The sequence below is a fragment of the Cariama cristata genome, unplaced genomic scaffold (genome assembly GCF_000690535.1).
Source record: "Cariama cristata isolate BGI_N322 unplaced genomic scaffold, ASM69053v1 scaffold31924, whole genome shotgun sequence".
Classification (NCBI taxonomy): domain Eukaryota; kingdom Metazoa; phylum Chordata; class Aves; order Cariamiformes; family Cariamidae; genus Cariama; species Cariama cristata.
The window spans coordinates 1-65,904 of NW_009614100.1; the positions used below are offsets into that span (position 1 = coordinate 1).

The 65,904-nt window shown below is 36.2% G+C and overlaps 1 protein-coding gene across 1 annotated transcript; it reads right to left on the reverse strand.

Annotated features, from left to right (window-relative positions):
* Window positions 1–3,344: 3,344 nt before the first annotated feature.
* LOC104161005 (usherin-like) lies at window positions 3,345–39,912 on the reverse strand (the record flags this gene model as incomplete). The annotated part of the gene is made up of 10 exons (XM_009699282.1): window positions 3,345–3,986; window positions 7,232–7,427; window positions 19,246–19,376; window positions 20,166–20,361; window positions 29,656–29,749; window positions 31,083–31,304; window positions 34,414–34,598; window positions 35,878–36,172; window positions 38,537–38,600; window positions 39,783–39,912. Coding segments are annotated over 10 exons (2,155 nt in total), but the record flags the coding sequence as incomplete, so codon positions are not given.
* Between the last annotated feature and the right edge of the window lie 25,992 nt (window positions 39,913–65,904).

The window sequence follows — 65,904 nt, forward strand, 5'->3', positions numbered from 1 at the left end:
AGAGCAGTGAAGGATTTGGTATGATTTTTTTTATATATTAATCTTTTAGAAATGCTATAAAGTTTAACTAAGTTTCTGGGTACTACCACAAATATTTTTTTTCACATGTAGTAAGTAAAAGTTTTTTTAAAAGTAAGAGTGAGGGATAGGAAAATAGGAAAAAGTCCTTCCCCCAACTAAGTCCTAAGTAAATTAACACAAATGTAGATAAAAAGAGAAGAGACACTGGATTATAAATTCATACTGTTTGTCATAACCATTATTATTTACTTCCACCACCTAGAACTTGGCAGGGAAGAGTAAGAAACAACTTAATGCAAGCTTAATTTACAGCAAGGTTAGAAGGGCTCATAAAAGTTGCTTTATGAAGGATCCACTGTTGTATAATAGAGCCAATTTCCAATTTTAAGACAGCCACTGCAAATCTCTACAAGATCTAGGTATATAACTAGTATTATGCTTATTCTTTTTCAGATTTTTTTTCCTGTTCAACCATAATGGTTCACATTTGCCAGTCAAACGTACTTTTCAAAAGGAAGAATGAAAGTCATAGCAAAGTATTCAGCTTCCTTTTTTAATCGTATTCTTACTATTTTTCCCTATTGTATAGCTCATGGAAAAGGAACACCCAAACAATTACTTAGCACTTGTACATGCCTACCAACTATGGTGGTAAAGTTCATTTCTTAACCACAGTCTGTGCTTCAAAATGCACAGTTAACAACACTGACAATGTTGTCACAACATACTTCATGTTTTTCTGGCCAAGAAGAGAGGTAGTACACACACAAAAACTCAATATTTGTGCCCAGTCACATATCCTACATGTTGGTTTACGTCTTTCCATACTACGTACCATTCCTTGAACCACAAAAAGCTGTGGTCACCAAGTAAAGAACTTACAAAATACCACCCCCCCTACCCAGCTTTGCTGCTCTCATAACAGATCCAAGACCTGTGTTGAGCAGGATTTGTATGGCCCCAAATCTCAGCTGTTGTGGCAACACAGTCCTGGAATGAGACACAGACAAACTCTTCACAACTATTTGAGGGTTGGAAAGATCTGTTTCCTACCACTGCAACCTAGGACATCTCAAAAGCAAGTTTATACACAAGGTAAAACTGCTCTTTCATTTGGTTTCATGTTAGAATCAAGTGTTCCTCTCTTTGCATACACCATTAGTTCAAAAAAAAATTTAAATGTACAGAAATCTACCAAAAATGTAACTTGTATGAGAACAAAATGGAACACAGCAGGGGACAAATATAGCCTAACAATTGAAACATAAGTCTGAATGCTCCAGAAATAGTTTGGTCTTGGTTTTGGTTTTTTTTTGTTTTCTTTTTTTTTTATCATAATCTCATTATAAAATAATTTCCCAAAGTTACATCAAGTTTGATTTTTTCTCCATTGGCAACTCTTCCTGCATTAGAATTTTGGTAACTTTCGGAAACCTCTCAAATTTTATCAAAGCACACAGAAGATATGCTACAATGGGATGTTATTTTAAATACCACTAACTATAACAGACTTATAGTTACACAGAATTAAAAAAAAAAAAATTTAAAAAAGATATGACCTGTATTCCACTAGGGAAACTCAGATCAGAGTTGAAATGTCCCAACAGCCTAAGAAGTCTTCAGTATGTTTTTCAGACTGCCAATTTTAACTAATTAATTGTGTGCTTTTAATTAGGTTGTGTTGGCTACATATATACTTGGAGGACGTTTTCTTATCTTTGTCCCAAGGCAAAGCCAACAGGACATGTTTAGAGTACTTGAAACCAATTAAATTTCCATACTTCTACAACTTAACACCAGTATTACTAGCAGGTTATACTCATCCCTGTTTCATAGAAAACTCTCCTTTGGAACATACTAACAGAGAATATTTTATATAAAAAGATAGACATACTAAATGTCTAAATGAGCTCACACTAAGATCAACATTAAAATGTCAGTGAAAATACAGTAGTACACTGTGCTACACTAAGAGAAATACAATGCTTTTACAATAAGGATTTACACTTTCACCTACAGAAGAGAACCTAGTGTTCAGCACATACGTGCTTATACTTTACTTAGAAAATTTTAAAATAATTCTTACAGCAAGATTATTTTTTTTTTAACAGGAACTATTGTGGAAGTATTCCTTTGAGTGCCATGTAAGCTTTTCTACAAACCAGTCTGTTCATACTATCAATTAAACCTTTTTAAACCATTTAGTTCTGCATAAACCCTGGCCTTTCTTTTTCAAGGACAAGTGCGGTCACTGACTCAGGAAGCCTTGACATCACTCCTCTGCCGATCTCTGATTAAGTGGCTGCTGTAGAGGGTTAGCAGGTCAAATAGCACTGGAGGAGGAACTAAGAAAAACAGAATGCTGCCTTATTTATTAGTATATGTACCTAAAATAATTTAAATGAAAGTATTTTTAAAAATACTTAATGGAGGTTAAGCAGCTTTTTTAACCTCTGTTCTAATTATTGAATGGCATATTAAAACCAATGGAGCTATAATGTACCTTTTAATGTGACCTGCTACTTTAATAAATTGCATATGTATTTAACTTGAACTAAATCTATCTGTTCAATATTATTACTAAGGGTAGGTTAATATTACCTACAGTTTCACTTTACCCACCTACTTTTTAAAACAAAAACATTAAAATACAACCACAGAGCTTCCTGCTTATAACGAACATTTAAAGTCTGTTTACAGTAATATGGTATAAGATCTTGAACTGATACGAAGCAACTGCAGTATCACCTACTTGTAGGGCCAAACCATAAGCAGTCCTTGTAAAAACCAGCACATCCTCAACACAGCAAGGCAGGCGAATGCTTTTTAGGTGGCACGTTTGCAGGTCTCAGTTTAAGCAACCATCTCTGTGCCTCCTGCCATGCTCAGCTCTATGCATGAAGTGCCCTTCCCAAAGACCTTGCACTCTGCCTTCCAAATCCACATTTTTCATTATGAGAATAGCTGCTGTTCACCACACTATGCTCGTTTACCTCTTATTTAGTGAACAGGCCATGATGATTTGCATATTTTCTCAATATCTAGAAGAACTAGTCTAACCTTATTTTGGACATGTTGAAACTGCAGTATTAACACAAGCTATACAACCTCTGACAATAGAATAAATATTTGATGGTGAACAAGATGTTAATACTTCCTTCTCACTCACACAGTTAGGAAGACATGGAAAAATAATTAATAACAAAGTCAGAAACATGCCAGATACAAAGCTGTCTAAACACATATTAAAAACAGTAGGAACTATGATGATATTCAACACAGCAAAACTTACTACATCAAATATTGTCTTCCAATTTCCTTACCTGGTTTACACTCATCACATCTTCTCCCCTGACGCTGAGGTAAACAGACACACTGTCCAGAAACGTGGTCACAGACCGTTCCTGCCAATGTGCCCAGAGCGTCACACTCGCAACGCTGGCAGCCAAGGAGGTTGCTCACGCTGAGGTTGTACGTGTGAAGCATGCACTGACTGCACTGAAGGCCAGTTACACCGGCTTTGCAAGGACACTGTCCTGTTGATTTGTCACAAAGCAAAGAGCCATTTACTGTACCTGCCTTATCACAGTTACATGGCAGACACACAAAGGAATTATTTTCCTGTACTTTGTGGTAGCCATCCAGGCATTCGTCACATTGTCTTCCTCCAATATTTGGTTTACATGCACATTGTCCTGTCTTCGCATCGCACACAGTTCCAGAAAACGACCCTGCAACATTACATTCACAAGCCTTACAACCAGTTACATCCAGACCATAAAAGTTGTCCGTGCAGGTGTCACAGTGAAGCCCTTTCACTCGTTCTTTACAATTGCACTGCCCAGAAAGAGGGTTGCAGAATTGGTTCACTGAGCCGTGGCTGTTGCACCAACAAGGTTCACATCCATCTTCATTAGAATATCTGAGAGCTTTAAATCCAAAATTGCAACTATCACACCTAAGACCTGGAAAGAGAAAAGATATTAATAACAAAAAAGCTGAACAGCTATTAATTTCCGTTCTAAAAAATGATACTAGACTTGAAAAAAAAAAAAAGAGAAGGGAAAGGACTAATATTCTTCACCAGCATAATTAACAGGAATGACAGGGCTGCACAAATCAACTGAATAACAATGGTGTCCTAAAAATCTGTTTACTTTTTCAATTTGTTTCAGAAGCAATGCGTTTCTGCTGGCTTCTCAATACAATTTAAGATACTTCTGCAAGAGATTATTTGTAACATTTCTAAGACAAACCAGAATTAATCTCTTTGTCCCGCAGAACAGGACCTGTTACACAATCAATGCTTATGTGAACTCTTCACCCTGTATCATAGAAACGCAATATACAGGGAATTGCACTGGATTCTCAATCTGTTCTGGTAACAGATTTATATACTATATTAAAAATATCAAATATCTAGGACAACACAAGTTAGACTAATTACGATGAATGATTTACTTAACAGTGTACTTCGGTTTTAACATTGATTACATTTATGTTAGCATTTATTGTTAGCCTTTACTGAAAGCAGAAAATGTTTTCCTTAATCCAAAATGAAATACTTTTATCTAAATGTATGATTTAGTTAACTCCTGCAGTACATTAAAATATAAACTGTTTTCTTCATGCTTCATCCTGTAGTTTTATTAGCTTTGTTTTCAAAGTCATTGCTTGCTTTATCCCTGCCCCAAGGGATGGCATTTGTATTTTAGTTCATAAAATGCACATTATAAGAAAGTAAACTAGATTATTATATGAAAAATGCAAATTCACAGTTATGTATTTTCCTTCGCAATGGGAAAATCCTTCACTATGAAGCTATCACTTAATTGTTGCATACAGAAAAATATAAATACATTGTTCTAGCAAAATATTATCATTTTAAAAAGTACAAAACCATACAGAAATACATCTAGCAACTTACATGTAGAAAAATAAAACTAAAAATGGTAGGAAATGCATTATACATACGGATAAAAACTCAAAAACTTCAACAGAAGGCAAGTTCCTTTAACAGTGATGAATGACTCACCTAAGGCATATCATTTAATTTCAATAAGGAAAATAAAAAAGGACCACTATTGCTGCAAATTTTAAAAATAACTGTATTGTTAACAAGAATTATGACTCATTTTGAACTATTAAAATTGGTCTACATGGATTCATATCATATCAGTTTTAAAAATATGCGCAGTGCTTATTTGAATATGCCATACATATTCCTGACAGGTAATCTATTCCTAACGATACTGAGGAAGGCCTACAGGGCATCACATTCAATGTTAACAAGTACAGGGGAGTTAGCACGCTTGGCATTTAATTCACATTCTTCTACCTTTTTATTCTAGATGAATGACCTACTTTAATAAAATTATTGGTGCTAATGTATTTTACTGGTGATAGAATCATTAGTAAGATTTAACAGTTGTGTTAACTCTAACAGTTCATGTTTCATAACACTGCAGTCCATAGTTGCATTTTTCTGTTATCATGTTTGTTTAAATAGGTAAAACGGCAATAGACAGATTGTTCTCAAAATCAATTTAGAAAGCCAAAGAGGAAAGCTCTTTGTTAAAGTTTGCTGCACATGTTCCAATATACAGAAGCTTATTTACAATTGGTTTGGAAAACAAAAAAGAGAATCCAGTTTGGAAAGAATTTGGTCTTTATCCTACGAACAAACACTTGCAAACTACAGCTCCCCACCATAGTTACAGACAAATTTGCAGAAAGCAGAGATTTACACACTTTTTGTATTACTATTTCAGTGGAAATAAAAATAATTCTTATTGTTCTCAAAGGGAGAAAATTTTTTAAATAATACGTAGACAATCAAATATGTGAGAACCAGACTGTGTGTTTCTTGTATACCAAACTCCCATAGAGTTAAGAAGGTTTCACAGATGCGAACATGAAATGTATGCAAAGCATATATAATTAAGAATGCTCCAAAGTCCTTTTTATTGAATGTAGAGAGTGAGTTTAAGATGCACAGAGGTTATTTTTTTTCACTCTTAGCACCCTTTTTATCATATCAAAAACATAGGTACTTGATGTTCCACAGGAAAGAGGACAGAAAATGTTCAGCATTTTGTCTGTTTAGAGTTATTTTCATTACTTCTTGTTATTTTGTATTTGTTTCTGGAAATTAGATGAAAGAAGAAAAAGAGACTCACAATATTACAAATAAGTCAATATTCACAAGCAAATGAGTTATAAATTAACATACACTTGAACATTGTTAATACCACCCACAATCATGGTTAGCTAAAGAAAAAACAGATTACTAATTGTATTAATAACAAAGCAGAAAAGGATCTTTTTTTTTTGAAACATATGTATAGTCAGACACGTACAGTTACCATGCAAGGCTCACTTTATCAGGAAATTCTCCTTGCATAATATTCCCATACATCAACATTTCAAAGTGTATTATATATACTGTGTATTTTGGGCGTTTGATAAATTTTGCCCTTATGTGGCTGTGGCTCCCCTCAAATATGCTGGAAGTAATAAATTGCTATAATCAAATCTAATTTCTGAAAAATACCTGTGGGAGTAACAAACAAAAAAGCATGTCTTGTAAAAAAAATGATAAATAACACAGAAGGTAGCAGTTTATTATAATCAGCTTGGCATTGAATTACAAAATTAAAATTATGTGGCCCTTGATAACTAACCCTAGCTATGTACATGATCTGTGGAATTATGTTGACTTATTTTGCATTTCACAGGAACAGTTCAAAGAAATATAATAGAAAAAAATTGATAGATTTATCACAAAGGACCCTGTAGCACAGAATATTTTGAGAAAAAAATCTATTTATTTTGCTCTGTTAAGAAAACTAGCATGGAAACGATTCGCTTAGAACTCATTACATGTAAAACATTTTGAAAAAGTGTTAATTTCCTAAAAGAAACATCTATGCAGTAAGCAAATGACATTATTTCTGTGACTTATTAGTATGGAGCTATGTAAGCTAATGTAGATATGCCATAAAAAACTTCTAAAGGGTTGATTAAACTAAGCTTCAAGCTGTAGTTTGATAGAATTATTAGACTAATAGTTTTTCAACAGTTGATTTCATTCATTTTTATAATCTGCCTTCAGCAAAGAAATTTACTATACTTTTCATTTAGAAATCAAGTGTGTTTTATTTCCAGAGAAAACAAGAAAAATGGCTCCAAACTCTTGCATTACACATACCAATAACATTTGCTTTGCACTTGCACTGGCCTGAATTTTGGTGACAGGTAATATCTCCATTGACTGTCCCAGAGGTATTACAGTTACAGGGACTGCAGCCATCAGGGTTTGACTGTTGTAGATTGTAGAATCCTTCCTGGCACTGATTGCATTGTCTGCCAGACACATGTCTCTTACAATTACACTGGCCTCCAATCTAGAAAGATACAAAATATTATAGAATGATGAACATATCTATTTTAAGATGATCTATTCATTAGCAACAAGAATGGGAGTATGAGTTGGGGAGAAGAAAACTTTAAATGGAACAGAAAAAAAGTAAGCCTGTGTAACATACTTTAATTTGTTGAGAGGGGAGAAAAAAGAGAAATATTCAACAGAGTGTAACTATTTAATTTTTAAATAGAGTTTAAAAGTCCTGTCCTTTCAAAACAGAAGGAAGAAAGAACTGAGTAAACAATGTGGCAATATTTACCATCTGGACAGAGAAAACTGCAAAGAATAATTACAAAATTGCATTGTATAAATGGTGACTTCTACTAAAACAAACAGTACTTTTTTGAATCACAGTTACTGCAAAATTCTGTATTATTTTCAAAGGTCAAGTTTGGCTTTTTTTTTTTGGTTCAGACCATATGCTTATTTATTTTATTGAAAATGTTAGTTAAATAAGAATGAAGCAAAGTTGAAAGGTGTCCTTTCTGATTACTCATCCAAGATAAATTTTCTCTTCCTCTACAGAAGGATGTGACCCAACAGCTCAGTATCTGAAACCCTCTCCCTCTTTTCTTGGTTCAGCTGAGATTCAAGCATTGCACTTCAGTGGTGGGCTATAAAGGTCCTCTCCTACTCCCTAAATGGATAACATTGTTACTTGGAATGAGCCGAGACATCCTTTGTTATGCCTGGGCCATGATCCAGGAGTATTTGTCTTGCATCTTGTGCAAGACTAAAGAGGTCCTGAGAAGCTATCTCAATTTCAGACCTCCGAAAGCCAGAAAAAAAGAAATCTCTATATTCATCACTTTCCAATATGGTGGGAAAACTGACCACAGGGAAAGGGCAACAGCATATGGATATGGAAACAAATGGAAGACATCAGTCAATACACGATATAGACAAGAACAGGGAGTCAAAGCAACACAGAGATGCAGGAGATGTGAATTCGCAAAAGGTTTAGGATTCATAAGCAAGGAACAAAACCTAACTTTTCTAACTGAAGTGTTCTGGGTAATGCAGAGATGGCAGCAAACAATTAAATTCTGTGTTATAAGTCATTTTCTTTGGGTCAGTGTATATTTTTCAGTGCAAATATTTACAAATATGAAAAAGTACAGTGATTCAAAACTAGTTGTTCATCTACAACATCAACAACTGTAGTTCAGTGTATTTTGCTTTTAATTAGCTACTAGAACAAAAATTTCTATTAAGAGTTGTCTTTTTCATCTTAAACCTGAGTCAAGCAAAGCTGAAACAACAGGAAAGTCCTGTAGCACTAGAGACAAAGCTACTTGGAAGTTCCACTTAAAATAAATGTTATTACTGCACCCTCCAATCTATAATGAATCTCTAAGCTTTATTAATACAAGATGGAGTATTTCAACATCTAATAGTAAATTGTCAGTGCAGAAAACACTGAATGAGAGTTAGAGAAACCTGTAATCCTACCCCTTCCTCATAAAAGGATTCTGCAGTCCAATAAAACCTCTTCAACATGCTTTTGTAATATAGATCTATTACTGATGTATCAGCCATGTTTTTCAGGAAGATGAAGATATTAAAAAGGCTAAGAAAACAATATTTTATAAATAAAATGCAAGACAACAGTAAGCACAAAAAGGTAAGACTTAAGAGACCTCAACAACAGAAAACACAGTAACAAAGATTTTCAAGTTATTCCCTTTTAGACTGGATTTGATCTAGATAGTTAGTTTATTATGAGACCCAGTCATGCATCAGTCATTCATAAGAGAACTCACAGGTGAAAAGCAACTGAGTTTAATCTTAAATGAAGAAAAATACCTAGTTTAAAAGGTAAGAGTTAAGAGACCTTAACAACAGAAAACACAGTAACAAGGATTTTCAAGTTATTCCCTTTCAGACTGGATTTGATCTAGATATTTAGTTTATTATAAGAGACCCAGTCATGCATCAGTCATTCATAAGAGAACTCACAGGTGAAAAGCAACTGAGTTTAATCTTAAATGAAGAAAAATACCTAGTTTAATACATAACTGTAAAAGAAACATTGTGTTAGTGATCATAGCTTACTCAGATTACACAATAGCAAGTATTATATAAAGACATCTCGTTAGCACTCAAACATATAACTCATACCCAAACAGACTTTATAGCTACTCCAAAAACTACCACATGAAGGAAAGCATTACATGCAAAAAGTCATCTTCAAAAAGTGGAAATCAGATCAAAATAAGGAAGTTAAATAAGAGGATAACCACCATCAAAAAGCAGAATAAGGCAATACAAAAATCAGCTTCTAATGAGCAACATGTTTAAGGCATGAAGGAAAAAATATTTTTCAAATGTCAGAAACACAAGAAGACTAGCAGAGAATCAGTGAGGGCAATAAATAATTAAGTGGTATGATTAGCAGATTCAGATTGGACATCAGAACTTTTTACTAAGAGGAAGTGCGGTATCAGTAGCAGGCTGCCCAGAGGGGACATGGAATCTCTGACTCCAGAGGTATCCAGACTTATCCAGACAAAATGACGACTGACTGGATCTAGCGTTGACAACAATGCTGCTTTGAGCTGGAGCAGATGACCAACTAATGCTTCTATAATTCTGTGTAGCATTCAGGAAAGATACAACCACAACAGAGATTGCAAAGAAAGTATTTCACAGCTGTTCACTATGAAAGAGGTGTTGCCATTCTATATCAGGAATGATTTTCAATATAGGTTTCAAATAAAAATTTCAGAAGATTTTAGGAAAATCTCATGTGTTGAAAAGTGACTACACATGAGCCAAGAGTTCTAGATGAACTGAAATATAAAATTACTGAGTTATTAATTGCTTAAATTAACCTCAGTAAAAGGGGAATAAAATTATAGAAGTTACATCAATCTCCTTAAAAGGCTGTAAGGAAGCTTCTGAGATCTACAGACTAGTAGCCTTTTTCCGTACAGAGTGAATTAATAGAAATGAAAACATGAGTTTGATATATTGGAAAAGATTGGTAATTATTTTTTCCAAGGAAAAAATCATGCTTCATGATTCTACTGCATTTCTTTAAGTCAGTAATATCTGGAAATATCACATATACTGAACCAAATGGATGATCAAAACAGTCAAATTAATTTCTACATCAAGAAGTATGGACCTAATGCCTGGGGAAAACCAATGCTGACTATAGGTAGACAGTGATGAGTACAAAATTAGCTATTATCACTCAAGAAAAGAGCTGTTAAAGCTGCTCCATTCCCCCTAAAAATAATTTGAAAGCTCTGAGGCAGTTAAAAACGCAATAGGAATACTGAAATTATTAGGGAAAAAAACTGAAAATTATACAAAAAATGTAATTCTGTCATAAAAATCCATTGTGTATCAACATTTTGCACAACTTGTATATCTGGTTACCCTCTCTAAAATAAGAGGTCGCAGAGTGAGTAGAATAAGCAAAGATACAAATGAAAAGAGACTTAGAAAAAGACTTTTCTTTTTGGAAAGATATGACTAAAATGAAGGGAATACATGTCTATAAAATCATGAATGGCTTACAGAATGAACATTCATTATTTCTCACAATATAAGGAGAGAACACCTAGGAAATTACCAGAAAGCAAACTTAAAGGAATGAAAAGGCACTTTTTCTATATATCTCAAATGTATAGAAAAATACACCTTTTTTTAAGTACATTAAAAAAATTAGTTAGATTAATTCCATATGTGGGCACCAAACATGACAACTCAGATGAAACCCCTGAGTTCAGCTGAGGTAGTCCCAAAACCATAAATAACTGGAACCTAGAAAAGTATATTACAGAAGGATCATGCTTCTTAACACCAGCTTTGGTAACTATCAGAGAGGATACTGTGCCAGATGAAAGTCTCATTTCACCCAGTATGGCTGTTCTTATCACAAATACATGGAAACCCAAGTCTAATTGTGAGCAGCTGATAGCCATTTCCAGATGGAACAAGTGAAATGTGTAGATTACTGAGTGCTAAGAGAAGCAAAGAGCACCAGTATCTTCAGTATAATTTTAAGTGTCAAGCTATTACAAGAAGCAGTAATTACCATCCCATTCAGTTGCAGAAAATGTATGTCCCTAAACTTTCTCTTAATAAGGTAAAAAATTATGCCAGAAGAATAAAAACTCTTCAGAATGAGGGAGAAATATCTGGTCAACTGAAGAACACAATTCACATTTTCTCCAGGAATCAGCCAATGAAACCATTTGGAGACCTCCCTATATAAATTTCCTCCTACCTTGCGGTCACATAGAAAAGAGTTTTCCATCTGTAATCAATACAAGCAGCAACTGGTTTCCTGGTTCTGAAAAGAGCTAAAGTCTTTCATGGCAGTTAGAGGAAAGTATAGGAAATTAAAGTTTTTCTTAGAGAGGGAGGTTTATCAGATTGTTTTTTAATAGATCTGAAAATAGGTTTCTATGTACCAGATTAGAGGATCTGTAAACATTCCACTGCCATTCTTCCATAACACTGATTTCAAAGTCTTGTGAAAAAAAATAGTCAAGCAGGAAAAAGATATTCTATAGACAAGACAAAAAAGAACCTCTGACTGTATTCAAAAATGACTATTTTGTTTTTGTCTTAGCTATAAGTGACAAGAAATCTTCCCATTCTGCTCCTTCAGCCATCTCTGCCGACACAGGATATCAAGATATCTATTGAAATTTAGCCTCCAAAATACAGAATAACAAATTCAATTATATAACTCCACTTTAACTCTGCCTTCTATAGTAAGCACGGCATTGTAAATATCCGCTAAGGGAAATATGTCACTGTAATGCACCCCAAATTACACAGTTTTTATCCTTCATATACTGCATACACTTCAAGTAGCTGTGCAGAATTTTAGAGGAAAAAGTTGATAAATATGCTGCAGATAAAAATAGTAGATGGAGCAGGGGAAAGGTAGTTAAAATTACTTGTAAAACTGGGAAGGTTTGTAGGGTTCTGTAACTGCCTGCCTTGGATGCTAAGTTCTTCAATATTTTCAGTAGCAGACTCTGAAGACTGAACAAAGAATATGCTTACAAGCCTCACAGATCACCCCAGCTCAGGATGCATTGCCAGCACCATCGTGAACCTGAGGGCACCAACCAGCCTTAATGACCCTCAGCAGCCTCACTAGGGGCTGCCACTCACACCCACTGCCCACAGCCCAGGAGCTCCAGATAAGCTCCAGTCTGGGCATCCGCACTTCGCCTGGGCTATGCTGCAGTTGTGCCCGTCCCCTGGCTCCTGGAGAGATCCCTTGGACTTAGCCTACAGCCATGTCTTCAGCCTCATCTCCTGCTGGCTCCAGACTGAAGCCCATGGATGAACCCTGGACCTGATTTATCATTTTGCCTTCTCTGGGGTTGTCAACAGACTGTTTTGAGCACTTGGCCATGTTTTGACGCTGCAGGACTGTGCCCTGGTCGAGGTGGGCACTACTGTGCTGGGATCACCCTCAGCAGGTTGATTTTCAACATCACTTCTACTCTCTGCGCAAATACTCTAAAATCAGTAAAGGTGAAGTAAAGGCAGAAGTTCAAAACACAAGACATAGCAAGGAGACAAATGTGAAATAAAGAAAAATTGTGAAGAAACAATAATGCAGAAAATAACCTGGAAGTGATACTGGGGCTCCACAAACTAAATATGAACAACATGATACCACTCCAGAAAAGGCAAATGTCATTCTGTGATGTACTAAAAAAAAGGTCTCATATTTAAGATGAGAAGGAAAAGTAAGGCTTCAGCTCAAATAGTTGAAGAGTACAGCACAAAAATTAGAAAAAGTACAGAAAAAAAGCAATAAAAATAGTTTTAAAGAACTGGAATTTTAGTTAAAAGAGAGAAGCACAATTAAGGCACTCAAGTTCTTAAGAAAATTGGTTACTGCATGAATTTAGGAAAGAAACTAATAACTGGGATTAATTTGCGGAAAATTTGACTTAAAAAGTGGTAAATAAAGAAAAATAATATCTTCAATTTCTCTGTGCAGACAGAGAAGCACCAAAATAACACAGAAGCACTATGATATGCTTGGCAACGGATACCATTACAAAGAATTGTACAAGCTGACAAATGTCTATAATGCTGCAGAAATAGGTGTACCACAGATTATAATACGGAAATCTACATCAAAATGGGCAGAACAAACCATTTCTATAACTACATAAAAATCTAAGTAAATTATGAAGCAAAGTGGTGGTTGTTGTTATTACTATTATTATTCCTGTAAATCTAGCTTACTTTGGAAACAATGGTATCATTGAAAATACTGGTAGCAACTAATATTTAACAATGTTGTTACCCAGGATTTCACCAGTTATGCACTGGAGGTATTATTGAACCTTCCCCTCCTCCCCTCGATCCAAATGCTATCTGTCATTTAAAAAAATAGACTTTAATTAAAGCAATCTGTTCTCCTGTTGCTTATGCTTGAGAGGCCTGGTTCTGACCCAAACGGTAAGCAGACAGAAACAGCCTGTCTATTAACATGACCATCTTGGTAGCAAATTACTTATAGAAAATATCTGCCTAAATTGTTCACTACAAAAATGAGTCTAGCCAAGCATTACTACCAAGTGGTGGTGTATCTTGGGACCACACAATTACAATTGTTATTTGATACAGAAAAATCACTGATGCTGAGTTGGCATATATCCCTTGTGTCATTTATCATTTATGTATGAAATACACATTAGTCCCATATCCTTGAATGTAAACAGTTACAAAAAGTATGCAAGCAATTTCCTCCTGCACAAATCATACCTACAGCATCATTGTCCTTAATCAGAAAGCAGACTACTTGAGATTTCTGAGTTTTAGATATATACCGAGTAGTGCACGCTGCTTTAGACTGTACTGATATCATTCTCTAAATTGGGGGACATTAACTCATCATATCTAGAATCACAAATTCAAAGTAAAACCTGTTTGGGAACCTTCCCAATGTCCAGTTACTAATCTGATACAAGGACTTAAGAAAACATTTAAGTACCCAGGACACAGGGTGATATAATTGAAAGAATTATCTTAATTATTATTTAGGGTACAGCAAACTATTCAGTCATAGTGCTCATCCAGCAGATATTCAACACATACATATCATGGTCTCAGAAATATATCTTCTGAGTACTCAAAATCTTGTTGACCATCTGTATTCATAAAGTATGAAATGGAATTTTCTGGAAAAAAAAAAACAGCTGGCCTAAGCCTTTCTGAAAATCATCTTCTTCTCCTCGGATATCCCTGTAATTTCAAATAGCTATTCTTTGGTGTGTGTAATAAAAGAAACATACTGCCAGAAACATAATCAGAAAGCCTCTCCAATTCTGGAGAATAAATGAGATGTGACTTAATGTTACTAAATAAAAAAAAAAAAACTAAAACTGACACTTTCTATGTTTCTTTTACCAAAGTTAAATTCTGGTTTTGAAGCCCAAAACACCTAACTAAAGACCTTTTGTGATTGGCTGAGGCATTACTAAATTCAATTATTTACTCTCTACCAGGACAGAAGCACCTTCCCTTGACCAGCTGGCAATGCCCTAAAACTTGCATTTTAAGATCCACGGGTATATTTAGGTCCTGTATGAAATTCTTTCTGTTCATCCTGCCATTGCTGGCTTCACAATTGACTGGTACCAATCTCGGTGTTCTGCCTTTTTGATATAAATGCTAATCATATACTTCTCACTACCTTCTTACTTGATGGAAATCTGGCAAGCACCCTAGCATCCAGTAGACTGTAATCTCAGGAAGTGCAAGGGGGCAGGCAAGGGGGTTGAGGACTTCTATTTTATTTTCCTTTTCTTCAGTTTAGAAAATGAGAACTGTAAGGTGTGCTGGCTAACACACATAGGTTAATGGTCTGACCACCAAATACCTGGGAGTATTCTCAGTATGTCAGCCTTGGGAACTAAAAATTGAATAAGTAGAAATAATGAAGCTCCTTTTCATTCCCCTGCTATCTCTTCTTGTCATCGCATATGATGACTTTCAGAAGTCAGTAGCTTTCTACTACTTCTGCTCAAAACGTAAAATGAGTTGTTTACCCTCTGCCCATGACACTCCAAATCCCCAACATAACTTGACAAACTATCACAGAAAACCAACACTTCCATGGTACAAAACCCACCAGAAATGAAGCCATGGAATTATTTAACATAAAAAGCTCATTTTCCTTCATTTTAACAATAAGATTAAAGGCCTTCCATGAAGGGAAATCCAGGATTGAGAATATACACAAAGTTTTAGAACTTGATATTTTTATGGACTTCCCTATGCACATGAGCTTTTCATTGACACACTTGCATCCCTTATATTACTTATTCTATTTGATCTATCTGTTGACTGAAATGCCCTTAAATTAACTGCTTTACCTATGTTCTCTCCCTTGTAACACACATTCCAGTTATTTATTTATTGTCAACCACAATAAATGTTTGAAAACTGTGTAGGCAGGAAAATGAGAACAAGGGAATGCTCATTCTAATTTTAGATCAAAGAATTTATCAACTCAGAAGTAAAATTATCAGAAATAAAGATTCTACTTTGGTTTAAAAAACATATACATACACAGCTATTAGCTAGCTTTTCCATTATGTATAAAAAAATTAAATCAAACATTCAAAATTCTGAGGGGAAAAAAAGAGTGAAGAAGTGAAGAGTGAAAAATAGCAAGATGTAGGGAGTGTACAGAAAGTTGAAATCTGAAGCCCGTTCAAAAGTTTACTTGGTAGCACTGGAATCTGTTTTCGTTTGACTCCTCAGAGAGAACAATAACTAACATTTTGTTCATCTTTATGCCTTAGAAGAGTTTTCTTGCAGTACAAGATGACACAGCTGCCACCTTGACAGAAGGCAATTAAGTCTTTGCAACTCTGAACAATATCCTCTGCAGTAAAGTACAGCTTCTTTGCACTAATAAGTATACAATATATATTCATTTGCATGTTAAGAGTAAATTTTTAAAAATCAGCAAAAGCTGAGTAAAGAAAGATGCTTAAATTCACTGAGATCAGAGTGGTACTTCCAAAGACTAGGTAAAAGCAAGAGCAGCACTTTCAAGCTTTGCATCAAAACAAATGCCCTGGAAAAGACTGCTTTTTTTCACACCATTATATATGGCATATTATAATAGAATCATGAAAGGACTACAAACTGCTCTGCCTGATTGAATACGTAAGCATTTGTAAAGCAGTCTGGGTAAAAAGCAGCAGAGGAAAATGAGTCAAGGATTGTGGTATAAGGGCCAGAAATTAATCTCCAGCTCTCCACACAGAGCAAGAATGATCACATCAGCAGTATTCTGGCAGAATTTTCTCATGTGTGACTGGTTAAGGAGAACAGGAGGAGGCAGCCATTTCTTCTTTCACTCTCATAAAACTCAGGCACCTCAAATGACTCATCTGGACTTTCTGATTGTTTGAAATGTTTTGTGACAAATGTTCACAAAGAGGATGTAACCAACATGTATCTTTTCTACACTGATTACATGCCAATAACCAGCACGGAAGTAGACAAATTTTATTAGGCTGTAGCAATGCTCTCTTGTACCCACCAGTCTGAAGGGAAGACTTCTCTCTGCAAAAAAAGGTCTAATGAACTGCTTGTGAATGCACTGCTACACCACTTCTAAAATCCCACTCATTACCATAGCCCATAAAGTTATAATTTTGAAGGTTTTCATATGTTAGTTTGTGCTTTAGAATACAAATGAAGTTACACACTGATCTGTAAGTGGGCAGCATTTGCAGATGTATGAGGACTGAGAACCTATGCGAGGGAGAAACACTACACACCCACATGCATTTCTCACCAAGTGTAGAGTGAAATAGGTGAACAAGAACAGGCATAAAGTTTTCATGATCAGTCCAAATAACTGAGATAGTAACTGTGTTACAGTAAGCTCTTCTACCTATCCTGTAAACTATCTACATTAGTAATACTTCATTTGATGAGTAAATATTCTTTGTGTGATTCAATTTGTGATTCAATGGATAAATTTTGGAACTCTGTACCTCTTGGAACTTAGTGACACATCTGGCACTTTGAGAAAAGAAAAAATGTTGATGAACAGCAGACAGCGGTAAGTTATGCAGTAAAAGTGTATTCTGCCCCATTTTTGGCCTATTTCCTTGAAAATTATCATTGTGACGTGGCAATTAATTTTCACGAGTAGAGTCCTTATTCCTTACAATTCCATCTTCCACAGGTCAAATTTGGAAACACTTCCTTCAATGATGCCTTCCTATTTCGTGTAATTCATTTCAGCCTTTAGTCCCCAGCCTTATTAATCTGTTCTTTAATGCCTCTTAATCATTTCTCCGTTCTCTGCTTCTACTGCAGCAGTCAGTTGATGCTTTATTGAGCAATACAGTCTCCCCCATTTTCCCCATTTTACCTCCCCGTTCGTACTTTCATAGTCAAGCTTCATCAACGTTCTTGTATATTTTGCTATAAAGCAGTGATTTCTGTAAACTACTTCTCGTCTGATTATTAATCACAGCTAAATTGTTTTAGTCTAACATTTCACCACAAGCCATGGACATGCAAATCAGAATTTGCTTTCATTTTTCCTACACCTTAAAAAATAGTCCTAACATGATACCTGTGTTTTTCAAGTTTTGGGTTTGTTTTTTTTTTTTTTTTTTCTCATTTGCAATGCTGGAAAAAAGTATCATCTTCAGAAGACAAAAAATTATAAAATAATTTTTACTTGTACTATGGGGGGATTATTTTAAAAAAATACATTTGCTAAATTTCAATATCACTCAGCACATACACCGACGCACAAGTCCTGTGAAGGTGCACTGAGTCAAACTGGGCATGTATTTGTACCAATACAGAACTAAGGATGAAATAAAACAGGATCCACAAGATCTTACTGTTAAATAAAATGCAATAACAAGAGCATCACATGAAAAATGCTACAGATTGTTTTATGAAAAAACCTTGGAAAAAAGAAGACACAGGAAACATGGCAACAAGCTGAAGGAGTTCTATCTTCAATTCCCTGTAGAATAATTTCTACCTTTAAAATATTTTCAAAAATACATTTCAAAGAAACTATTTTCTCTGTATTCCTAACAAAATTGGGATTTTGGTGATGGACAGGACATGTGAATAAAACATGAACCACAACGTTATCTCTAATATATGTTCAAGACTCCAGTCACTTTTCCTGCTTTTTTTTTTTGACATGCATGTTCTGAACATTAGATTTATTATCAGACTACACATCTTGCATGTCAATGAAGTCCATAGGCTTAAAAAGCATAGCTGATGGTGCTCTCTTTTCACTATCACTTTGTTGGTTTCTTTTTTTTTTTTTGATAGACTTTATGAATTAAAAGGGAGATCAATCCTTGTCACATTACAGAGAAAACTACCTTAATTTGAGTTCAATTTCAGGCTCAGCTTATTGCCTGAATTTTTAAAATCTGTTAGTAATTTTAAGATGGTACCAAGATCTCCAAAACCAATCAAAACCTGGATGTTTTAACACTACTGAGTGCACAGGTATCTGTTGGTATCTCAAAACTACTATTCACTTCTGAAAATTCATATAGCATCTTTTACGTCCATTGCTGATCTAGATGAAGAACTCTTCAACAGTACATCTCAAATTGCTTTCTGTGTTTTCTCAGCTTTCAGTCTCTGATGTAAGACAATTATGATTTTGAAAAGGCTGAACTTCAGCATTTTTTTAATAAAGTAGTTACCATCTAAATACACTTTGTACAATCTTACTGCTGTCTGCCCAGCTGAATAAAATGTCATTTTTCTGTATTGAGGCTACTTACATTATCACACAGGAGGCTCTTATTTTTGGTGCCTGTTGCACAACAGTCACAGGGTTTGCAAACATCAGTGGCTGAAAGATCTGCATCTGCTTGTCTGTAATGGAAATCCTTGCACAGCTCACAGTTCCTTCCTGCATGAAAGAGAGGTTATGCATTATGGCTTCCAATTCATTAAAATTAGCTGTATAATTCAAAATTAAAGGCTCTATTCCTTTGAGAGAATTCTATAATTTTCAGGACGTCCATTTTAATGCACCTTTCATCTCTACCTGCCAATTTAGTGATCCAGAGCATATGAAACAATGAACCTGTTACAAACTATGTTTTACTCCATTAAACTTCCATCTGTTATATAATACCACACTTATATAAAAGCTGTGCCATGCAAATGCCTATACATTTTTTGGAAAAATTATCATTGAACCTGAAACTTTTCTTTTTCCCCCCTTTACTAGACAAAGCCAAGAAAACTGAAAGACAACTGTTACAAAAGTATTCAAATATACTACTTAGAATAGAAACCTTTACTCAGTAAGCAAGAAACTGACATTACAGCCAATTTTGACAACATTTTTAATATGTTATCCATTAAATTGGTTCAATTACAAAGATGATATTCTGGATTTAAATGCTCTAGCATATGTAACGGAAACAGCTTTGAAACGACACGTTCTAATTATTTATTAGAATGTCTTTTGCACAGAAGATTTTATACAAGATTGGACCAAATTCTACCCATATTTTCCTGTAGCTTAAGTATTGACACAATTGTAATTATTGCATTATGTGGATCGTTAAAAATACATATACATGAAAATTTATTGGGGTGTCAGCCATTCAGCATTACTAATCTCTGCTGATACAAGACTTAGCCAAAAAGCGACTGTAAAACAAATGGTCCATTCTCTCGTGTGACTTACCGGTTGTGTTGTGTTGACAGTTATCACACACTCCACCACTACCTCTGTAGTATTCCTGAGGAAAAGGGTCCATTGCTAAGTCATAGTGGCAGCTTACTGCATGGTTATAACACTGACAAGGTTTGCAATTATAGGCATGAACTTGGTCACCTCGATGAAAAGGCTTGTCATTGTACAATGGCAAACAGCGATCGCACTGAAATTAAAAAAAAGCACTATTATAGTCTCTATATTCATGTTTCGTTCTATGTGTTTTCCCCCGTTTAAATATTAAAAATATTGGGTTTAGATAAGCAAGAAAGCATATAGAGAAATAACAAAAGCATCTTTTTTCTTTCTAAAATATTTTTAAGTTACTTTAACAACTGATTAAAATCAAGGAAGGTGGGGAGAAGAATAAAATTTTAAGTATTTAGATATTCAAGACAAGCTAATGTCCTCAGATTCAGCAGATTTAGGTAAACCTCTAGAGATGCAAAATGGTACCTACTGTGTTTGAGGCACAGAAGACATATTCAGCTAATATATCCATTTGGAAACAATGTCTGTTGTCGTAGTTCATAGTACTGCAGTAACTAGTTTGTACAGTTACCATTTGACCTTGTGAGTGAAACAAAGGACCTCCCATGGCCAAATAAGCGATGTTCCACAGAGTATCTGAAATATCAGCACTTCTAACTGTGCATTTATCTCATGAAATTTTCAAGACATTTGAACAAAACCCACAAATCTCTACACATATTCAGCTCTGTCAAGTTATATTTTAAATGACACCAATGGAATACGAGGATACCAGGTACACTGTTTAAATAAACACCTAAACAAACTATCTTCTTTTCTTCAATCCTTTTCAAATTTATTAGATACAAAGACTAATTATATTCAAGTCCTTAACTGGCTTAAATCCAAACCAGTAAAAGCATTTTTAAGTAGTTCAGGAGCACCTCAGAAGCTTATTTTTTATTTGAACTCACAATATTACCTTCTAAGCAGAGCTTTGTGAAAAACATGAAGTTGGAATAATGTTCAGTTCATAATAGACTCTACAAAACTTCAAGGAGAAAATTTACTGTGCCTACTACTTCATCAAGAACTAAAACCAAATTTGATTGCTTAACGTTAATGAATGGATAGCATTTTGGACAATTTTGGACAATTATTTTTATAGTGAACAATCCAACTAGTCTTTATGAAATTGGCTCAAAAAATGGTACATGTTGGTACTGGAGAGATGTTTCTTTAGAATAATTTTTTTAATTTAACTAGCATTACTAAAAGTCCGTTCCCAAAATACTAGTGCCTTGCTAGATATAAGAAACAAAATACATTGCAATTATGATTTCCATCTTTCAGAAGGAATTTAAATGCTTCAAAATAGGTTGCTTCTGTAAAGTATTTGGGCAGCTTCTTTCTTAAGTTCCAGAATTGTGCTCATCTTTCTTCAGGGCTACTGTTCCAAACACTATAATTATTTAGGCCCAGTGTGCCCACGTCACCTATACACTGACAATTAGGAAACTACACTGAAGTTTCTAAACTGTTTCACTCACAGTTGATGCTGGGAAAGCATCAACTGAGTAAAATAAGAAACTAAATTAGAAAACAAGCTTAAAATGGTCCAAGAATTGGGGAGCAGTCATAGCTCATAACAAATGTACTTTTGGAGAGAAAATGAAAGCACAAAAATTTATCTGCTGAAATTTAGTTTTAACGAACAAAATTAACAGTAAAAGGTAAGATAACAATAGCCACTGCACCTTTTTGCAATCTGTTAAAAACAAAACAAACCACATCACCATAGTGAGAGAAAAAGGAGGTTTCAGGATTTGTATTAGCAGGGCTTTGCTCAGACCTTGAACTCTGACCTTTATTTATCAGAAGAATCACTGCCTAATCATGATTAGCCCAGTTTGAGTACACCAAGGGGTGACCATAACTGTTACACAGCTTAAATTTATTCAAGTCCTTTCCTCATTCATACCCATTTTTCCTCTTTCTAGTCACTCCCTTTATCTCTATGTTGAGGAAAATCAGCATTACATAGCACCAGCAATATGAGACAAGAGGGTTCATTTATGCATCACAAAACTTGGGAAGCACAAGAAAGAAGCCTGAGCTCCCAGCCAAACCAGCCCACTCATGCAGGTTCCTCCTTGCAGCATGTCTACAGAAATATGTCCTCCTTGGAAGGAAAACAGTCCAGGAACAGCTACCAACCTGCCAGCCCTGAACTTCTATTTGTGCACGGCCAGCCACATAGTGGCTGAAAGCATTCTCCGTTTCATTTCAGATTTAATCTCAGATCAGTCAGTTATGCACAGCTGTGCTTGCATCTCTTGTTAAATGACACATAAGCATTAAGGAGTAAGAGTGGAAAAAGATGGCATTTGATTACATAGCACAGAGCCTCTCTGAACTACCATGTCTCTTGGTCTGTGACTTTTAAAACTTTGACAAAACTTTTTATGAACCTTGGTAAAAAAGTAGTCATTCAAAAGTTGGCAGTGACTGAAACAACTGCTGTTCTAGCAGTTGCCACACCTGTATGCATGAAAAATGCACACTGGACCCCCACCTCATCCTGCTGAGTTTGTTACACCTTTATTAGGTTAAGAATTGTATTTAACTTCCAGACCTGCTGTGTTTAACTTTCACTTTTGGTAGCATGATGTTGACAAACATGTGGCAATCTTCAGGTCTTCATTCACCAAACGAACTCCACATTTGTCCAAAGCATAGTTGTTGAGATTTTCAAAGGTATTGAGAGATCCAGGTTTTGATTCTTGGCTATCACGTGTAAAATAGACAGGTAAGTTCCCAAAAAGCCTTTGACAAATCTGAACAAGGTCTACCGGTAGATTTACAAAGAATGTTAATTCTTGACAAAACAAGCCTTCTCCATAACTGTAAAATCCACAAACATGCAGACGTCCTTATTCTCAGTTACATCTAGGCTCTTCAGAAAACATATTAAATATATAAGCTTTCCCTATGGCCAACAACAAACATGTCTTCTTGATATACAGTATCTGAATCACTCACCTTCTGTGAAAACATTACATGGACCCAAATGATCAAAATACATAGCTCATCTTGGTCCAATTCATTAGTCTAAAATTATGATTAAAAACTTATTTCCAATAATTAATTTGGGATTTATTTTTTTTACTAAAATTGTTATTAAAAAATTACCTTCTCAAAATTCCTGAATCCAGCACTCTTATGGAAAGATCACCTGTGACTTCAGCCTAAGCCTTTATGTGCCAAGTTCCTTATTAGTCACTAAGAATGCTGAGGACAGTGCCTCTGAAGAAACAGTCAACAGATATTCAAAGAAATACTTCAGAAGGCAACAGTAACACTACTTTAAGACTTCCATTAAGCCATGATCAACTAGAACCTTCTACTCCAACACTTCTAAAATATCCCACTGCTTGCCTATGGGTGGCATCTTTTATTTTTAATGTTATGTAGAATTTATTCCTTTTTTTCTTTTCATAACCTGTGTAGGAGTTTCCACATCACATCCATCAGTCAAAGTTCAATTGCAATAACCAGTATACCAACATACCTATAATACTCAGGTATATTATGGAAGCATATGTATGTTATTAACAGCACCAAGATTCAAAAATCTGCTGAAGGGATATCAAGATTAGAACGCCATCCTCCCAAGCATTTTGAAATGCTGCCTTGTCTTTGAAAAACTCCATTATGTGTATCACTCAGCCATGTTTGTTTATGCTGCCTTCTAAGTGTTGGCAGAATAGTTAATCACATACTGTGTTTTCCTCCTTGCAAGATCCCAGTCTAAACCCAAATGGACAATATGCTTTCCCTCCATTTAGCTTCATTAATCAAATAAATGTGGCTTATAGGCAATATCTATTCCAGTATAGCTTAGCCCTGAAGACAGTTAACTTTCCCATGGCTTTTCCTCAGCACCCTCCTCAGCACTACAGCATTTGACTATCTATCAAGATCACATGTTAGCAGAGCTTTGAACCATATCCATCTCTTGTGAACTCCCCAAAGACCAAAGAGCTTTTAAACTCAAAAGCCAGGTTTTATTAGGGAAAAAAAAAAGCTAGAACACTCTAAGTGACTTCAAGTGACTAAGGAAGACAGAATAGAAATGAAGAGTGTCTTATGGGGTTCCATTGTAACACTCCATGTACCTTAAAAGGAGGCAACATAATTTTAGAAACTAAGCACAGACGTAATAGATGGTTTGCAAATACTGTATGCCAAATTGCATTCTAAGAAAAGATACTGCTGCTGCTTTGCAAAGGCAAAGTGACTGACAAAGAACCTGAATGCTAAAGAACATAAGATCTACCATTTTGAATGCCAGATTCCAGTAACAGGATACAACTGAGATCTCAAACACCGGCACAGATGTTGTCAGGCAACATAAGATATATTTCTACTCAACTCCTCTTTCATTTATGCTTTTCTGGGTAAGCTTACTTGAAGCCACACTAACTCCTATAAAATCAAAGTGTATGCAACCACACTAATTCTGACAGGCTGTTCAGTAAATTAATTCACACAAATTCTCCAGGATTAAAATTCAAAGCTATTTTCAAATCAGGTATCCACTCCATCTAACTCTCATTTAGATTCCAACCCTGTAGGATTTCTGTAACATAAAAGAGAGGGAGAAAGTATGTTTTGCAGCTGATGAGTTCGGTATGTGTTCTGTTTTACCAAAGCTCTGACTTGCTCAGGATATTAAATTGTAAGAGATTTTGTGTTTAATTTTCCCTCTTTCTACCTTGTCTATTTGGAACAAGCCTTTGAATTTCTTTCTCCTGTAACATTAGAGAGTGCTGTAGCTACAGTTATTAGGTATTCTAGGGTTAATTTTATTCTTCTGAGGAAGCTATTGCATGGGATTTTTTTATTATTTCTTTAAATAATAGTTTTAGTGGGGTAAAAAAGAAAACACACAGACTGGCTAATCACTTGGGAACTTACATGGAATATGTGAAAAATCATAGAAATTCAACAAATATATGTGGCATTATGATCTACAACAGCTACTTCCAACCACAGTGAAGCACTAGCCCAGTTGTGACTGCTTTCTTTCACATTAAATGAAATAAATAGCCTGGACAGTAGAGAAGCCCCTAAAAATCATTTTTTGACTGGAACAGCCTTCTTAATTTCTAAGAGGTAACAATAACAACCATAATGCTAGTTGCCATCTGCCTACCTCTTAAGTAAAACTTAAGAACTTCAGACCAAAATATATGGGGGATAAAGACCATGTCACAATTCCTTCAGCATGTCATCATCACCTGTGCAACAAATCACAAGGTATCGAGACAGCAACAAGTTCTTGCAGTGTTTCAGCAATGCTTGTACACAAACTGTTTTAGAAGCCTGGATCTTTGAACTGTGAAATTACACCAGTTTTCCAGGGATGGATTCATGGACAAACCCATAACTTTCACAGACATGTCAAAAGTTACCTAAATTTTCAGGCAGGTAAAACAAATGGACTAGGTGCTTGATTTACTTTCTCTTTGTGCTGATATAACCAGCTTCCTCCCAGGCCTGTCCTCTGGATACACAAATTACGGCACAGAGCTTACCAAAAAGTGCACGTTTTGTTACTTTGCTTGCTTCTGCAAGCTAGAAATCTTTGTTATTAAATGAGTGACCACTTACTGTAGTTAATATTTACAGCTCCTCAGGTACTATGTATCATTAATTCCAGCATCTAACATGATGATACAGATTGACCTTTAACTAAGGTTTAGATAGATTCTTCCGTAACAACATAAAAAGCCTTATTTATCCAATTCTTGGTAAATCAACAATGCCATATCCAGTTTTCAGACATTAGATGTCTAAGACCATTACTTGTTTGCACAGAAAACTCTAAAGACCTGGAGCCTTTACTATATCCAATCACACTCTCACTTCCATTTATACCCTCTAAAGCATTTATCAGAGTTGCTTTATTTTAAATTGTTTTATATTATAATTTCTACAATTATTCCTGTATATACTGCCATTACCTTTCTCTAAATTCTGTATAATGGATTTAAAGGAGGCTCTGAGGTTATAAGGTAACCTTGTTTGATTGTCTTTGTTTTTTCATGGGCTGTTTCCAGTTTTTCATGTGACATCATAGAAAGTTTTTGAACATATTATTACTCATGTCTATAAATTAGTTTTTGCGTATAAATGCTACCAAAAATCTGGACTCCACTCTTGGTGCCTCAGTTTTCATTTCTAAAAGGCAGAGCTATTTCCCAAGGCAGAACACAAGGCATTTACAGAACAATTTGTAAATGAAGAAGCTGAACATTTTTTTCATGAGATGAGAGACAAGCTCTTCGAGGGTTTATTTCCTTTTCTTTCTTCATACGGCCTCTCAACACCTGCAAGTCATTCTTAAGCATTCCCTTCTTCCCATCATCTCAAGTTTCATAGCAACATATTTCTTCATCAAAACAGAACTCAGGAAAAAAAGAAAAAAGAAATTCCATTTGGTATGTCAAATTTCATAACATCGTGATGTAAATGACTAAACTAAGATTTCTATTTGTAATGAATTATGCAAATTTTTAGTTTCTGGTATTGCTTTGCTGCACAACAGCTATCCAGATGTATATGCCAGATAAATTCAAGATGGAAATTTTAGTTGTATTAAGTGTAAATGTGACAAGGACATTCTCTGCCATATGTTAAGAGCTTGTCAAGTAAGTTGGACTTCTGGTCCAAGATACTAAAAAAAAAGAAAACACTCAAAACAAAAAAATCTTCTTATACCCCCTCAGTTGTGGTGACTTACTCAGTGCTAGCACATGAGAGAAGTTAAAAAAAAAAGACCGTTTGCTGATAGTGCAATTTCTTCTCAAAAATATTGGCCCCCTCCCTGCCAGAAAAGTTTGTATTCGGAAGCTTCCTTCATTGAATGCTTAATTGAATCCAAAATAATAATAAAAAAATAATAAATGCCTAATTCACTAAGGCAGGAGCCTGAGAAACACAGGTGTAAGTCTATAAGACAGACTTATCATTGCCAATGACAGTAAAAAAATCAGGATGGATTTCGGTTTTGCTTTTAAGGGTTTGCCCTACAAAAAAATCAAAACCTTTAAGCTATTTGGACTTCATGTAAATCCTTGATAAAATTCAAAGTAGTTAGTGATATTTGCAAATATAAATTCTATTTTATTACTACTAGTTTATTTCATACTTAGTAGATATTGACATGGTCATTAAAGAATGAGGAAAATAATTAAACAACATCCTTATTGTACTCTGAATGAATACTGTTAATTCAAGCATTTCAATTATAGTTGCAAAGGCATATATGCCAAATCAAAAACGTGATAGTCAGTGGAACAAACCATTAACATTGACAGAAAATATCTGATAAGGCAGATACATCATTAAAATGCATTTGGTTTGTTTTCACAAGGTAGCATAAGTCTTGCAAGAGTGCTTGGTGAACTTCCAGATCTTATTAAATATTTATAATTAATCTCTACAAAGTAACATTTCACAATGTGTGTTCTAATTAAAGGGACATTGTCAGTTTGATTTTTTTTTTTCTAATTTGACCCATCTAAAAACTTCAAATTTCTGTTCAAATCCCATGTAGATGGTAGATCCTACACTTCTGCTTAAACTAGAACATTTAGATTCCCTGTGAAATATTACAAAGATCTTCCACATGATCGCAAGCACAATATCAAATGCTCTCAGGTTAACACTTCTTGCTCTGTTCTAGCAAGAACAGACTGCTTGGGGGTTCTTCTGATGTGAGATTAATCTCCCTTTTGCTACTGCTGTTGCTATTCCATAACCCCTTCTTAATTTTTTAGAAAGCCTATTTCCAACAGGCATAAATGTAGCAAGGAATACAACATGTACCCATGACAGAAATGTAACATTCAGTGGGATTGTGGTATTTATTCCTCTGATGTAGCTCATTCTTTCTTAACCTTAACTTTTTTTTTTGAGATAATTAATCCAGGGACAGAATCTTCTCTTTGAGCAAGTTTTCTTAACTCATACATCATGGTTCTGCTTTTGCTAAATTGTATATGAGCAGCTTTCCAGAAAACCAAAGGCTGCATGAAATAAGTGCAAACTGGCACCATTATTCTAAGCTCTCCTCTACATATTTCTCTAGAAGACCATGACTTACAGTAAACCACCCCATTTTGGTTCTCCTATGGCCAAGAATTATAAAACTTGTAGGAAAATTATAATTTTGCAAATTGGTAACTTTCAACTACATATTACACTTCACAAAATCCCTCTTTATTAAGAAATGCTGTTATTAAGAGCAAAGCAATGATTAGATTGTATGTTCTAGATTGTATCTAGATTTTTTTAATATGGCCTTTTAATTAATTTCAAGAAATTTAACCTTAATATTGACTATCTGAAAATAGAGCAGTAAAAAGTAATATTAAGTTTGTTCTTTTATTAGAACAATCATGTTGCTACTACAGATTATTTTAAAGATAACCAAATGTCATATATGACTGTAGAAGTATGGGAAACTGACATTTACAGGCTGTCCTTAAATAAATAAGTTCAAAGCTCAATTTTCAATGTTTTAAAATTCACTACCCAAATGACTGGTTTAGATCAAAATAATAAGTAAGACCCTCAAGAAAATAACTTGCAAATACGTACGTACAGGTATGCCTCAGTATTTTCCTAACTGTACTCAACTATGCAAGAGACATTCAAAATCAAGTCCAAAATGTTTTAACTCTTCCTATCCTAGACATTTTGTAAAACAACTACATTAAAAGATGTCATTCTTAGCTGAAGTCAGAAACTGCAATCTACCGATGTTCCAAGTATCAGAAGGTAAATCTAAGTTAGTGTTTTACCTTGGATTAGGCATGCAGTTTGGAAGCAAATCTCCCAAGTTCCCTGCATTTACCATCCTTTGGTTTGTATCATGGAGCTGTCTTGGACCACTTGAACTATTCCCTTTCAAATGAAACTAAATTGCAAGCTGAACTTCAGGACTGTGCCTACTGCACTCCATCTACTGAATGGGTCTGGAGTCCATAGGACCAGACTAAAACTACTGTAGAGCAAAAAAAAAAAAAGCCCTGAAGTACATCTGCTGTGAACATTGGGTCTTCATTATCTTTTTAATCTACAGATCATTTGCTAGTTGCTACAGCAGGTTGAGCCATAACCTTTATTATACGCTGACAGTCTAAATTCCAGTTTGCATCTAACATTTGAAAGTGGCATGATCCTCTAACAAGAAATCAAATCCCTGAACACAGCACTCCTAACGGTCTGTGGTGGAATGGGTTTTGGCAGGGGGGAGGGTCACGGAGTTTTTTTGTTTTCTTATTTAATACAAACCCTGCTATGGAAAGTTTAAAAAAAAACCTACAAAAGCAAGGACAATACACACACCCTCCCAGGACTAAAATCCCAATTTTAAGGCTGTTCATAGGTGACATAGATAGACAAAGGAGAGACTAACATTATTTCCTTCCGTATAGCTTTCCTTGACACACAGGCATCTATATGGTTCCATAGCTGCATTGCAATTATCAGCATGGCCATGGCAATTACACCTGAAAGAACAACAGATAGTGAAGAAAAAAATTAAAATATGGAAACACACCCATCCAACAATATATAACACAGTCACAAAGACAATTTTGTTTATTACATAGTCTGGTTCTTTATTAAGAGCAAATAAACATCAAAAAAAATGTTCTTAAGTGCAATAACCTGCAAAAGACTACTTCACTCAACACATTTTTCAGTATCAACAATTGCTTTCCGAGAAAATGAAAACCAGCATGTAGTAGAACTACTGTTACCTTATATAATATGTAATGAAAACTATATTTCAGTATATAACATTAATATGTAAAACTTTATTAAATAAATAGCAATTATTCATCAATATTAAGCCTTATAGTGTGGCTCTAGTTTTTCAAGAAATCTTAACCGTATCAAGCAAAATTTTCTAGTTTAACCCATTTTGATCTCAGTTACAATATCTATTTCTTACTACAATGAAATCTTTATAAAGTATAGACAATCTTTATAAAGTATAGGCAATAACCATCCCACTCTACCTGAAGGGCTGCTCTTCTGGAGACATGGCATAGCTTTGCAAACTACAGCTGTAATTATTTTACTGTTACATAGTCACCAAGATTGTAGCTATTTTATTAAAAGCATTATCATAATACATCTAAATCAATAATCAAAACATTAGTATTGTAGAAAATTTTAAGGTAAACATGACCTTTAATGGGGTGCTTTCTCTCAAAATGAGAACTACCAAAATAATTTCAGGAATGATACTTATTAACAAAAATCTGCTCCATATGCTTCTTGGAAATTATTTCATTGACAAATGTTCATATTATTTACAGGGCATAATTAGTCCTTTCACAAGACAGCACACTTATGTACAATAAAGTTGTCAGTCACAGATAATGTAACACTTTCACTGACAGCTGCCCAGTTTTAAAAGGAAAACTAGAGCTAAAACAAAGAATGAGCTCCGCACTAAGACTGTTAAAATTGCCTTGTCTGGGAATCTATAATGAATCTTGGAAGAGCTACTGAAGTAAATCACAAGCCATGGTTTCAATCATAAGCCTTTGCTTAGAGGCACTGGTAATTCCAATGAAAGGACTGCTTTTGACAGATTTGTGTAATAAGTATAATTAATTTTAAAATAACATGTGAGCAAATGTTTCAAAAAACAATACACCAATTATTTCAAACTTGATGCACTGCTTCAGTCCAAATTCCCTTCTCATTCATAAATGTAAAAGCAGAACAACTTCATTAAATTTTAGGCAGGTCATTATATACTGTGCATAGCTGTAATAGTCAGAGGCAGTGATGGGGTGACGGGTGGGGGAAGAGTTCCATAACACCTACCTTCCACTGACCGTAACTTCATTAACTCCATAGTATCTATGCCTAAAATTTACCCAAGGCTCATTAGTATGATACTGGCCACTGAGATGAATCCTCACTTGTGTAGCTTTTACAAATTCTTGGAGAGATGGAGTATTGTAAAAGTCATTGTAACCAGGTCGGTGATTTGGTTCCGGGGTAAGAACACTAAAAGTTAGATTACCATGGGAATACGGTGTAAAGCTGTTTAAATAGAGAGGAAGACAAATGAAAATCAAAAAACCACATATTTTATAGATTCTATCTCCTAGTATCCTGTTTCTCAGAGAGGGTCTCCACTTAACTGTACATAGGGGTTTTGTGGTTTCTGGGGAAAAATTCTTATGTCTGTGGATTCCCAGTCACCAGAACTCAAGCATGGGAAAAGAAATGTCCTCTATATGTCAGCTTTTCCCCAAATTGCCATGCTCTTCTCCAGACTCTAAGTCTCCAACTGAAAGGAAAGCCTCTAAAGGGCAACTTCAAAACATGAATAGTATGACTGATACAGTATCATCTGCACTAAGTTCTCAAAAATTTTAACACAACGTCTTTGAGAAACATGAACTATGTTTGAACCATATACGGAAATCATTCAGATGACTAACACAATAATTAACATGCCCATATTGTTAATTATATACCTGCTAAACACATATAAAAGCCATACAGAAACAATTATATTTTGAATTCCAGAGTCACTGGACTGTATCATCTCATTCGATGAGTGAGCAGAATTAGAAACACATGTCACTTTGCAGTGAGTGAAGTGCAAGAGAATTTAATGGAATGTAGTAGAATTGGGAGCAAAACTGTATATTTAAGCCCAAGAAGGGGAAGGACAGTCCTGAGAATTCAAGCAAAGTCTGAGTAAACAAGTACATACAAACTACACATTTGCACAATTTGGTATGAATTATATCTCATGTTGGTATATTTACTAGGTGGAGTTTAGCTATGAGTAGAACTTGCCTCTGCAAGAGGCAAGAATGCCTGCTTATTTGCACACCTACATGGGCTCATTAAAAATAGGTATGCCACAGTATCACCTGACATGCAACATTCAAAAAAAAATGTAATTCTCATCACTTCAAAATATCTCTGAGCTTTTGAAAGATGAGGTTTGTAGTTAGACTAAGTCTGCTGAGTCACACTCCTCTGTCTTCATGAAGGACCTTTGATTTTACTGTGCCCCTATCCAGGTCAGTGCTTCACAAAAATCTCAGTGGAATATATCTGTATGTTTCTCTGGGCAATACTGTCCTCTCTTCCCCTCTGCAGAAAGTTAAATAAAGTATTTTTCTTCCATGACACAGAGCTGTAATGTAAATGTTAAGATGGGTATGAATGGCAGATGAATGACACCATCTTGGTATGGAAGTACCAGAAGGAACAGCAAGAAGGACTGTAAGGCTGATGGCACCTAGACAAGCAGGTCATGAAGATCTTAGGGCATGTACACACAGCTTCTCAGGAAACCAGGAAAACAAAGGAGATCATAAGCAAGAGTCAGTCAATATTCAGGCTTAGCAAAGATTCAAGCCTCTGACAGGGGGACAAAGGACAGTGAGCCACTCCTAACTTACAGAGGTGGTACAGGATGGAGAAGCAAAAACCTTAATCACTTGCACTGCCTAAAGGACACAAAAGAGTCCATTCGGTACTAGCATGTGCTCACCAAACCAAGAAACCTCTAGCCATGGTAAGGATTTCAAAGCCAAGGTCCCTTGCCTTCCATGTCAACCCAAGAACTCCAGGATAAAAGCACACTGGTGTCTAAATCCTGGACAGTCAATTTGGACATGTCTTGGCACTCACAAGTAAGTGGGTATGACAGAGAGAGAATAGCTTTGGTTTACAATAAAATCACCCTCCCCTTCTATAAAGGTCTCAGCAGGGAGCTCTGCTATGCTACTGACACAAATTTGGAGCACTGTTCCAACAGTAACTTCTCTTTGAGTATACAGAATACTCACCATTACTGGGTACATTTCTTATCTTTTAGACAAAACTTTCTGTACATCAGTTATACCCAAAATCACTCATTTGTGTCACTTCCTATCACCATTCACATCATAATCAAAGGGGAGAAACAGTGCTACTTACAAAACATTTATGGAAACAGTTAATACTTAACTCCTCAGTTCTTTTTAGAAAATACACAAATTCATATTTCTGGGCTGAAAAAGGCATTACACCCCTTCTGGGTTATTTATCCAAAAAAGTTTGGTTTGCTTGAGAGATTTCCCTTCTCCTCTACCCTCTGCTCCAAAGATCAGCAATAAAGCTCAAAGTCCTTTGCTGAAAACTGGTGTAACTCAGGTGACCTTACGCTTCTCTCCTCAGAATACTGAACTCCTGGAGAATAGACAAAGATGCTGACACCTGCAAAGTCTTAGAAAGGTAGCAAAAGTGAAACAACAAAAAAAGCAAAATGCCTACAGCACCTAGTAGTGTACTTTCTCACCAATTTCCTGCCAAGTACTAAACAAGCTTAATACTGACTGGCATCTGAATTCAGGCAAGAGATAATGCATTTGAATATATGCAGTGGTATAAATTCAAACATGTATATATGTACATACACGTGTGTGTATACAATGATAGTGTATATTAACTACATCTGTTATACACTATATTTATGAAATGTATAATGTATATATTATGTATTTTTAAATTTGCACATGGTAACTGTCTACTAAAAAGGCTTGCAACATGTTTCTAAGAGGTAATGACCTTTCTTCTTTGCCCACCCGCAGTTTTATATTGGTTCTTGCTTAGAAAGATTAGAAAGCTTCAATATAAAGTTTTCAACCCACTTCTTACATGTTTTTCATAATTAGTAGTAAGGCTGAATGATTGGTTTTGTACTTAAGTTTGGTCTCTCTTCTAAGCTTCAGAACAAGCTGCACTCTTGGAGATCAGAAGGTATACTTTCACATTCACTAGACAGTTTAAAACAATCTGTTATATCAGTACCTTCCTCCACTCTTCATCTCCATGATTAGTAATTCTACTGACAATAGCTCCCCAAAACACAAGCATGTAAAATTTCAAAAGTTTAGCTCAAAAATAACAGAAGAATCAATTGTGTCACATTCCTCAATGTCTGAAATCTGATAAAAATGACAGATGACCTTTTGGCAACCTTCAATCAAAAGGTCAGACTTGGGATCTTTTATATACTCAGCAGCCCATAATAAATTAGTATACCAAATCAAAAGATTCTATCTCCTTGGGACATAGAAATGAATTGTGTCAGGATGTTACCTGTTCAAAGCATCTGTATTACGCAGATAATACCCACTCATACCTAGGAAGCTGGAGACAGTTGACAGAGTCTGGTTTTTCCAGAGATCCATTGTTACCCATTCCAAAAATACTGCAATTTTTAGCAAAATATTGCCAGTCTTCCCAGTTTAGATCATCTCTTTTTTTCCTTTCAATTCTTATTGCTTCAGGGTGTGGGCTGAAGAACTGCAGTATAATATAGAATACCTACAAGAAGATAATAAATTTATAAACTGATATTAATGGCTAAGTTGTAAAACAATGAGAATATAAACTCTCTTTTCAATGTGACAATATAGTCTGCTTTACCACTCAGAAAAAGAACCACTATATTTCTAGTCCACATATTCCCAATTAAAACCAAAGATAACCCTTTTTGTCAAACAAGCTCTTTGACCTCAGACATTATTACACAACTGAACTGTTGCATCAGAACTCTGCTTTTTCTTGAAGACCATTTGATAATGCAATACAAAATCAAGTCCATGATTTCTTACAGTAATATTATTTTGGCAAAAATGAAAGGCATAACTTCGTGTTGCCAAATATTTGATGAGCTGTTTCTCTGAAAACAGATAATTTTTTTAAAATTTTTTTAAGGAATCTCCCTATTTTTAGCTTGAAATCTCATCAAATATTCTGTGTTGTATTAAAGAGCTCTTCCCCCAGCATACTGCTTATGCAGAAATGTGTGTGTCAAATAAGCCATGTCTTAGAACTTCACAGGCATTTGAACTCACTTTTAACTGAAGGACTAATTCTTACTTACGTAGCCAAAACCTGCCATCATATTGTTTCCCTTCTCACCATTAATGACAAAAAAGAAAAAAATATTAGCTAGCAAGAACACACAGAAATTTGGTAGAGCCCCTACTATGAATGCAGCCCCACTACTGGTATGTACCCCCTTCCAGGACATCCTGACACTCTTCCAACACATTGAAGTGTTAGATGCAAACTGGCCTCTTCAGGAACCTTCCCTGCTTATTCTCCTTCCATATTCCTTCAGAGGCCGAACCACCATCTCCAGAACTTTTACAAAACAGAAATCCCCTCCAATATGTCAGTGAGCCACAGACACGTTAAATTCCATTTGACCACAATCAGCTTTCTACCAGAAGGTATAAAACAAGCGCCTCATGTTTTTACAGAAATTAAAGTTGAAATTTAACAAAAGGAGTTAAAAGAGAGTAATCAATTTCTAAATATTGGTGTCTTCACACACGATATCCACTCCGGTATATCTGTGTTAGATTACTGCTTGTTACAACAGTCAGGGCACATCAAAAGAGAATTACAAGAACCATAGTGCATTCTGTTGCCTTCTGCATTGTTTCACGCTGATAAAGGAAGTTTTCTTCTTGGTCCTCTAAGGGTAACATCTTAAAGCATAAGGTTTGACTTTCCTCAAAATTGTAATGAAATGTCTACAAAAATCTTTTTCGAGTTTTGATTTAATAAATAGCAAATGTAATCATCTCATTACCTGATACTGTCCATTTTGTAAATCTATTGTGATTGAAACACCATGATCCAGATCTGCAGCATTAGCAAACACAGATGAAATCCAGGTGGTCCCAATGTCATCATCGTTGATGTAACACAGAGGATGGGCTTCTGCATCCAGCCTCAGCACTCTGTCATTAGTGGTATCATCTGCACCATTAGGGATGCAGTACCTCTGTATCAAGGGGTGTACCCGGGGATGACTTCCAGGACAGCGGCACTCAGATTGGGTATGCAGATGAGGAAATTTTCCAGAGAATACTTCCAAAATGTCTCTGTCACAGCATATAAAAAAGTAATTACATGCACAATAAAAAAGGACAAGTGCCACTTTGTGCCTCTAGGCTCATAGTTTAAACAAAATTCAGCTTAGATCATAGCAGAAGCCCTAAAGACCTGCTTCTCTCTCACATAAATGAGGCAATCAGCTAGGAATCAGGCCACCCAGAATTCCTACATAATCAAGAGTAGGCAGCAGGTACTTTCAGACTATGTCTGTGAAGAAATACTCGAGTTGCTTTCATTGCTCCACAGATACATGTGGAGGTCCACAGGCATATGGAGCCAAAGGAATTGAGCTCCGTGTTGGGGTATCTAAAGCTAGGTAGGATGAATCCAGCCCTAGATGCAAGGAGAAACACTCTTTAACGTTTTATTATGGCATCATGTCTGACTCCAATCAGCAATCCGGACACTGTTCTTAAGCATACCATAGCATTGGCATATTGCCTGTAACTACATAAGAGTTCAATGTTTGCACTCAAATCCTTCAAAAAGACCAGCTTGAGCAGTATCACATTGCACCTTAGAAAATCTGGATAGAAATATTTTCACTTTTAACTAACTTTAATATAAATGCCCACTTTTTTAGCTGCTTGAGTCCGCAATCACTCCTGTTGCTTGTTACAGCCCACATCAAAGCCATTGAGTCACTTTAGTTCCCTCTGACATCAGCAACTAAAATAGATACAAACATAGGTAGGTGGGCAAGCAGATGGATATATGAATGACATGGGCATGTTACCTAAACCTTTATCTGTTCATCTCTGGCATAAAAGAAGGATTTTGTGAGCCTAGAAGATACTTATTTTTAATTTAAAAACTCCTACTTTTCCCATCTTCCTACTTTACCAGTAAGAACATAATTTTTGTGTACTTATTAAGCAAACAAATACTTGCTAGCTGCCCCTACAAATTCCACAGAACTCAAAGTTACAGGACCTTTTAGATAGCCATAGATTTAAATTAATTGATATGCAGGCAAGACTTTCCTTCACAGTTTATCCCAGACAAGCATCTTGAACTAAGTTATTTGTGGATACAAAACTACATCTACAAAGACATCATTAGGTCACAACACTTTGTAAAATACCTTATTTTTCAATTTTTAAACTATTCACTGACTTAAATTGTAGTTTAAAGGATTTTACATGCATTGCTCTGAAAGAATAGAACCTACATTATTTTCATATATCTTGGAATTCTGATTCACATTAATACTTTAAATCCACAGGATCTCAGTTCACCGTAATGTCCTGCAGACAGTTGAGCTCCTAGGAAACTGCTCTACATCTTATTGAAAGACTACCATTAAGTAGCCTTAAGGTCTGCAGTCACGAGTGTCATCGCATGTAGCATACCCAGAAGCACCATGTAGACAAATAGGACCTGACTACTTCTGGCCAGCTTGAATTGACTAGATTAATCCACCATGAGCTGGATAACAAAGGTAACATTTCTTTGTAATGTGCTAGGAAGGGAGGCTGGAGGGCAACAGAAATTGCAGTGGCAACCGTAATTTGGCCTCAGGAATGGAGGACATCAAAGCAATTGCCCTGGGCTATACGGGCTGAGCTAGCAAAGTCATCAGTGGCTTATGGTGACAATCTAATATAGAAAACAATGAACGGTTAAGTCAATAGCACCTTGGGGTAGGGGTGTGTGCGTGGAGTGGGGGGAGCATCAAGAATAGCCGACATGGATGTTTGATACCATGGCGAAGCTGAAACCAGAGGAAAGGAACTGCTAAGCAGAGGAGCTAAGCTTGAGGTCGTGAAGCCAGCGTGCTGACCAGATGGAGTGCCTGTCCTCTTCATTTGTATCACTGGTATTTGAGTGGTCTAAACTGGACTGGCCCACAATGCTCCATTCCGTGCCCTACAGTTTACAGGGAGCTCTGGGAAATCCTGGCAAGTGTCATCCGGCAGGACTGAGCTTATCAGCACACACTATTACGTCAGAATTATGATGATCTGATAACACCTACACAGGTCGTAAGCACTGAAATCTAGCAACTGGATCTACTCTCTGCAGAACACTTACTAAGTCAGGTTGTAACAGGGACAACAATAAGGAAAGCACACATTTTTTACTGAGTGTTGAGTTTCACTATATTTATACTACATATACTAGCTATATTTAAGCAACAGTTCAAAAGCAAAACACATTAAGCTGTTGAATTTTTTAACTCAAGATTTTTTAGATTAAGTCATCTTTGAAATGAGGTTCAGTAAACTACATTATCATAAACAATCATATAAAGGAGATGTCTGAAAAGCACTATACTTTGGGAAATAAGCATGTTGTTACCTATTCTTTCTTCTCAACACACTTTTTTTACAAAAATAAAGGTTCTTTACCTGTTTGTAAGTGCCACTGGGTAAAATCGAAAATCTTGCATTCTTCCAACGAATTGTTCTAAGCCTAAGAAAATATACCATAAATAATATTTGCAGAAGGCAGCTCTGCACTGCATGAGAACACCTTTAATTCAGCACTCAGATCTCTCTTGCACAATTACCCCTCCTGAACAAAACCATCTTGGACCTGGACAAAACTATAGAGGGCAGTGACTTAATTTTTTTTATATAAAAAAGAATGATTTATAATAACTTTATAAGAACATTTTGTACCTATCTCTTTTCTGATTAGAGAGGTGGCACGAGGATCGGCTCATTAGACAGAAGTAATGAGCCAGTCCATGTGCCACCTCTAATTAGAGAAGAGATACAGTAGGTACAACTGTACCTATCAATTTATACAATAAAGATAAAATGCATTTAAAAATATTCCTTTCTTTCATACATTTATTAGTTATCCAGTATTCAGAATCAAACTTATAACAAAACACATTTCCAAATACAAGCTTTAAGAAATGTGCCACAGAATTACTTTCTTGCCCAAGAGCACAATAAAGTTGTTGAAGTGACATATAGTTATATTTAGGAGTTAGCTTCAAATCGTGCATGTTCCTGAAGAGCAGTAGTCAGTGTTCTTACAGCTGCCGAGCCAAGAATTTGTGGAGAGCAACAAAACATCCCCCAGCTGTTCTGCAACGATCATGTCATGCTGTAATATATATAAAGTTCTAGATGCAGATGAAGAGTAATGCTATGAGGCATTACTAGAGGCTAAGAGATTCTCATTCTGCTAATGGTTTACATGAGTATTGATAGAACTGAAGAACATGAACAGTCAGAAATCTTAAGTTCTATTCCTGACTCTGGAGAGGAGTCTAGTGGCCATAAACAATCCCATTCTGAAATAGTTTCATATATTTGCTCAGAAAAACTATGACTGTAAGTTAATGGAATGTGTCACTTTATATACCTACGTTTTAGAGAATGCAGGAAGACCTACCTATACACAATCACACAGAGAATAAGTTATGATTCTATAGGATCATCTACCAAACATCTGTTTTTCAGCCAATCTTTTGAGAAAGCTAATTGTACAATAGGAATTTTCTCCTCCCATCTCCTGCAGGAAGATATTACTTCTCAGCACATAGATAACTTAAAATGATTCACACAGATTTTTAACCACATTGTATGCATCTTGTTTTGAATACTCCAGTGCATTCCACGAAAATACTACAAGATTTACCTGTGAAGCTTTGTCCAATTTGCAGTGTACCATCAGTATCTGCAACTGTTCCCACAAGAATCCTTGAATCAAAAGGTGTGTTGTCATCTTCCCAGCCATTCAAGAAAAAACTAATTCTGTTGTGATGTACCTATAGAACCAATGTAAATGGGCAAACATGTTCTTCATTATGCAATCACTTTGATTTCTCTACATGTCACATCTATCACTGAATAACCACAAACATTACTTCAACCTACTTACTGTGTGTCTTTATTTTTGGTGCCTACTGAAAGTAGTTACCTCTTTTATGCCCATCCATTAGCAATCCAGTTAATAAGATCACCACTCCGATGCACAGAGATTCTAACATTTCTACAGGGGTTAAATCAAAGAAGCAGCTACAGTACAGTGCTCTGGCAGGGAGGGGGAAGAGAGGAAAAGGAGAAGGGTGGGTCTGTTTCACAAGGTACAAGGCTGGTTACAGCTACATCACTTCAGGACATGGGCACATGTTATAGCTGTCAGAGCTCTTCTCATACACATCAGTTCAAACAGGCCTCAAGGGGCTATATACCATACTCAGGATAACCAAATGCAGTGTGTTTCAGCTAGGCCTCCAACACTCCTCCAAAATGTCTCCCTAACCCCAGCGTGTTTCTTTCTACAAGGGCTGAAGGGAATGGTATAGGAACTGGCTACAGCTGCTTTACACCCAGTGGGTTTCCAAGGGAACCTTTGGCTACAAACATGCGCTCAGCCAGCACTCCAGGGTACTGTTTTCTGCAAGCATTCCCTTCCCTGCCAATTCATTTTAAATTTGAGCTAACATTCATAGAAATACTTTATGGCATTCTCCCAGCTCCACAAAGTCACAAGATGCTGAGCTTTTACAAAGTACCTTTTTTTTTTTCTCACTAAAAATCCTCGTGCTTAGGTTACATAAAATTAGAAAAAACCTTAATAATACGGGAGTGCCTTTCAGCCTTACATTTTATGAAATTCAACACTCATCTAAAAAAATACAGGCACATACAAAATGAAAACTGGAGGCATCGTGGCTATAGTCAGCTTCCCATTAATGAAGTTAATTATAGAAACAAGTTCAACTCATCCAAAACTTTTGAACTCTTTTAGATTGTTTACTGAATAAACTTAATCTCTTTTATTTCAGAAAGTGATTTATTTGCAAAACTGAAATTACTTGATTTTTAGCAATATTTAGCTTGCATAAGGCTCATTTCACATGAGAACTTGGTAGCTTTCAGATTTTGAAATACCATTTTGATGTTGCCAATTTACAGAGCGTTATTTTAATTTTGCAGATATGGATGCCTGGTGAACCATGTCTACAGAGGACAAATAAAACTAGAATGCTCAGCTTGTCTTGATACCTATGCTAATCAAAACAAAATAAACCTGGAATAATTGCTTCCATAAGAACAACATGTATGTGAGGACAAACAGAAGGTGTACAAGCCAGAATAATTTATCACACAAAGGAAAGCCAGCACCTGAAAAAACATCAGTTTGAAAACCACAATATAAGCACTCACAATGCTATTCCACCAATAAAGTCTTTCAAATTTCAGATCAAGATAAACGGACACAATCATCTGTAAATCTGAACTCAGATGATCAGCATCAGTGCCTTGGGCAACATGAGTCTATCGGTATTTTAAGAAAGAAAATATGAAATGAGATGGAGGGTTTTGTTTGGATTTTTTTTATTTAGGCTTGACACAAAATTGTACAGATGAATTTTTCTCCTTAAACTGCACTTTCAAACATACACATGCATGCTAAGCTTTATTGCCATTTCCAGATTCAGTCAATATTTCCCAAATTTAGACAGGAATATTTATTGCCCTTCCACTGATGGAAATTTGAAGGCTATTATCATAATTATTAAGCCTTGAGATTTGTTCAAAAAGTTATTGCATGAGTTTCAGAGCTCAACATACATCTCTCCATTTTAAATTATCTTTTGTGTTGACACATCAATGACCTAAATACAACAGTTTTTTATTTAATTTTAATTCAAAGCCCTCTAAACATCTGATGCCCTATTTGCAAGAGCCTAAGTATACATGTATTGGTAGTTACATTGCATTTTTTTCTGCATCACATTTTTTACAGCCTGTTACTGTCATTTGGTGTTTGACTATTATCATCATAAAAGATACAGGCTTTTCTACTTTGTTATTTGTAGCATTATCTCATGTTTTACAACATCTTTGCACAACATGCCCGCACATGAAATATAACTAGTGAAAAGTTCTCAGTGGTATTAATGCATAAAAAAGAATGTGGTTCCATCTCTACTGTCTTTACCCAGCCAAAAGCTGATGAACAGCCAATTTTCCTTTATCACATTAGCACAGCCATGAGGGAAACACATTTGTTCTAGTCAGCTACACTAAAGATACTATTACCAATCTAACATATACATGTTTTATATCAGCAGTATTCTCAGAGTATGAGGGAGCCAACAATATATTAACACTAGCATGACAGTTTATTTAAGAAAAGAAAATTGTCTCTGTAGAGGGACAGAAGTTAGAAATGTATGGCTAAAGCTCAGTGTCACTGGTCTAATAAAGGTAATAATTCTTAAGCTTTCTTTATAGCAGGTAACACTCCTGTGGCAGCTCTGTCATATCATTCAAATAAAAATGTTGTCTTTTACAAGTTTAAGAGTACCTTTATTTTTCAGTCAGATACAAAGCATGTTTCCGCTTTCCTGTTTTCACTGTAAAACATTTGTAGGAGGAATTCAGAAATGGGTCCACTCATCCCCATCAGCTCCTTGCAAACTTACCGTCTCAGCCGCAGCTTCTATAGGACCTGATTCTGCCTCCCCCAGCGGTAAGCAGAGTGCTTGCCTTCATGCACCCCCTACTAAAAATCAGTGGGACTATTTGTGACTTAAGAGTGACAGAATTGGGCCCTAAATGACCAGGTCTTTTTACTTGTTGAAAATAGGTGACTAACAACAATTTTAAATCTCCCTCCCCCCTCCCCCACCACCAATCCCTTTGTATTAAATAGGATTTAGAATAGTTGGGTTTAATATAGCACATCCCCAAGGTAGCCCTAAGCACTTTACAATGCTGAATTGGATATCAGTAGTGCAGTGACTGTGTAAGGCAAAGGCAGCAGTCATTATGCATTTGGCAGTAGCTCAAGGTAATGATCCCCCTGCCGGTTATTAAAGGGGGGATGAATATCTGACATGGGAGGAAAATGTAGGAGGGAAACCATGTGTGGTATAAAAAAATCCCAGCAGTTCTCCACTGTGGGAGGAGAGGGATGTCTCAAAGTTTGGTGTCAGTTTAGACTAAGCTAAATAAGAAGGAAGGCTGGCACTGAATTGGCTGTTTGATGTGGTTATTTAAGGTCTCCTGACCATTAGCATTAAATTGCATACAATGCCACAGAAATAAAGGATGAATTTCACTCCCGACTAGGACAACGGGATTATTTCCCTGTTGTCTTTATGAATAACGTTCAATGGGAATTTGCCCCAAGAGAGTAACAGGAGATGGGTAGGAAAGGCTGGCATCATGGCTGTGCAGAGAACAGGACCAGAAGTCTGGGACATCAGCGCTCTAATCCCAGCTCTGAAACCATCTCTCCCTCCCATGCTTCCCCATCTGTCAGATACTTAGCAAATCACCTCACAGGGAGGCGGCAAGGATTAGTTACTAAGATAAATTCATTCTGCAACTACATTAGCCTCCACCAATGCAGAGCCTAATACCAATTCCAAGCAATGGAAAATCCATTTGATGGTGAACTGAAACAGTGAAAGATATCCATAATCTTTCCTCTAATAGCATTCTTGTTATGATCCAGAAGAGTTTCAAAGATGAGAGGTGCTGGGGCAATGAGCTGATAGGCAAGTTCCTTCAGTGCATCCCAAATGAAGCTCTTACGGTCCTCTGTCACAAGCAAATTGCCCAGAGCCAGCAATATGAAATCCAGTCACCTCCTACCTAGGAAAAATTCCTCACCCTGTGGGTCACTGTAGTGCAGAATGAAGGAGGACACACTGAAGCACAAGCTACTGCTTGTAAAATAAGATAGGGACAGAAAAGGCATTACAACTGTTCTCACATGAAGACCTGTGCTACTCAGATCCTACCCATGAAAATATAACAATGAAATTTAACATTAATTTTGCCACTTGGTTTGGATCAGGCAGAGCTGTTGTGTAAACAAAAGCCAGTATTTTCAGGAATTAAATGCTAACAGAAACTTCCACTGTATTGCAGTAATCTGTGTGGCAAAAAAAGCAGCATCACAGCCAAATACTGCACCTTCAGAGCAGTTGTACTGGCTAAGACTAAGGGACTAACTATGGCAAAAAGCAGCAGCAGGGGAGCACCCAGGAGCATGGTAAGCATGTATGATACTGCACCTGAATACTCTTTGAGCCTAAAACTACCGGCAGCTCAGAGACTTCATCAGCCAGCCCTGGTTTCTATATATTTAGTAGCTTTCCATGGATTTCTTTTGCATGATTTTGTACAGCTGCTCCTTGAATGCAAAAACTTGTACTTCCCCCAAAGGCACCCACTGTATAGATTGATTCGAGAATACTGTGGTTTTCTCTTTCTCTTTTTTTTTTAAAGCCTTGAACTGTAGTGTTATCTCTATGTATAATAAATAATTAATATATATAAAAAGAAATAGTATAACAGGTATAAACAAACACTACAACAGGTATAATAAAAATACTTAGTTTTTCAATAAAAATCACCAATACTCTTTTCAAAAAAAAGCCTAATATTCCTCTTCATTAACAGAGGTAGAATACATTCTGGATATTAAGATACAGTTATATTGTTTCCCCTTTTTTGAGCTACTATGGCACTTTCCAAGTCAAAACCAATTTGGGGGAATTGTGAGACCCCAAAGTTTTGGCTTTCAGGTAATAACACATGCACATATTACATTGCAACATACATGTGTGATATCTTGCACATGTAAGCAACATACACTTTTCTTCACACACATTAATAATCCTGTCATGGAAAAGTCCTGTTACATATATACAAGGCAACCAAGACAATTTTAGTCTTTTCCATGTCGAACTGAGTAAGTTAAGCAAGTTAATTCTTCATTGGACACTATGATCTTTTTGCATCAGTAAGATTTTTCCACTAAAAATAAGTCCTAATATTAATACTACCCACATACTTTGTGCAAAATTCTTTCTAATAAATAAGATAGGAAGGAAAGACATGGAAAAGAATCCTTTATGTTCCATTAAAAAGACAATAAAGATTACCTAAATATGTCATACAGAGCTCAAGATCACTAACCAGAGATCAACACTCCACTGCACTAAATGACACAACCAAAAGATGCAGTAGTCTCTTCCCCAAATGTTTTAGAATTTATAATTATGCTTCAAAGATACACCTAGGTTTTAGTAAGTGCAATCTTTCCCTTTAGGTTATCTTTCCCATCCCAATATTTAATGGCACAGGAAAGACATTAAAATATTACAGATAAATTAAGGGGACTTACTTCAAGAAAACATTAATCTCTTCTACTGGTTAAATATACATTCTTTTCACTCTTATTCAGCATAGCTTCTAGTAATCATAAAATACAATTTAATCTTAAAGTTCCTTCTCATCATCTATTGTTCCAATAACTAGAGCACAGTGTCTGGCAAGACAGATGAATAAACCAGATGGATTTCTTCCCAGATTTGCAGACCATAAATGAGGAATTCCACAATAGAGAGAACTCTGGCACCAAAAATGAAAGAAAAAAATCTTTTCCAGTCATTCAAGCCAAATGATACCAACCCTGGCCTATTTAGTTATCCAGCCAACTTAGTGATGGCAAACATTTCAACTGTAACTTCAGCTCTTAAGGCTATTTATACCACCCAAGAAAGTCTTACACAGCAGGGGTAAGAATGACTGACACAAAACAAGGACAAGGACCAAAAATTCATCTTCAAATAAATACTAGGAAATGGAATACATTTCAATACATGTAATGGATATCACTGTTTTCAAAGACAAAAAAGAAGCAGTTCAGGGATCTATGGTACATATCAGACAGCAAACAAGATTCTTCCAAACATTAGGTATCTTCAAACTAGAACTAAAAAAAAAGCATGCTAATTTTTAAGTTAAAAAAACCACAAATTTAGCTAGCTGCAAATGCAAGCTAAATTGAAAAATTAAATACAAACTAATACATAAAGCCTGTTTCTCAAGTATGAGAAAACAAGCAAATTCTCCTCCAAATAAGTGAACAAAAAATAAACTAAGAAAACTCAAGTCTGTAATAATAGCCAATAAGCTGTATTGGCACAGTAAGAAGTTTCTCAGAAATAGAAGTAATTTTAGTATTATAAAGAAGGCGATACACAATATGAAGAATTTTAAAGTGCTTTATGAAGAGTAATTAGGTAGCTCTACAATCCACCTGTAAGACAAAAAAAAATGTTCCACTGATTTTCCAGATCAGCAAACTGGCAGAAATGACCCCTCCCCTTAGTTGCTATAAAAGCTAAAGTAACTCGAGAATCAATAAAGTTACACAGGCTTTACAAAGATGTAAATGAATGCAGAAGTTAGCATAACTGATTTGCTTAATCATTCAGAAATAATGAGGAATCAGAGATTATGAGAAATCAAAAGTTGTGACTCATCTAGCTCAAAAATTACTATACAACATACCGTTACAATTGCTTACCGTCACTTAATTTTACATGGTTTTTATAAAAGTTGCTACCTAAACATAGCTTGCAGATTCAGAAAACCTTTTTTTCTTCTAAACATATTGCATATTTGTTGTATCAGGAACTTTTTCAATGAGTTCATGCTATAGAAACAGACAGTGTATTAACACATTTTCTCCCAAGGTGAGAAAACAGATTAAGGTTATGACCAAAATGACAGGTCTGTGGCTTCCTTGAATACTTTAATAGAGTCAACAAATCAACAGTGGTCACTGATGACAACAGACGAGGGAAGACAATAGATGGAAGGAGGGGAATTAGTGATGCTGCTATAATGGTCTAATCAGAAACTTGAGCATAAAAATCTCTCACCTTCAGCCTGTCTAAATATGCTGGTTTTGCCTGCTCATATAAAGATATATGGTATATTCTACCACTGGGGGACATGTGGGTTCACATCTCTACTCTACAAAAGTGTAACAGTTAATAAGAGATACAGTAAAGGGCTTTTGCATATCAAAGATATGAGACACACACAGGTACGTATTTCAGTGTTTTCTTGCATAACTGCAAATCTTGATGAAGCTGCAGTTACAAAGGTTTCTACACAACTTTAGTATTTCATAAGTGAATTTCTGTAAAGAGGAAAGGTCAGTGACATGGACTTAAGCAACAAAGTGGACAAATGGAATTTTGGGGAAAAAGTAGGATGAAACCATTAGCATGATTCCAAGTTTACTTTCAGCTGTGACTTAAGCAAAGCTAGCAACCAAAACCCACAATGCTGCATTTTACATATTTTTAAAAATCTAGGCATTTATGTGCCCCTAAACTGATGCACCAGAAGCAGCGGACAACTTTCTGCCACAATTCAACACCTTCCTTCACTGAATAAATTGCAGAATTTACACATCTTGAACATCCACCTCAAAGGCTTATTTCCTACCCCCCAATTCTCCCTTATTCTTCTTATTCTGCATTCTTCTACTAATTTTTACTTCTCTTTTTTCATCTACCACTTATGTTTAGTGTTTTTTTTAAAAAAAAAGAAAAAACACAAAAAAATGTAGTGAATACAAGTGGGAGCAGATTCTATGCCCCAAAGACTATTTTTCTTAAACATTAATACAAATAGGGAACAAAATAAATGGTTTATCCCCAAATTCCTCTACTCCTTTCAAGCCTTCAGGTAATCTCTCCAACAGCCACCTTATGACTGCTTTAGAAAATAAAGAGGTGCGGTAGTTTCCACAGCTCAACCTCTGCAGATGTGTCAGGTTTCCACACCACACTCAACCACCTCCTGTTCCACACATTACTCCAGTGGTACACAGCCTGCTCGCACAGTCTTATATCGCTTATCTCTCCTTACAACATACCAGTTGCAGCCTAACCCAAATTTAAAACCTTAGCTGAATGGATAATTCAGGAATAAGCACAATCATACATTTTTGTAGTGCAACTGCATTTTTGCAGTGATGACATTATTGCTAGGGATGTTTGGGCAGATGTCTTACACACATCAAAATCTCCTGTGCTCTTCCCTCCACCCCTCCCACCCCCACCGAGACAAAACTTACAACCCTAAGATAAAAAGAGTTCACTTTTAGTCTTCTGCTCTTTGCATTTTAATTTTTTTATTCAGAATGAAAATTGAGACAACACAGAGGGAACTTGGCAGATCTGAAGCTTGGCAAGAGATAATGAATTTATGTAGCGAACATATGAGAACAAGAATATGTCAGGAGGAATTTGTCTGGGATCTTGTTCTCAAACAGACCAAAAAAAGATGCTAATAACCATGTTAATAGGGACAGAGAGGATGGGGGGAGGAAGGGGTGTGGAAATTAAAGAAAGTGAGCTGGGTGCTGCTTCAGCTAGAACCCTCTCTCAATTTCAAATGCATTTTCTCTTTCTTATCAAGTACAGGAGAAAAGGAGTACTTTCTTATACAGCCATTACAGTTGCTCAAAATCTTCAATGCTGTTTTTAGATTGTTTGCCCATTATCTTACAGCAAATGCAAAGATATGCACATAACAAAATTTGTTACACCTGCTACTAAATTACTTTATTCACATTTCTAAATTCTTGTGTTTCCATATTCAGATCCTATACTACCCTCACCTGGCAAAAAAATTAAGTTTAAGCTTTAAGAACTCTGCACCTCTGAGCAAACCCAAACCTGCTACCCGCTCCTCTGTATTTCAAGCCTTTGAAGCAACCTGACTGCAGCCTTGAAGGAAAAGAGCACAAAAGACGACGGAGGCAAGCTGCAACTCGGCATCTATGAAGGCTTCCATGTGATGCTTTTCACACATCTTTGGTTCCCAGGCCAAAGAGCATTTTAGAGGAAGAAAACAAAGAGGGCTTGGGGCCATTCATTGCAACCACTGACTTAATTAAGTCCCTGACCATGCTGTTACTTACAATGATTTTTAAAAAGAAACTGCTTAAGTTAGCAGTCATGATTAGGGGAGATTCCTTTACTTCCAACCATTCTGTCATTTTTTAGAAGGAAGCCCTGCCAACATAATAGTTCTAGGCTGAGATTTATTATCTAACTGTAGACAGAAATATAGGCAATTCTGCCATCTCACCAGTGTGTGCCAAGCCAGCCAAAATATGCAACTACAAATGTTCAAATTTATTAAGGTGGGTTTTTTTAGTTCATTCATATCAAAATTCAAGGATGTTGCGTTCTTCACTGAGAGAAGGAAGTAGAAACTCCAAAATCTCACTTTTAGCACCTCTTTAAGCTCTATAAGAAAATCACCTTCAGCCTTTAAAAACAGGAACTGAAGATGTGAGTGGAAACCATATACACACAATCTATTTGGCATTAAATCACTGAATTTTTCTTCAAAATCAGGATGCTGTTTTAAGCTGACTAAGACTCTGCACAGGGAAATGGTTTGAAATAATTCAAAAGTTTAATTCTTCTTCGGTATGCTCCAAATGACGTTTCAATACATTTAAGTTCACCATAAGCAGGATCAACTAACCAGATCAGTGAATTAAACTGTATTTTAACCCAGACTAATTTAGGACCATTACAAGAAAAGACTCGGAAAGATGTCTGTCTTTACAAGATTTATAGGGGATGCGCACACATGTAAGTATTTGATGATACTGTGCATAATCTCATGGCAGAATCCAGAGTATTTTAACTTTTACTAATATAACAGGGTAAGAACATCTATGTTGAACGTATTTTCCTACAAACTGGCTAGCAAACTGGTAGAATACCAGGAAAACATTCCAAAAGGAATAATATTTTTTCATCTTTGGTTTTATCCTCTACTTTTTTCTTTCTTTTACTCTTGTTAAGACTTTGACAGACACTTTTCCAAGAGTTCCTGATAAAAAAAAATTTCTCAATTAGATGGCTTTTGAAATTAAAACTGCCTAAGTGGGAAAAATCACTAGTTTTTAAATACTGAAATTGACTTGTCACAACATTCTGTCCAGAGATAACAAGTGGACTGACTAGTACTTCAGCTGTGAATTTATTTAAATGTAGACATACACATGCAGTATTAGGAAAGCAAAAACAGGATATGAAATAAACATAAGGCATCAGCTCTAAGCTCACTGTCAAGAGTGTACCAAGGCTTCTAACCACGGAGTTCAGCTGAAGGTAACTATCTGTCAAATGTAATCTGTGCAAGTGAATATGCTTAAGCTGGTGCTATGAATCAACCAAAATTGCTTTGGTCTTATTGATATTCAATTGCAAGAAGTTGCAGCTCATCCAGTCCAATAGACATCTGACAACACCAAGAGTGCTTCAGTGACAGAAAGCTTTAAATACAGATGCAACTATCATCAGAATACACATGGAACTAAACGTTTATGATCCCTCATACCACCTTCTAAAACTGGTCATCAGCTGGATGCCATAAGACCACATGGTCATCCTCTCTGCCTGTTGCCAATTCCTGCAGTTAACAAATCACTGCAACTTAAAGAGAAAGAGAACATAGATTGACTGTTGAAAAAAGACGACAGAATACAGATTGACTGGCAGAAAAAGGCCACTTGATCTTTCATTACTGTCCCATTAAATCTCTCTGAAATCCACTTTTGCCATTATCATCTTTGTTCGTCTTTTAAAAATAAAATGCCAGATCAAAATTTGTTCAAACTGTTTGCTTTAGTTAAGGGGTCAGATTCTCAGCTACTATTAACTGCCTTCAGCTTCAGCAATGCTATTTTACACCTGCCAAGGTTCAGACCTCAAATGTGTTAAATTTACTTTCTTCCTCACAGCTGTTCTTTACACCTTGAAACAAGATGTCTGATAACGTGTGTATGCGGGATGTTGGACAATAAAGCATCTTGCATACTGGGTCCCAAAGGAAGACCTGATTTGTGTCCTAACTTTGCACAAAAGAACACCACCTGCAACCACCTACGTGCTTGTTTGCCCCTTCTCTCGGAGAACTCCTGCCATTTCAGTGGTAGATGCTCCAGTACAGCATAGTGTCTTTTTCTAAAAATTCTCACATAGCCCCAACTGTCTACATGAGTTATGTACCCAGCGGCTTGCCTTCCCCAGCTCCTGCTGCCTCATTCCTTCCCTCACCATACAGTGCACAGAAATCATCTCAGAGCCACAAATAGATAAAGGAAGTTGGGGAAGAGGAAATGTATTTACTACATACATCTTGCAATCATGTTTAAGGGGATGCACAGTGTAAGTATTTGGGAGGGGAAGGGGGAGAGAGACTTACACCCATGTTATGAGCACTCTGAACAGTTATGCCCATGCTCTGAGAAATCCAGTGTACCAAAAACAGAGACTTGAGGAAGAAACCTCATCAGGGGACCACAGTGACAGAACTGTCTTAAAACAGAAGGGCTGGAGAGGATAAAGGGACAGTAGAAGAAATGGTAAAGAACAGCGAAGGGGAAGGAAAAAGCATAAGGTCGGGAGGGGCAAGTTGTCTCTTTGCCTTTCCTTCTTTTGCCTCAGGCCCATATCGGCCTTTCCTTTTCTTGACTTAACTGGGATGAATTTTAATTGCAGCCTCTCTACGCGTTTTATACACTATGTACTCTCTACTTGTGTGGAGTGGATTTCCCATTCATCACAGGATTGCAGGCAAAAGTCCCGAGAGCATTTTGCTTTCCTTCAAAGTTAGCTTTGCTAAAATCAATAACTTTAGGGCTGCTTCCTCTGTCTAGCACATAGCACCATCCCACAACCATTTCAAATTTCATGATTTTATGATCATTTGATTTTGTTTCTTATCTCCATATACAGATTTATATTTGCAATCTTTCCACGATAACAGTAACGATATTCTATACTGTTTCAACAATAGTATAAAGGTAGCAACTTTACAGCAACGGTAGAAACATGCTCTCATTTGTAGTTTTAAACAGTCAATATCCTAACCGATCTCTAACAATCGCTCTTCCTACTCTCCTCTTCAATATCCCAGCATTATTCAAATCAAAGTTCTGGTTTTCTTAGGGACACATTTTATGTCTTAAATGTTTTTATCACTTGGGCTTTTTTTTCTGATCACCTGCAAGTCTAGTGCAACTGCCAAGAACCACAACTGCACTAATTGTCCTTACCTTGTATGCAAACCAGTGAGCTTAGTCTAAAAAGAAGCAAAAAGAAGGCATGGGGGAGAGCAGGAGTGTTTCCCACCGCAGACTGAGTATCATCCCTCAGCAATATTGTTACAACTCTTCCAGCTTTATATTAGCTCTCCCTTCAACTAAAAGTGTGTATCTTGGCATTTTAAATCCCCCTTCATTTTCCTGGTTGTCTCTCTTATTCCAGTAATATCTTTCTTATCCTTGAAAACATGTCACTCCAATTCAGCAGCTTTATTACATACGCTCCTAGCATTTGTATGAAAGATATTTAGCTTTTCTCTTTGCCCTCCTTTACTTTTCTTTTTAACTATCTCCTACAATATTAATCCCTTCTCAACAGGAAATGGTTTTCCTTCAATCCAAGTCTTTCTTTTGGTGCACAGATCCACTAGTTCAGCTTGAATTCCCTGAAGAACAACATAAATTAAAAAAAAAAAGGCAGGATGAAGAAAAACATGGAACCCTAGAGTGCTCCTGAAGTAATTAACTCTGTTCAAGAACAAGCCATGTATTAATACAAATTTGACCCCAAACAAGGAAATCTGAAAGCAACTGGAATGTAGACTGATCCATAAGATGGTTTACAGGTTTAAGAAAAACTAATAGTTATTTCACAAATAAAGCCTTCAAGATGCAAAAATGCAAGTAACAGCAAGCAGAAGGATGCAAAATAAGAATCATATATGTCATTAACTTTTTGGACAGGGTAATTTTAGTACTGTGTTAACAACTAAGTGACATAACCTACACTGTCAATTAACCGATAAACAAGGCCAAAGATAAAGAAAGATTGACACAAAAGGAGACAGTTTTTGAAATTATTTTTAAAGAATTAGTATTTTAAAATACTAAGTAAACCATTTTAAAATAAACAGTTGAATTGGAGATTAGTGATCCTTCTGCCACAGAGTATGCATTCCCAATTACGGATCGGCAATCTTCATTTAATCTGTTGATGAGTATTGCACAAGTATTTAAGCAGTACGAAGTAATATTAAAATGGTTAACTACAGCTCTGCCACTTTCTACCCCAACCAGCACTGTACCAATGGAAAATATTCTTTATTGTCTATGTCAGTAGAGCTCTATCAATCTATTACTGGTTCCTCAGGACAGAATAAACACATCTGGGAAGAGGAGCGGGAGAGAGAACCTGAGAGCTGAAAATTGCAAATACAGACTCTGTTAAAAACTAAAGTAAATACAAATGAGCTTTGCTCTAACTACTATTTCAACCATCTATCAATCTCTGTTCTTTTTCCATGGAAAGGTTTAACAAGTGACCCTTATGCTGCAAATGAGTTCCAAACAATAAAACATAAGAGGATCCTAGTCATCAGATCTGAAAATACATGGAGAACAACTGCTTTCTTGCTGCATAATGACTCTATTTTCCCCAAGTCACAGAACAAATCAGATCCAAGATCTGATGATCACTATAGTAACATGAAAGGAGACAAGTATTAAGGATTCAACAAGCTGCTTTTTAGCAGCTAAACCAGTTACACAGACTTGCCAAAATTAATTGAAACAAAAGGTCTGGAAGTACATTTTAGATAATCTCATAACAATGCACATTTTCTCTCTGCCACCCTCCCCCCCCTTTAAAATACAGCACAACCACTGATTCTGAATTTTCCTGAACTACTTGTAATCATGTAAATTAGGGATGAGATGGAGATGTCAAATGAAACATGCCTTCTGAATAAAGTATCTGTGCTTTGCTAGTAAAAGAATAAGCAGATACCCACAACAAATGACGGGAGTTGTTACTAATGTACCATTATTAACCCTGTATTACACTATCAGCTGTATATTAAATTTTAGTCTTTTGAATTGATTACATGTGAAGAATTTTGCACCACTTTTCACTGCTCAGTACTGGGACTTGTAAGTCATTCCCAAATTCAATGCAAGAATCCACTGGTTCTACAACAGCTGAAGAGCTCTGCTGGGACTAGAAGGTTGAAAATCCATGCCTCTGTCTTCTCGAGGTGATTTACATAAGAAGAAAGGAATTATTCTTGTCCTCTGAATGCCTTGCCACAAAAATTCCATGTATCCAGTTAAGGGATTTTTGCAAATAAAGTCTCATCTTTTCTCTCAAGGCTTAGTTTCTCTTCATGGTCAAGGATCCACAAAATTCTGCCTTTGATTCCTTTCATATTCCTCCCAACAACCTTACTTCAGGCCCTTCCCTCCTCCTCTGTGCCCTGCTTTCTTCCTTACATCACAAAGTCCTTTAGAAATGGTCATTCAACTATTCCTTTGTACTCTAACTCTCCAACATTTTTTGATGACAATTCGCTGTAAGCTTCAATTTTCACTTTGTGATAACTGCTTTTTTCCAGTTACTAAGCATCTTACCAGTAAAGTTTTGCAGGAGATCCAAACTGTGCTGTTAACTAAACATAGACCAAACCTGACTTAGGAGGACTGTGTGTTGGTAGCTTATTTTTGGAAAAAAAGCTAAAGGAAAAAGTTTATGCAGCAGCTCCCTCAGCCACTCAAACACAATTTAAGGAAAAGAATAAAAGCCCTTCAAATATAATAAAATTCACTTAGAAGTCCAGCAGAAGAGCGTTAATGCAGTTTACCGACCTGTTACATACATAATTACCCGCCTTACAGACAAGAGGCATAAGGCACAAGTAGGTAGTAACTTGAAGAAACAGAATATCTACTATCAAGACTTAATCAGGCCACCTAGAGAAGCTCAGAGAGATAAGACACTCTTTTGACTACTCCTGACTCCAAGAACCACAAAAATCTCATAGGACTTGGTCATCAAGGTAGAGGAAAAGCACATCTCTGAGTACTGAGGATGAACCTTCAGGGTAAGAATGTCAGTGGAAAGAAGCAGAAGCTTGCAGTTCTGAAATATCAGATTAGGAGTGATATTGATAGTTTAATCTGCGCTGCCATGGAGTATCACATGCTGATTGGTCTACAGGTGCAACAACGATGAACCTCACAAGATATATATGTCATCTACAATCGCAGTCAATAGCAAGGGTACACGTAAATACCACTGGAAAGGAGAAGTGAAGTTTAATAGGGAAATATTTTAGCTTTAATTCAGGAGGCAGAAGATCAAAATGAGTGCCATTCTTTGAAATGCTGCCGGTATCACAATGGGTCAGACAAGCAAGGTTGCATGATTCTGCACACAACCAAATAAACAGTGAGTGGAAAAATATTTAGGTCAATTTGGAATTGAGACACTGTTCTGGAATAGATAGAATCAAAGAAGGGTAAGCTTCTCCTACACCCTAATAGGGCCAGTTTACTTGTTTATCAAATTACGAAAGAATCCAATCAAGTTTAGGGAAAAAATAACTTAAAAGTATCATAAAAAATGTCCTAAGCACACGTGTAGACTGTGACAAGATATGCCTATCTTTGAAATCTAAAGTCTAAGAAGTTTGAACCTGAATGTCAGGAGTTACACAGACGATACCACTGAAAAAGTGTTGCTATACCTTAAAAAAAAGTTCAAACTTTGATAAAGTAAATGAGATAACTGTATTAAAATATACTACAGAAGCTGGTATTCCGGTCCATTTTTTAAAGCAAAAAAGAAACGACAGCACCTTCAGATTCAATGGGAGATGAGAAAAGCATCAGAAACATAAAATGCAATTTTCAGTTAGCCCTGCACAGATCAAAGCATAATGCAGAAATTAAAATTATATACATAATGCATGACCAGGTCTTGGACTAATTGTTCTGATAATCCATCAAACCAAGTCTATACAGGGTGAATTGGTCGGAAAAGCACCTGGATAAACATTGTATACTGGAAAAGGCAACACAGCTTTTGTGGAAGGAAATCAAGATCCAACTTTGTGTTCTTTGAAGTACTTAAGATGCACGTGGATAAGGAAGAACTGACCAATAGAATACACTGGCTTTCCAGAAAGGTTTCAAACTCAGTAGAGATTAAATGGCCACATTTCACATAGGCAGAAGTTTATAAGTAGGTAACTCCAGCCATCTCTGCTATTTAACATTTTGCGTAGGCTTGAAATCAGTGGTTAGTGAGGTGGAAAAGGATGGACTTAATACATCCAGACAGTAAAAGTCAAAGCTTACTTCAAAGTTACAAAAGGATCTCAAAATTGTTAAGGAACAGGCAATAAAGTAGCAGACTAAATGTGTTAACCACAAAGTAGCAGACATGATAAAACATTCTTAACTATGTAAACATAACATTAAGTTCTGAACCATCACTGCTCAGAAAAAGTGGTCTCGGGGTGACTGTAGATAGTCAACCACTAATGAGCAAAATGCTCAATGGCAAAAAGGAAACACATTCCTTATTGGGAAAGAAACAAAGAACAAAACCACAAAACTTCATTGTCTCAAAATTTATGGTGCAAAGTATCTGGAACAACAAGTGGAGTTCTGAACTTTGCATCCCCAAAATTATAATAGTATAACCCCAATGGTTTCAGAAAATATCAGTAAAGATGACCAAACTGCAGAATGGCTACAATATAAGGAGAGATCCAGTTTATAAACAATTATAACACACAATCAAGTTCTATAACCAAAACATCAAATAGCATGAGAATGATAAATGGAAAGCAACTGACAAAACAAATAGGCAAAAAGAAATTAGCAGACAGCAGCTTTAAAATAAAGAATAATTTCATACAGCCATAATTGCATGAGGAACTCCTTGCCACAAGCTACCAGCAATACCAAAATATAAATTATAAACTAGACTATTAAATTAAAAATAGGTCACTCCATGGCTATTCAATATAGTCTAGCTTAAGAAGCTTCAAAAACCACTGGTTGTCAGAAAACAGATCAGTGATGCATCTCAAAGAAAGCTATTCCTATGCATCTACTCTTCTTTCATACTCAAAGACAGAGTATCTAGACAGACTGTCAAACCAACACAGCACTCCTTAAGTGATGCAAAAATTATGGCATTATTGAGCTGAGGTACTGGAATGAGTTACATGGACGGGAGGAGTTCTTCCCCCTCTTCCACCCCAGAACTCACTACTTTCCAGCCAAGCCAACAAGTTGTTCAGTGCCAGAAAATAGTCCTTGCTTCCACAAGAAAATGATACATGCAAAGACTTACTAGAAGATTCCTCCTATGGACTGTCTTCAGTACATATGGATTTTGCACTGTACAGGATGTCATTTATGTCATCTTCCATTTGCTGCATGCACAGGTGTTAATGTAAGATGTACATAAGGGAGTTCACACATAAATGATGGAAGTTGCATAAAGGACAATCTGAATGTTTCATCTTCCATTTCCTGATCAGATTTCTGACTTAAATCTCCATCTTTAAGCTACAGAAACTTGAACCAAATATAGTGATTACTTTTTTTTTCCAATAACCAGGAAAAGCAGAAGGTGTTCTGTTTGGCTGTATTAAGTTTGCAGACACTTATCAAAGAAGTTTCAAGTATCTTGCGAAAACATCTACTTAGCAACTCACACAGCATGAAGAGTGAAGGACCATGGTTCAATGTCTATGATCCACCTTGACCAGCAAAGAAGTTCAAATGAGTTGCCAGTTTTCTGCTCACACACTGTGTATGCCAAGAACTAACTGCTGGAGGACCTTCTGCACACATTGCAAATAGTGTGCTCCTAAATGGTGATATTCTAGTGTACAACTTCAAGCTTGGTCTCCCCAAAAAGGAATCAAATTCAAGCATATCAGCAGTGCTCTTCAGTAACACAAGACTCCATATAGACAGAAGGCAAACCTGTATCAAAACAAACCCTTCCTATACACAAAATTGATAATGTAGACTTACCCTGTGAATGTAATCTTAATGTTTTATACCAACAGCTATATCAAGTACACGTAGCTACTTCCAAATCCCTCCCAAATTTGCTCCTTACACAATTCAAGGGCACACAAACATACAAATGGAAGAGCAGTCATACAGCTGCAGAAGTGTACCTAAAATTACACCTTGCAATACACATCTGTGAATCCACTTAAGTGGTAGAACATAAACATGTATTTAAGAGATTAGTTCTGAATCAAAGGCTACCTAGTTCAAACAATATTTTTTTTTGCTTCTGTTTCTCCCAGCAGGACTCCAGATTGCTAGCAATCTGAAAACAGTTGATTGTAATGACCACAGTTTAATTCGCAGGATGCTGTTAAACAGCACACACCTTTCTCAGTTCTTCTAATTCCAGTCATGCAATTTTTACTATTATCCTTAATATTGAATTTGAACACCTGAAGAACATTTCTTCTTTACCTTCCAAAATGTTCTCCTCAAAGAAGTAGGCAAGCTACTTCCATATGGTACGATATACCTTTTAGATTCACATGCCACTACAATATTAAATAACAATTTTTTCCACCAAAAAATATGCTTACAAATTATATTTTAGGTACTGTAACTACACATGACAGAAATAGATGTATTGCATATTACTATGGTCACTAGAAGTTCGATTCACAGCTATTAATTATCATAAAAAAAACAAAGTTATGGTTTGCTTAGGAAGACTGAAAATTATTTTCTAATTACCACCACCTCCCCTTCTAGAATACCACAGACCACTACTCATTTTTTATCTATCAAATAAAAAAAGTAAAAACGCACCAGACGCCGTAATACAAACTTAAGAATTGCAGGACATTTAAAGATTTGAGACTGGGGAGGGGGGAAAAGACAAATCATTCTTAACAGTGCTTCCATTATTAAAAATACAATTTAATTGGCTGTCAGGTTTTTGTATAAGGAAACAAACTGCTTGTAAAGCAAATTCAAACTTGATGGATTTCAAATCTCATCTGAAACTCTCCAGGCAAATCAGGCATAGATCCTGTAAACCATTCAATACTACCCTCCTCCCAGTACTAGTCATACAAAGGCTTAATTCCATTCCTATGGTACAAAATATAGGGTCTGGGCAGACTTCAATGGTATTTGCTTTTGCAATTGAAAAAATTCACAATTTCCAGAAGCGTAATAACATCAACAAAACCTGTATTTTTGGCATTCCCTGAAATTAAAATCTTGGCCCAGATGAAGTTCCTTTTTTGTGTTCCCAGGTAGCCGTTAGAACTCTAAATCTGCAAATATGCAAGAATCCACCTGAAATCATATTCAGGCAATAAAGGAAGTAGTTTAAGAGACAGTATAAGTGAAGAGAAGACAGAGGCATCTTAGAAATATCCCAGTTTCCCAAGGAGCTGAAGTTATAACAACAAAGAGGTTTCAAATCAACACAGTCAACATCCCAGTACCCATGGACCAGGACAAGAAGAGGCAAGCACCACAGTAGGATTTCTGGATGCAGCACAGAAAGTTACCAATATCAAAAAACTACAAGGCTGCAAGTTCAGCAGCAGTATCTGAATGGCCTGCAACCATAGCAGATTAAATGACGAACCAGTTGCCAAGAGAGCTATGCTCATTGTTTCTATGAACAGTTCTCTAAACAGACGCTCAAACACATTATACAGACTGTAGCATGTGTTTTATTTCTGCTGTCTGTTGGGAGTATAGCACCAACCATATGGACAGACTGCATCCTCCTAAATATTTTCAACACACAATTGCAATTAATAGACAAGAAGCTATAATATGTAGAACTGATGCAAACTCAACTCTCCCTTCTTGGGACTGACAAACCACTCCTAATAGATAGTAAGCGATGACTCCAAACAGGACATCAAAGCGATTTGTTAAATTAAAATGCTTTCTTGCTTTCACAGGTTCTTACTAAACTTAGGGAATATACAGTTTAAAACACCTTGTATTTAGTAATACATGCACAAACAGTGTATAGAACAAATGTTTTCCTCCCTGCTTTTAAGTCTCAGGTTCTTTGCTTTTAATATAAATTTTAAAATATTCAAAAACTGGTGCAGTAAATAAAAGGATTTCACAAATTGGAAAGGACAAGTTTTCTCTTGATAGTCAAACAGTTATGATGTAAAGCGGTCTCATTAAATCATAAGTACTTTAACCTTTTCTTGAAAGAACTGGAAGATTTAAAGATTTATAAAGAAATTTTGCCTAAACTAGGAAATGACTCATATTTGACATGTATTGAAATGATAATGCTGATTTCAATAGGCACTCTAAGAGCATTTTCCTCCCAGGAGAGTAATTCAGTCATGGTTACCTCTCTGCATTTAGATTTTAAACTTACTTTCTAAAGCTTTTAATGTGCTATAGTCTGCCAAAACATGGCAGAGTTACATAGATACGATCAGGCAAAATAAAGGCTAGTAAAGAGATTATTTTTATAATTGCAGACACTAAATATGAAACAAATACATCAATCTGACATGTTCTCAAAGAATCTCCTGTTTCAGCAGCCTTGGCTGTATCTGAAAACTCATGTTTAAATTCCACTCTTAATTGGCTAAATAAGTTCTGAAGTATCAAAGGGAAAGTGAGAGGCCCTTAACAGTGAATCGGAAAAAGAAAATACATAATGGAGCTGCTGTTACTAAGCAGCACAAATCTGATATTGGTATCACTATGCAGAGATAAAGTACATAATTGGTCCTAATTATGCATTGCTATGCTTTCAAATTTTTTATTTCTTTAAAAGTTAATTTTTTAAGACATCATTTTTCCTGAGGTTTTACTTCAGTGCAATCAGATTCTTAAGTTAAAGCCATATAACCTTTACTCCACTGTGTGCCTTCAGAGATTTCACTAATATATAGCTAAAAAGTTACAGTGATAAATATCAAATCAAGATTAAACACACAAGACTCAAACTTTCAGAAGCCTGAAGGACTTGATCCTCACCAACTGAAATCAACTAGGACAGTGGCAGTAATTTCAAGGAAACAGGATCCACAATTTATGGCCTTCAAAAAAACCAAAAAAATTTGAAATTGCAAAACAAAAAATAAGTTCCTTTTCAAATCATAAGCAGTGGAAAAATAAAGGCAGATATCACTAGAGAAAAATAAGCCATATTAATTGGTGAGCAGAAAAAAAAGGTTAAAATTCACTTTTGTTGCAAATCCACTTCAACGTACCTCACCAGAACTTTTCAGGGATGACTTTTCTCAAGTGTTTATTGCATATAAAACGAAAAGAAATGAATAGCCAATAGCTCTGTCAGCAGTAAACCACATATTAAGAAGATTGCACAAGCTATTAAAAAGTATGAAAGTATGAAGTTACTCTTAGACTGACATCATCTAGCCTCAAGTAGATTTTTCAACAGTCCATTCCAAGACTATTAGTGACTGACGTCCAACATCCTGCTGGCAGTGGTTTTTCCAGTAATATTGCAGGAAAAGGAAGAAAAAAAAACTCACCTACATAACTGATTTATATGAATTCCCATCTTTTCCTGTTGGATCCACTATACCATGTTACCCTTTTATGAAAGTTACTGAATTTAACTTAAAATAAAAAACCCCAAACATTTTCTTATCCCTACTATGCTGATCAGAATGCTTTTTCAGAAACACTGCTGCAGTAGAATAGACTCAGTTTCCAACTTAAATAGTCCCTTTTTCTACCTGGTGTTTACGCTCCAAAAAATTTAGAGAGCAAAACCGTATGACTTCCTACTTCCTAACACTATAGTTAATTCCCAAAAGAAAGTTCTCCAAATCATCTTCTGTAAGGTCTGCATAGAGCCTTTCACTGTCATCATAGGCTTAGTAACTCTGTTCTGAATTATATTCCTTAAACATGAATGACGGAAATTGTACTCAACATTTTGCATGAAATCTCACCAGAGTCTGGAGCAGCAGCAACGATGCTTTTCTCTCACTACTGGGAATGCCTCTCCTGACATTTCCCCAATATATGTCTTTTTTGTAGCCACATCATGCCAGTAACTCATCATCATTACCTGGGTCTACTACTTCAGCAATTTTCTAATGATTAACTACTTAGTAAAAGATTTTGCAACGGATTTCAAGTTCATGACTTTGCATTTTGTAATACAAAATTTTATTTCATGCCAGTTACCCTAGTCCTTTTGGTCAGGCCATTCTTCCTCTATGACATCTTACTATTCTTTCTTTCTGATGTCTCTCCACATTACATTACCACCTAGTATTACCGGTACACTCTTAATATTTCTACTAAGATCATTAATGAAAATATAACACAAGGCCAGTCCAAAGACTAATTCTCAAAGAATTCAATTGCTTTTTTGCCTCCCTCCTCCCTGCGATTATACGCAAGTTCCTTTGAGCAGTATCTATTGCCAACTCTCCCCAAGAGCATTCCCTTTAACCCTACAGTTTCTCATGGGTTGTCACATCAAAGCTAAACTGAACTCCAGATAGAGGAAATCTGACACATTTACTTTGCCTGAAAATCAGTTTTCTCATCAAAAAAAGCTAAGAGGTTAGACAGTGATGAGCTATCTTTAGTAAATCCACGCTGCATTTTATCCCCTTTTTCATTTAGCTCCACATCTTTATCTATTCCTTCAAAGATCTTTTCTAAATCCTTATATGCCACTGTGTCAAGACAAATAGGTCTGCATTGCCAAGATCCTTCTTCCTTGTACAGGCTCTGACTGGGATGGAGTTAAATTTCTTCACAGCACTCTGTATGGTGCTGTGTTCTGAATTTGCGGCTAAAACAACATTGATAACACACTAATATTTTGGCTATTGCTGAAGAATGCTTGAAGAGCGTAAGTCAAGCCTTTCTCTTTTCCCACTCTGTCCCCCCATCCCACCTCAGCACTAAGCTAGGGTTAGGTCAAGAAGCTGGGAGGGGACATAGCAGGGACAGCTGACCCAAACCGACCAAAAGGATATTCCATACTGTAGAGGTTCATGATTAGCAATAAAAACCTGGCATAGAAGGATGACTTTGGAGAGACAGGGGTTTTACTTCCAAGGTGGCTGCTGCTCAGAGACTGGCTGGGCAGTAGTCTGTTTGAGGGAGGTGGTAAGTGATTGCCTTTGTGTCACTTGCTCCCCTCCCACCCCCCTCTCCTTCATGAGTTTTCTCACTTCTGCTATTGCTATACTCTTCCCTATTCCACTGGCGGGGGTGAGGGGGACCCGGGTGCTTGGCTGCTGGCCAGCATCAATGCATGACAGTTCCCAAATGTAAGCATCATAGCTCCACCTCTGACTTGGTAGATTTGCATAAAATATCTCTTTGTCAAAGGATTTTATGTAACAGTTGTTTCAGAATTTTTGGACAAAGACCATCTGATCGCATCAGCATGTACACAATAAGCTTGCAAGTTCATGTTTCTACGTCTTTATCATCACTTTTATTTCCATATGTTCATTTCTCTTAACCAGCTTGGTTTTGCTCTGTGACTTATCATTACTGAAAACAGAAGCAAAATATTTATTTTGAGGACCTTACTCAAAACATCCTTAATCTCAAGCACACTTTCACTGTACACAGTTCTTGCCTTCTTACACAAAAAAAATAAGAACTTTTTACCATTTGACAATTATTGCAAAGCCTAATTCAGCTTGACATCTTTACAGTTTTATTTCTATTCCTATGTAGTGTTCTCTGAATTTGCTTCCCTAGTCCCCAGTGCTTGCAGACTTTGCCATCTCTAACTGTGAATGTGCTTATTCACTGAGATAAGTCTGAGCACTACAACTCCAGTATTTACCTCTAAGGGTAAAGATTCCTCTTAATTCTATTATTTTTATTTTTAATAATCCCCAGGCCTTTTTTTCCCATTCAATCTCTGCACTCCACAGATCATCTTGTTTTATTAAAATAGTCCTCTTTGAAACCCAAAAGTGTACTTACAGAACTAGTGAACTGTTTATTCTTCTATTTCATCTGAGTCTAGTTACAAATACTCAACATTATTTGAGACCCACATCTCTAATAATGCCCTCCTCACTTCAAACTGGTATCTAGACTTTCTGCTTCAGCAATTACTTGAAGAAACATTTCATGCAGAACATACAAGAATGTTTGGGCCCTGCTCTTGTTAGAAGAGCTTTAATTTCCCAGCTACAAACTGGAGAATAAGTCTCTGCAATGACACAGTTCTTAGCAGTAGTTCTCTCTAAAGAATTACACATCTAAGTCCAAACCCAAGGATTTAAATTCCTAGATTACCTCAGTAGAATTAATTTACTAGCCTTCTCTTCCCCTAGAATTATTTCATTCCAAAGAAATTATTCTCAATCTGGGCTGTCCTTTCTTCTTATCATTTAATTACTATCTGGTGCAATTCCACCATTTAGCTTTCATTTTTATCATTCCTGAATAGGCATATACTCTTACACCTGAATTCCAAACATATCTGCCATCCTACCATGTTTCTGCTCTCTCTAAATTCACTTTCACATCTATAACCAATACTTCACACTCTCCTCTCATGGTGTCTGCTGCCTAGCATTTATATACAAATATTTCAGTTCTTCCTACTGACCACAGGAACTCCCCTGTTTGCAGGCTCCCAGCTCCTACTGACTGCTTGGCTTTGGAGACCTTTGGCCCAAATCAATCTGATATTACGCATACAGCTGTGTTCAGAGATGGACTTGGACCTTAGGTCCTTGGCAGAGCGGTCTCTCTCATGGTCAGCTACATCACTCACACACATACTCTTCACAAAGTAGAACCAACCTGCTAAAAAAAACACAAAAATTCACCCATCTGCCATGAACACTTACCAAAACCAAATCCCACAGCCTCCCTTCACTGCTATTCCTGTCACCAATTGGGCATGGAAAGCCTTGTGCCTCAATCCCCAGTTCTCTGGTTGCAGCCACCAGGTGTGCCAGGCAGCCTGTCCCTGTCCTTCACCTGTGCACTGTCACAAACAAGATGCATAAATTCCCTGTGAGCCAACCAACAAGTATTGCTTTTTTCTCAGGGGCAGGACCCATCAGACACCCCTATTTCCTAACTGTATTAGTAAGTGCTAGCATTCAGTAAAAAACAAAACACACTTCTGTCCTGAATCAGACTTGCCCCAAATTAGGCATATCTGTAATTTGGTCTCCAGTCACTGAGCAACAAGGCATCATGCCAAAACTTTTTTTTCCTCCCTGTCTACCAGACAAACATGCAATACTGTGCATGGCTTTGAATAATAACTTTGCAGTACGCTGTGGAGAATATCTGGTCAAGTTTATATCCAACACAATTTACAAGGTAATGATTTTGACCCGCCGTTGTCACCTGTATTCCTTATAACAGACCTAAACCATCACAGAATTTTAGAGAAAAGCTACACTTAAAAAGTTTTGTAGTCTCAGGGAAAACAAGGACCAAATATACTTCATCTACCAGAAGCAGTCATGCATATTGAAGGCCAGAAATATTAATTGCAGCATTTAATGCTTCTAACAAATTCTTGGGAAACCAAACCAATGGTCATTTGGTTAGATATCCACACCTCTGGCATAAAGTTAAAATATTTTCATAATAAACAAAAGAGATGTTATCACACACATCTTCAGTTACCACCAGTATCTCAATTCTATTACCTAAAAGCTGTAGAAATACATACTTTTTTAAAAGATCATCTGAATAGCTTGTGCCTACTATGCTTCATGCATAGAGAATATAATTTCTTTATGTAAAATTCTGTTTAGTATAGCAGCATCGCATCCCAACCCTCTCCCTCTTACATTTACAGATGAGGTTTTTAGGGCTCCCACAACTTCAAATATGACAATGTGGCTATTTGGTCATTTTTAATTGCCCTTTTTCCACATAACTTATGTGCATGAAAATATATTCATTATACATTTTCAACTGACTTACCAGGAACAGTATTTAGTTGTCCCACAAAAGAACATTCACAAACATTATTTTCTTTTAGTCCAAAAAAGTACCAAGCTATCAAATAAGTCTGAATGGGGGGGGTAGG